Below are 72,089 nucleotides of genomic sequence, written 5' to 3' on the forward strand. Positions count from 1 at the left end.
CTTTAAATCCCTTGATGTAATTATGAAGAAATAATGACAACACCTCTACTTCCTTAGGTGTCTGTGTAGTTTTGACGTGACATCTAAAACTTTGACATACTTTTATAAAAGTGTGGTGGAGAGTAAATTGACTGGTTGCATTATGGCCTGGTATGGAAACACCAATGCCCTTCAAAGGAAAATCCTACAAGAAGTAGTGGATATCGCCCAGTTCACCATGAGTAAAGCCCTCCCCACCATTGAGCATATCTAATGGACCAGAAGTAGGCCATTCAGTCCATCAAGTCTGATCTGCCATTCCACCATGGCTGTTCCGAATTCTACTCTTCCTATGGACTAACCACTAGACATTAGAACTGTTCTGAAATTCTGGTCTCCAGTAATTAACCTAACTCCACAGTCTCCAAAAAAAAAATACAATGAATAATATAACAGATACAGATCCTAATTACTGATTGTGGACCTGGAGGGCAGTGTCAGCTGTCAGAACAATTTAAGGACTATATACAGTCAAATAAAATGCAGAAAGCACTCTGTAAGCCAGTCAGTCAACAGCTGAGAGAGAAATAGAGTTAACAATTCGGGTCGATGACCTTTCTTTAGAACCTGAAGGGCAATGTATGCTTTTATTAGGGCCTTTGTCATTGCATGGTTGTTTCAAGTAAGCAGTAAAATATTTGAAGAAATGGAAGATGTAAAAAGATGCAAGACTCAACTAAGTAAATGCAATTGTCCTAAATAGTTCTCGTGTTTCTATGTGAAAGCAATTAAATCAAAGTAAATTGTATAAAATATAGCTTCTTGAGTTTAATGTAAAATAAAATATTTTTTTCCATTTGTAACAATCTAAACAATGCTAATCATTAAAGGGGGATCAATTCAAATAATGTTTGCCTTTAACAAGTGCTAAGTATCTTCGTCATGCAGGTCTCTCCAACATCCCTTTAAGACTCTGCTACTAGGTAAACAATGCAGAAGCAGTGCCATTGTTTGTAATATTTTTTCTGAATCAATAATTTTTGTTGTCAGGATTTGCAGTAAACAGCATGGCTGGTCAACAATACCAATAGCTAGAAATTTGCAGATGCTTCTAACAGTGCACCATGCTGTCACAACACAGAGCTTTGATCATAGTTCTGACACATTTAATGTTGTCATGATCAGGTGGTGCATGATCATCTTTATTCATTTATCCAAGCATTGTGTAAAATGGCAAGGAAGGATAAATAGAGTCATTGTTGGCCCATTACATTGGTGTGAAAATCACTGAAATCACTTGTGAGTGACAGTCTAAAGCATTATTTGGGTTTAGTTAGGGAAGGTCAATTCTGACAAAAATAATTTAATTTTCAGGAGGGAAGAGGGAAGTTGATGACAGTGATGTGTTTTGTAGAATTTAGAACAGTCCTCTATGACAGGCTGGTCAACAAAAAGCATTCAAATATGAGTAGCAAATTGAATACTAAACTAGTAAGATGTAAAGGATCTTGGAGATCAAGACAGTGCAGTTGCACAGGACTTGATACTCAACACATGCTGTCTATATGTCTGGACTTAATCAATAGTTATGAAGAAGAGATACAGTAGATACTCTCAGAAATTGGGCAGAAAAATATAAAATTTAATTCAATCCAGACCAATGCAAGCTAATGTATTTGGGATGTTACAAGAAAGTAAGGAATACCTGTACACAATAAATCGGAGGATATTGTGATGAATTGACGAACAAAAGCATTCTCATGTTTATATCCACGGATCAGCTCAGTAAGGTTGTCAGAGAGACATGTAGAATTCTAATGCTGAGGTTGTCAATAGACATGTAGAATGGTGAAGCTCAGCAACATAAGGTGCATCTGTGCAGGGTAATGGAAAGTTGACATTTGTAGAGCAGATAAAGACTCAACCCGAATTGTCAACTGCTCATCTTCATCCCCGGATTTCTCCAGCAGCTTGCTTTTTCGCTGCAGGTTCCAAATTCTGCAGCCTCTTTGGTCTCCATGTAGAGTGCTCTGCTTTATTGCCAAGACTGGAATGTAAAATATCCATACTTCACTAGTTACACACAGTATTTCTTGTCACCACCCTAGGAAATATCTGATTGCAGTGGAAAAGAAACAGAAATTAATTATGACAATGTTTCTCTGAGCAGAAAACTTTAGCTCTGAGGTAAGATTGGACACTATAATTGTTTTTTTGGAATGAAAAAGGCATAGAGGAGAATTAACTGAGGCACATAAAAATATCAAAGTTCAAAAGTTCAGAGTAAATTTTTTATTAGAGTTCATACATGGCACCATATACAATGCTGAGATGCTTTTTCTTGTAGGCAAACGTATTAAAATGCAAGAAGCACAATAGAATCCAAGAGACCGCACCCAATAGAATGGATAAACAACCAATGCGCAAGTGACAACAAACTGTAATTACCAAAGAAATAAAAATAATAATAATAAATAATTAAGCAATAAACATTGAGAATATAAGATGAAATATCTTTGAAAGTGTGTCCATAGGTTGTGGGAACAGTTTAGTGATGGAGCAGGTGAAGTTATCGCCTTTGATTCAAGAGCCTGATGGTTGAGGGGTAATAACTGTTTCTGAATCTAGTAGTGTGAATCTTGAGGCTTCTGTACTTTCTTCCCAATGGCAGCAGTGAGAGGACAGCATGGTCTGGGTGGTAGGGGTCTTTGATGATGGATGCGGCTTTTCTGCAATGGCGTTCCATGTAGATGAGGTCAATGTTGGTGAGGGCTTTACTCGTGATGGGCTGCACCATATCCACTACTTTTTGTAGGATTTTCTGTTCAAGGGCATTAGTGTTTCCATACCAGGCTGTGATGCAACCAGTCAATATAGCCTCCACCATATATCTATAGCGTCTGTCAAAATTTTAAAATGTCATGCCAAATCTTTGCAAGCATCTAAGGAAGTAGGGGCAGTGCTGTGCTTTGTAATTGTACTTATGTGCTGGACCTAGGGCAGATACTCCGAAATGATTACACAGAGGAATTTAAAATTGCTGACACTCTCCATCTCTGATCCCTCTGACGATAACTGGCTCATGGATCTCTGGTCTCCTCCTCCTGAAGTCAACAATCAGCGTCTTGGTTTTCCTCGCATTGAGTGAAATGGCATTTGCTGTGCAAGGATTCCCTTTATCGGCTACAACTCGGTATTCAATGCCATCATCACCTCGAAATTAATCAATTCACTTCAAGATCTTGGTCTCAAAATCTCCTTGAGCAATTGGATTCACAAATTCCTCACTTGTAGACCTCGGTCATTTCAGGTTGGCAACAACATCTCCTCCACGGTCTCCATCAGCATGTATGCAACACAAGGCTGTGTGCTTAGACCCCTGCTCTACTCACTTTGTAGTGGAGAGTTTATTGACCTATAAGATCTATTTCCACTCAAAGTATAGTGAAGGTGTGGTAAAGGTTGATAGAGGCTGGAACCTTTACCACATTTAAATCAAAATATGTCAAGGTGCATTTTAAGAGCCATAACTTGCAGAACTATACAACTAAGAGAGGAATGTAGGATTAGTTTGGATAGCATTTTATCAAAAGGCATTGACACAAAGAGTTCAATGTTCAACATTTATCTCCTAAATTTTCTCTAATTCACTGGTTATTTCAATGTCTCTATATCCCTCTATGATACAATTCTAAATAAATGGGACAATGTGGTAAACCATGTATACCTGTCTGGACACGCCCCTCTGCTGACTGCTCCTGTGGCTCCTCCCACAGACCCCTGTATAAAGGCGATTGGAGGTACTGCTCCCTCCTCAGTCTCCGAGATGCTGTGCTCCGTTTTGCTGCTGATAAAAGCCTATTGTTCGCCTCCCGTCTCCGACAGTTATTGATGGTGCATCAGACAAATTACATTATTTTGTCATGCTTTAGTGGGATGTTAAATGAATTGTTTTTCTGTACTATCTTCAAGGGTTTTGACGGAAAAAGTCAACAACCCTTTTCCCTCACATTTGCTGCTTGACCCACTGAGTCCCCCAAGCAGATTGTTTGTTGCTCAGACTCCAGCATCTGAATTTTCTTATGTCTCCACTGTTCCACTCACTTGATGCCATGTTTTCTAATGAACCACTCTTCTACAGTTTAATCTTCTGTAACTTGCCATTCATTCCAATAACACAACCTGCTTCCTGAACTGAACTAAGAAAAACCTTGTGAGTTTCATATATTTGTACTAATTACTTAAGTATCTATTGCCAGGAAAAATCACACTTTTTGAAACCCCTTATGCCCAGTCTGAAACAATCATTGACATAGGTAGCTGCATTTGAATGTTTAGCATTTTATTGATTAACGTGACACATGTTTTAAAATCAAACTAGAACAAGCTTTGTTTGCTGCATTACTCAACATCCTATGTTTCAACTGTGGCAAGTATTTTGATGGACAGCCATTTTATTGCTTATTACTGGCTTGTTCATGAGAGTAAAGTTTACCACAGCCTGTCAATTAATTTTTCCAACATCTGAATTAATAGTAGTATTGGTCACTTTGTTTCCAGTTGTTCTTTTACAGCAATCTAATTAATTGGTTTCAACAGCCACAGATTGCCTGTTCCATCATCACAGTCTCCCCTTTCCACCGTTCACCCCTCATGGACTCTAATCTTCATCAATGCTTCATGAAACTTATTACAGATAGCAGTCAATGGTTCTTTGCATCTTGTCCTATGCTACTCTCAGCAGACCAATGTCATGTCAGATACAATTTCATTAAGTTAATCATCAGTCTAATCAACTTCATAATTCTAAATATTAAATTTTATAATCTGATTTATTTCATCATTGGAAATACAGACTGGGGACTATATTCCCAAACTTATTCATTGGCAATTATAAGAATCAGGCGGCAACAGAAAATGTTGTCTGCTGTATACGCAGCAGGCCTACGGAAGAAAGGAGATCTCCACCAAACCACACTCTACCCTGTCTTGGAAAATATATTACTGTTACTTCATTTTACTTGAACTTAACCCTTCAACTTTCTACCCAATAAAAGAGTAGGGACACTTTTATCAAAAGATTTCATAGTTCAACAAGGCATCTGACCAGTATCTTAAATGTAAGTAGAGAAGTGCAATAAATGGTGGCCATAGCAGGCACACACATATCCAACAAACAGTTTAAGTAAAAGTTACGTAGCATTTGAGAGAATAGCAAAGTTAGAATTTCAAATTGGTAATATTTTATTAGAAACGTAACAATCAAGGAGAGAGGTAGGGAAAGTAAGGAGAAAGGGAAATAACTAAATAGAGGAAGGTCTATGTGAGAGTCTGCAGAAGGAAGAAAAGATAAAGTAACAATATAAATGATCTAGGGTAAAAGGTAATGAGAAAACATTTAAAATTGTGTTTAGCAGAGGTGAAAAAGGAAATAGCAAAATCATACTTGCGTGAGAAAATGTGAATGGTGACTAGAATCTAAAATCGCTCAATTCAGTGCAGAGTCAGAAAGCCGTAAAATGCATTATTGAAAGATGACATGTGGTTCATTCAACCAGTCCAAGGACAGTGATGTCAGAGCAGGTAGGCACACCTGTACGTGTGAACTTGTCTAAAACATTACACTTCCAACATTCCTGCAGTTCTAATAAAAAGTCAGGAATCTGATTTTTTTTAATATATAGATTTTTAGATTAAGGTGTCTGTAATATCAGAGAATGTATACAGTATACAGCCTGAAGTTTGTAGTCTTCACAGACATCCATGAAACAAAAGACCATTCACCTCCCCCACCCTTCTTAGAAGCAGCATCAACTCCACTCCGTCTCCACTTGTGCCAGCGAAAACACCAACAACCCCAACATCCCCACCGTGCAAGCAACAGCAAAAGGCCCCAAAGCAACCTTGATCCAGAGTCTATCAAAACCACAGTCCATAACTCAGTGTTTCAGTATTTCAGATAGGCTCTCCGAGTAGCTCACTGTTCCGATGTTAAAATCTTCCACATTGCTTCTCCAAGCCACCCATCTCAAGGACTAACAGGCTCTCACTTTCCCTCAAAGGGAAAGATCACTCAAGTACAGGGACCTTCTCCCGACAGCAGCCAGCGATGAGCAAACACATTGCCTGCTATCTTGATGTTTCAGTTTCCCATGTCACTTCAGTCAACGAGGAACTGGGTCATCTATGGGGCTGCTCCCCAAGGGCACATGTCTTCCAGACTGTTCCTGGAGATAGCACAGTGACAGGACACACAGTTGGTCCAGAAACCCACCACTTGCTAAGAACTGTAGTTTGAACTGTAGATCACAGACTCTGCCAGAACCCCAAGCATCTAAAAAGGAAGGGAAAGACATAAGAGAAGAAGAATAAGCTGTTTCATGAATGAAGTGGGTCTGTGAAAACTGCTGCTGCCATCTTTCCACTCTATGTACATGCTATAAGTCCTATTGTGTATTTCTGACTTACTCTGTTTTTATCCAGTATCTGTAGAACTTTACTTGTGTATGCAGAACAGATGATTGAGTTCTGGGAGAAAGGTTCTGCATTATTAGCTTGACGGGGGGAGCAAAGTGTAAAGAACAACAATGAATTGAGAGAATTGATCCAAGAAATTAACAAGATTGATGGGGCAAGATAGTTACTGTATATTCTTATAAGTCTAAGAGTCATTATAAATACTATGTGCTTTAGTAACGAGTTATTCAATCACTGTTTGTTTCCTTCATACTAATGATCGATGTAACATCAGACTGATACATGTGACAATATCCTTACTGCACACTCTCAAAATAAAGTACTTTCTAAAATTTAAACAAGTTTAGAAAGCTACCTGTAGGAAATGAAACTATGAGAACAATACCATTAATAGCAAATAATAATACTAAATACAAACCCGATACTCAGTTAGCAAGATGGTGTGTGACTTAAGAACATAAGAAATAATCCAGGAGTAGGTGATTTAAAAAGCGAGCAGGGCCTGTTGGGTCTTTCTGCAGAGTCTGAGATCACAGGAACAGTTAGCTGTGGGGAGTAGTGCAAGATTTAAAAAGCAAATAGGGTCTGTTTGGACTTTCTGCAGAACTGGAAATCATTTGAATTATTAGGCAATTGGGAAGCACCAATAAAAAGAAGTGTGGAACTGAGGCTTTAGCTTAAAAGACTTTAATAAGAAGAGGCAGAAACTAGATTGATGTTTCTGTCAAGTTTCTCTTTCTTTCTTTATTAGTGCTAAGTTAGAGTAGTGAGAATAGATCCCTGGTCAGTGCTGTGTTCCTCCATGTGCTCCATGATCCAGGAGATCTGGGAAGTCCCCAGTCTCCACAAATGCTACATCTGCAAGAAGTGCTTCTGGATGCAGCTCTTTATGGACTACGTTAGGGAAATGGAGGTGGAGCTGGATGACCTACAGGTAATTTGGAAGGAGGAAGTGATTGATAGGAGTTACAGAGTGGTAGTCACACCTAAGTTGCAGGAAGCAGGTAGCTGGGTGACTGTCAGGAAACAGAAAAGGACAGTGCAGTGTACCTTTGTGACCATTCCCCTCTATAACAAGTATACAGTTTTGGATCCTCTTTTGAGGTGGAGGAGGTGACAGGTGATCTTGTGAACCTGAAAGAGATTCTCAGATGATATTTCCCCTTCCAGGTGCTCAGGTCAGGAATGTCTCAGATCAGATTCACAATGTCCTTAACAGGCAGTGTGAGGAAGCAGAAGTATTGGTAAATATTGGTTCCAACAGCATACGTAGGAAAAGGATGAGATCCTGAGGGAGCTATGTAGGAAGCTGAAAAGCAAGAACTCAAGGGTAGTGATATGCCTGTGCCGCATTCCAACGAGAGTAAGAATAGAATAGTTTGGCAGATTAATGTGTGGCTGAATAATTGGTGTAGGCAGCAGGCTTACAGATTAGTGGATCATTGGGATCTCTTCCGGGGAAGGTATATTCTTTGCAAAAAGGATGGGTTACACCTTAAAATTGAGAGGGAGCAATGTCCTTGTGGGATTGTTTCCTAGTGATGATGGGGACGGTTTAAACTAGATTGTCGGGGGATGGGAACCATGGTGATAGTTCAGAGTGTGGAGCAGTTAGTGTAAGAGTAGATGCAGCATCTAGAGAGGCAGTGAGGAAGGGAGAGGCAATGGATAAGGCATAATTGCAGTCAATGGATGGGTTGACGTGCCTATTTCAATGCAAGATATCTCAAGAACAGATTGGGAGACAGATTCTGGAAATGTACAAAAATAAAAAAGGTTGTTGTCATGGGTGACTTCACATTCTCTTATATTGAATGGCACATCTTTAGTGCAAAAAGTTTAGATCGGATCTAATGTGTTTAGGAAGGATATATGACAAAATATGTAGACAGGCCACTTAGAGAAGAACCACTCTTGATCTGGCATGAGGCAATGAAGCTGGTCAGGCGACAGATCTCTCGGAAGGTGAGCATTTCAGAGACAAACTCTTCTTGGGCTTCCAGCCAGGTACAGGTATCAATTATAATGAATGTTTCGATGACAAATTCTGTAATCTTCATCATAAACATAGCAGAGTTTGTCATTGAAATGTCAGTTATAATCGATACCTGTACCCAGCTGAAAGCCCGAGAAGAACATTCATTATATACCCTAGGAAAGCACCAAAGTCCTACTTCAGAGACAGTAACTACAAGTGTCTGACTTTTACCAAAGCCTTAGACAGGTATAGGAACAAACGGCGTAGGAACATATTTAATTGGGGTAGCATGAATTATGATGCTATTAGGCAAAAATTTGTGAGCAGATATACTTGTGAAAATGCATAACAAAAATATTTGCAATGTTCGTTAATGTTCTGGAGGAAAGGGTAGGGGGAACATCAGATGTAAGTTTATAACTCAGAAAGTGGTGGGTGCTTGGAGCTCGCTGGCAGGGGTGTTGGTAGAGGCAGATACATAAGGGCCACTTAAGAGGCTCTTAGAGAAGCACGTGGATGAAAGAAAATGTAGGAGGGAATGCTTAGATTGATCTGAGTCGGTTAAAAGGTTGGCTCAACATTGTGGGCTAAAGTGGGTTGTTTTATGTCGATGTTCAAACAAGCTCTGCAGCCCTTTTGATATTTTAAAGCTTTTCCTTCTCCTCATTTATTCATTGCTATATTAAGGAAAATTTGTCGAAGATTGTCTTTTAATGACTCGCAGCCATACTCCTTGTAGGTGGCACAGTACCAGTGTTTGAGAAATATTATCAGAAAAACTCTGAATGTTGACTTCCGTGCATTTTGCTGATGGTTTCCATTACTGAGGCAGAATGTTGTTGGTAGAGGTAATGACTTATTAGAGAATTGGGGTGGACTGCTTTGTCTTGAATAATGTCAAAGCCCTTGAGCGTGGTTTCCGATGCACTCATTCAGGCCATCATCCTGCTGTCTTGTCCTTGGTGGAGAGCCTTTGGGGACAAAAAGCTGCCCATCACAGCCTATTTCAGTAAATGTTACAAGAACAGAATAGAAGAGGCCAGAGAAAATGTCAGAATCCGAATCAGGTTTAATATCACCACAATATATCATGAAATTTGTTATGCGGTCGCAGTACATTGCAATTCATGATATAAAAATCTGTAAATTAGTGAAGTTATATATAAATTTAAACATTAAATTTAATAAATACTGAAAAAAGAGAAAGGTAATGAGGTAGTGTTCACGGGTTCAATGCCCATTCAAAATTCTGATGGAAAAGGGGAAGAAGCTATTCCTGAATCATTGAATGTCTTGTATAAATATTGCTCTTCACATCTATGATCAATTTAACGTTCAGCATGCCGGAAAAAAAAACAAATCTTTCCACTCTTTATTGGCTATTATGGATCAAAGAGAACAATGAGAGAAAGTGAATTATCTTTAACATTTCCCAGGATGGTGAGAGTCAGAATATGTTTTAGAAGAGGCAAGAAATAGAAAATAGGTTGTAAATAACAAACTATAAGCTTTGATTTTATTATATGTTAAGTTGAGAAGTTAGATGCACCCTTTGGTTAATTCCAAAGACAATTTCTAAAAACTAAGTAAACATTAGATACAATGAAAAATGTGTTTTTTTAAAAAAAAACATATTTACCAGTAGAATACCTGCAATGAAATATTAGAAAAATCTTGAAAAACATTTAGAGGGTAAAGAGAATCTCCTGGTTAATATATTTTAACAACTCGACTTATGAGTTATATCAGGGTAAATCAATCTTTTATCACATTTTATTCTGATGCTCAAAAAGGGAATTATTTACAAAATGAAAAATTACATCCAAACTAACTATTTATTACTTGTGGGGAAATGTTTCAGTGCATCACAGAGGATGCTATTGATACCTACCCAAAGAAATGAGAAGCTGTGAGGAATAGACAGCATAGATTCAAAAACAAGTCATGCTTCAGGAGCCTATTTAAATTAATTTCTGGAGACCCTGCATTAACTACAAGAGCCATTAAGTTGCAATAACTAATGAGGTTTTCAAAAATTATTTGAAAAGCTACTTCATGGATTGTATTTAGAAATAATTAAGAGGCATGGTGTTAATGATAAACCACAATAAATCTTGAAAAGTAACTCATCATCAACAGGAAAAGGAAGGGAACATAACTAGAAATGGAGTTTCAGTAGAGGATGTTTGTGAATAGCCAATGTTATGATCACTTTTACATTGCTTTTCAAAGATAAAGAAGCTTCCTAATAGTACAGTGAATTAATTCCTTGAAAGATAGAATATAAATGGACAACGAACCAAAAGATTCAAGTTTCAGACATTGTCTGGGCCATACAAGGTGCAAAATGGATTATTATCCCTAGTTTAAGGAAACACAATTGTCTGGTGTTTCCATTCTTGGTCCCTTAAAACTTCTAATGTGGTGTCTGAGTAATAGCCTTTAGCTTTCTCTTTCTCATATAATGCACAGTAAGTTATTCTGCTTTTGAAAACTGACACTGTAACCCTGCAAACCTTTAACAGAAACTGCAATCGGAAAATATAATTAGACAATAACAAGTACTGTGAAGTGCAAGGAATTGTCACTGTCTAAGGATAGAAATATTTGTAACACTCACCCAATTTTGAGTAACATACACAGGACATTGTACATATTGAGAGATGTTTAAAAAGAAAGAGAAGAAAGGATCCTGAGCAGCAAAAGAAAAACAACAATGGATTCAAGTGATCAAACACAGGAAATGCAAGACATTGGAATTAACGGAGCTGAGCTGAACTGAATAGTCCTGGACTGTGTCGATAACTTGTGGTTTGATATTTTGTAGTCTGTGTTTTTCACTCATTTTTTTGTTGCATTAGCTGTCGGCTAACTATTACTTGGATTGCACTACCTGTATGTATAATTTATATTTTCATTTATACCTATCATTATTATTGTTATGAGCAGAGAGACAACATCTGCCGGAAGTAAATTCCTTGTATGTGCATAGGTACTTGGCGATTAAAGTCTGATTCTGATTCTGATTTGTTCTTTGCACTTTGATGATGTGGTGGTTTTCTTTGAAAGGGTTCATGGTTTTCTTTGTTTCATGGCTATCTGTGGGAAGATGAATCCCAGGGTTCTATAGTGCGTACATACTTGGATAATGAATGTACTCTGAATCTTTGAAATAGAGTAAGAGAGAGTTAAGTAAGAGAGCTAGAAAGCAGGAGGTGAGGTGGTGTAGTTAAACATAAAATACAGTATAAAGAAGATAAATAAATATAGCCCAAGCCTCTGAGTGCCCTGACTACGGATTATCCTGGTCCAGCCTGTTCTTCCATAGAGCAAACCCTGGTGAGCAGCACTGAATGAACACTAGAGAGCAGCACAGACAGGAGGTGCCACAGACTCCAGCATGCCCAGCAGAGGCCCCTGCTTTCTCCTCTGGCTGATTGCACATTAATAGAATTGACTTTATTACTTATGTCCTTCAATATGTGAGGAGTAAAAATCTTTACGATACATCTCCATTCAAATATGCAATTATAGTAATTTATAATAAATACTATGTACAACAGGATAGTCAATATAACATAGAAATATAGTTGTGTCAGCATGAATTAAGCAGTTTGATGGTCTGGTGGAAGAAGCTGTCCCGGAGTCTGTTGGTCCTGGCTTTCATGCTGTCGTACTATTTCCTGGATGGTAGCAGCTGGAACAGTTTGTGGTTGGGGTGACTCAGGGCTCCAATGATCCTTACGGCCCTTTTCACACACCTGTCTTTGTAAATGTCCTGAAGAGTGGGAAGTTCACATCTACAGATGGGCTGTGCTGTCCACACCACTCTCTGCAGAGTTCTGTGATTGAGGGAAGTACAGTTCCCATACCAGGCAGTGATGCAGCCAGTCAGGATGCTCTCAATCATGCCCCTATAGAAAGCTCTTCAAATTTGGCATCCATACCAAACTTCTTCAACTATCTGAGGTGAAAGAGGTGCCTTTGTTTCTTTTTCACCACACAGCTGGTATGTACAGAGCACGTGAGATCCTCAGTGACGTGTAGCCGAGGAACTTAAAGCTGTTCACCTTCTCAACCCATTGGTGTCAATAGGGGTGAGCCTGTCTCCATTCCTCCTGTAGTCCACAACCTGCTCCTTTGTGTTTGCAACGTTGAGGGTGAGTTTATTTTCTTGACGCCACTGTTTCAGGGTGATGACTTCTTTTCTGTAGGCTGTCTCATTATTATTTAAGGTTAGGCTATCAGTGTAGTGTCGTCAGCAAATTTAGTTAGCAGATTAGAACTGTGGGTAGCAACACTGTCATGGGTATACAGAGTGTTAAAAAAGGGGCTTAGTACACAACCCTAAGGGGCACCTATGTTGAGTGTCAGAGGGACAGAGGTGAAGGAGCCCCCTCTTATCACTTGCCAGCGATCGGACAGGAAGTCCAGGATCCAGCTACACAAGGCAGGGTGAAGGCTGAGGTCTCTGAGCTTCTTGCTGAGCCTGGAGGGAATTATGGTGTTGAATGCTGACCTGTAGTCCAAGAACAGCATTCTCACATAAGCATCACTCTTCTCCAGATGTGTAAAGAAGGTATGTAGAGCTGTAGCTATTCTGTCAACGGTCGGTCGATTGTGATGATAGGAAAATTGTAGGGGTCCAGTGTGAGTGGCAGCATGCTGCATATGTAGTCCTTGACCAACCTCTCAAAGCATTTGCTTACTATTGTGTTGAGCGTGGCAGGATTCCAATCTTTCAAACATGTTAACTTGGTCTTTTTAGGTTCAGGAACAATGGTGGATGTTTTTAAATAGAGTGGCCTAACCAGAGTTTTATAGAGCTACAACATTATGCTGCGGCTCTTTAACTCAGTGTCCTGACTCGTGAAAGCCAACACACTATATACCTTCTTAACGACCTCATCAATTGTGTGGCAGCTTTGAGGAATGTATGGGCATGTGTGTCCTCCACGTTGCTAAGAATCCTTCAATTAACCCTGTAATCTGCATTTGTTTTTCCTTCCGAAGTGTATCAGTTCATACTTTTTGTAATTGAAATCCATCTGCCTCTTCTCAGCCCAGCTCCGCATCCTGTCAATATCTCAATGTAAACTATGACAACCTGCTACCAGGGGTGTCAAACTCATTTTAGGTCACGGGCCGGATTGAGCAAAATGCAGCTTCATGCGGGCCGGATCAGTTGGACGCGTGCGAACGCAGCTTTTGTTGCCTCCGTTTTTTCAGCCTGCTCTCATGTGTCTCAGTCTCTGCTATAACTACAAAGTGTTTTACTTTACAAATTCCGTTTCTTATGAAGAAGACTGCCGAGCAAGACTGCTGAATAAACACAAAAAACCCGAAAACCTGGTACCTGAATAAACTCAGCATTAGCCATATCATACGCCATTGGCGCTTCGATTACTGGGGCCAGCTTTAATAGTAATTAGATATTATCTCGCGGGCCAAAGATAATTCCACCGTGGGCCGGATTTGGCCCACGGGCCTTGAGTTTGACATATATGTGCTACACCATCCACAGCTCCACCAACCTTCATGTCATCTGCAAACTTACTAATCCAATCTTCCATTTTCTTATATACAGTAAGTCTTTTATAAACATCACAAAAAGCAAGATTCACAGAGCAGAGCAGATTGTGGACAAGCAGGCAAATTTCCCCGGATTAACAAAGCAATGTTGACTAACTCTAATCAGACTATGTTTCTCCAAATACACATAAATCCTGCCTTTAGAAATATTCACAGTAGCTTCCCCACTGCTAATCTAAGACTCACTGGTCTATAATAACAGGATATCCCTATTGCTTTTCTTGAACAAAGGAATAAAGCCACCCTTCAATCTTCTAGATTGACTCCTGTGTCCAGTGCAGACACAAAGATCATTGTCAAATGTGCAGCAATCTCTTCTTTTGCCTCCTTTAGTAACCTGGGGAGCATCCCATCTGGCTCCAGGGACTTATATTCTAATGAATGTCATTGCACAAAGGAGGTGCCAGTCAGGCAATTTGAAGTCACTCGTGACAACAACCCTATTTTTTCACACTTTTCCAAAATGTGCCTCTTGTTTTCTTTTCCTCAGTGTCTCTGCTTCCATTGAGAGTTCTGTAGAATACTCCCAATAGAATGATTGCTCCCTTCCTGTTTCTGATGTCCACCCACTCTGACTTGATAGACGATCCCTCCATGTCTTTCCTTTCTGCATCTGTGATACTGTCCCTGATTAGCAAACCTACTCCACTGCCATTTTTATCTCCTTCCCTTTCCCTTTTGAAACACCCAAAACATGCAAATTCCAGCAGCCGTTCCTGCTCATGAAACAGTCTCTTTAATGGCCACACCATCGCATTTCCATGGACATCACACTTGATACCTATTGTATTGAAATAGTCACTTTTCAGCCCAACCAACTGATTTCATTTAGGCCCTAACCATTTCCTACTTTTCCCCAGTCTGTCTGCACATTGTATCTAATTTTACACCAACTGCTCTAACCTCTGACCTGTCACTCTGGTTCTAATCCCACTGCCAAAATAGATCAAACCCTCCTCAACAAGTTCTAGCAAACCTGTCCACAAAAATATTGGCTCCCCTCAAGTTAAGATGTAAACTGTTCCTTTTGTACAATCATACCTTCATCAGAACAGATTCCAATAGTCCACAAATCTGATTCACTATTCCTGCTGCACCAGTTTTTCAACCACATATTCTCAACCTCAGTGGTCTGTTAGTGATTGCTTTGTTTGAGGTTCTACAGATCTCATAATATTCAGGAGCTCATTCCTCTTCCTACTTATGTTATTGGTAGCAATATGAGTTCTAGCTGTTCACCCTCCTCTTCAGAATGCTATGGACCTGGACTGATATACCCCCAACATTCGGAGGCAATACACCAACCAGGAGCCTCTTTCATGTCCACAAAATCTCCTGTCTGTTCCCCAAACTACCCAGTCCCTGATCACCACTGTTTACCTCTTCTCCCCTCTTCTCTATTAAGCCACAGAATCAGGGTCCGTGCTGGAGATTGAGTTCCCTAACACAGTGTTTGGACACCAGTATGTTTGATTCTCAAGCTTGTAGACAAAATGAATAGTTTGCTCAGGAGCAGTTCAAGATTGACATTGACTCCAACAAAATCAAAATGTTTAAGTGAATTTCAACAATTGTGTTTAGTGAGGTTAATTTCTCTACTGTCTGGTGTTTATGCATTAAGAACATAAACAATTTTCAGATTGTTTGATCTATATATTAACACGCTTTGTTTATGTATCTCATGAACCAGCATATTAACTTTTTGCATATTTTGAAAATTCAAGCCAATATTTAGTAGTATAAATAGTCCTTCAATTAAACACATACATTCAATAGCCACATTTTTAAGAAGCTAAAATGACCAATATGTGTATGCTTGTGGTCTTTTGCTGCTGTGGCCCATCGTCTTCAAGGTTTGATGTGCTGTGCATTCAGATATGCTCTTCTGCACACTACTTAGGAATGTGTGATTATTTCAGTTACTGTCAACATCTTGTCAGCTTGAACCAGACTAGACATTCTCCTTTGTCCTTCTCATTAACAAGACTTTTTTTGCCCTTAGAACTGTCACTCACTGGATTTTTTTTTGTGTTTCACACCATTCTCTGGAAACTCTAGAGATGGTTGTGCATGAAAATCCCAGGAGATCAGCAGTTTGAGATACTGTCACCATCCCGTGCAGCAACAACAATCATTCCACAGTCAAAGTCACTTAGATCACATTTCTTTCGTATTTTGATGTTTGGTCTGGACAACAACTGAACCCCTTGACCTCATTTGCAAGCTTTTATGCATTGAGTTGCTGCCACATGAATGGCAGATTAGATATTTGCATTAACGAGCAGGTGTTCAGGAGTACCTAATAAAATAATAAAGTACAAACTTGATTAAGTTTTTTGACAGGGTGTTGAGGCTAATTATTGAAGGTAGAGCTCTGGATGCTGTCTACATGGATTTTAGTAAGATAAAATCTTACTAAAAAAGTGGTGTTCTGCAGGGATCTGTGCTAGGACCTCTGCTGTTTGTGATGTACATAAATGACTTGGGATGAAAATGTAAATGGATGGTTTAGTAAGGTTATAAATGATATGAAGATTGGTGGTGCAAACATGAGGAAATCTGCAGATGCTGGAAATTCAAACAACACACACAAAATGCTGGTGGAACACAGCAGGCCAGGCAGCATCTATAAGGGGAAGCACTGTCGACGTTTCGGGCCGAGACCCTTCGTCAGGACTAACTGAAAGGAGAGATACTAAGGGATTTGAAAGTAGTTGGGGGAGGGGGGAAATGCAAAATGATAGGAGAAGACCGGAGGGGGTGGGATGAAGCTAAGAGCTGGAAAGGTGATTGGCGAAAGTGGTACAGAGCTGGAGAAGGGAAAGGATCATGGGACGGGAGGCCTCGGGAGAAAGAAAGGGGGGGGGGGAAGCACCAGAGGGAGATGGAGAACAGGCAGAGCGATGGGCAGAAAGAGAGGGAAAAAACAACTAAATACGTCAGGGATAGGGTAAGAAAGGGAGGAGGGGCATTAACGGAAGTTAGAGAAGTCAATGTTCATGCCATCAGGTTGGAGGCTACCCAGCCGGTATATAAGGTGTTGTTCCTCCAACCTGAGTTTGGATTCATTTTGACAGTAGAGGAGGCCATGGATAGACATATCAGAATGGGAATGAGACGTGCAATTAAAATGTGTGGCCACTGGGAGATCCTGCTTTCTCTGGCGGACCGAGCGTAGGTGTTCAGTGAAACGGTCTCCCAGTCTGTGTCGGGTCCCACCAATATATAAAATTTTCCAATGGGATCCCACTACCCAGCACATCTTTCCCTCCCCACTTCTTTCTGCTTTCTGCAGGGATCGATCCCTATGTGACTCCCTTGTCCACTTGTCCCCCCCATCCCTTCCCACCAATCTCCCTCCTGGCACTTATCCTTGTAAACGGAACAAGTGCTACACCTGCCCTTACACTTCCTCCCTCACCACCATTCAGGGCCCCAGACAGTCCTTCCAGGTGAGGCGACACTTCACCTGTGAGTCAGCTGGTGTGGTATACTGCATCCGGTGCTCCCAGTGTGGCCTTTTATATATTGGTGAGACCCAATGCAGACTGGGAGACTGTTTCGCTGAACACCTATGCTCGGTCCGCCAGAGAAAGCAGGATATCCCAGTGGCCACACATTTTAATTCCACGTTCTATTCCCATTCTGATATGTCTATCCATGGCCTCCTCCACTGTCAAAATGAATCCAAACTCAGGTTGGAGGAACAACACCTTATATACCGGCTGGGTAGCCTCCAACTTGATGACATGAACATTGACTTCTCTAATTTCTGTTAATGCCCCTCCTCCCCTTCTTACCCAATCCCTGACATATTTAGTTGTTTTTTTTTCTTTCTCTCTGCCCATCACTCTGCCTGTTCTCTATCTCTCTCTGGTGCTTCCCCCCCAACTTTCTTTCTCCCGAGGCCTCCCGTCCCATGATCCTTTCCCTTCTCCAGCTCTGTATCACTTTCGCCAATCACCTTTCCAGCTCTTTGCTTCATCCCACCCCCTCCGGTCTTCCCCTATCATTTTGCATTTCCCCCTCACTCCACTACTTTCAAATCTCTTAGTATCTCTCCTTTCAGTTAGTCCTGATGAAGGGTCTCAGCCTGAAACATCGACAGTGCTTCTCCTTATAGATGCTGCCTGGCCTACTGTGTTCCACCAGCATTTTGTGTGTGTTGTTTGAAGATTGGTGGTGTTGTGGATAGCATAGATGATTGGCAAAGGACCCCGTTGGAAATAGATCAGTTGCAGATATGGGCAGAGAAGTGGCAGTCAAGTGTGAAGTGCTGCATTTTATTAGGTCAAATGTAAAGAGATAGTACACTGTTAAGGGTGAGATAATCAGAAGGATCTTGCGATCCAAGTTCATAGCTCCCTGAAAGTGGCTATGAACTTGATAGGGTGGTTAAGAAAGCATATAGCATACCTGACTTTGTTAGTCAAGGCATTGAGTTCAAAAGTCAAGAAGTTATTTTGAAGGTTTATAAGACTCTAGCTAGTTGGAGTACATCTGGAGTATTGCATTATATGAAGGATGTTGTGGCTCTGGAGAGGATACAGCAAAGGTTTGCCTCCAAATCACTACAATTGCATCTTCAATCCCCTATACAAATAAGTGCACATTTAGTCCAATTAAGTCCCATCAAGTTACTAAAATGAGCTTGATAATAGCTAAATATAACCAAAGGTTTATTAATAAATTATCCGGGATCTCTCCTGCTTAAAGCCATCCTCAGATTAATGTTCAGCAGCATTTTAAACTATGTTATGATGAATTTAGTTCAAATCTATAAATTAGTATCCTTACAGCAAAACAATGCCCAAAATTTATGACAAAATGTATTGCAAACCATTTATTCCAAAATCATTGGAAAAATGAATAAAGTATCTGTTGTGAAACTCCCTTATAGGACTTTCCTGTCAGCTGCATTACTTAATTTTGTTATGTGTTTTTGCTCATTATCCCAGCTGCATGTTCTCTCAAAAGCAGTGTCATCACCCTAGATTTATCTTGGTTTTCATTATGCTTGTTTTGTCTCACCCTCTTAAATGAGAGAAAAGTCATTCATGCCTCTTGATTAATAGTCTCTTATATTAGCAATGATAATATATGGGTAGTTCTTGTTCTTGCAACTACATCTGTTAAAATGGGCCCAAAAATTAAAATACAATAAATATAATAAATCAAATGCCATCATTCTTCACAGAAGTCAAGCCATTGAATTAGAATGGAAAGGAATTTTCTTTACTGATGCTAATATCGCCAAGGAACTGCTACATTATAGCCTGTTATGAAGGTTGTTCAAGTATTAAGTCACATTCAATTTGTAATTGAGATGGGAAAAGAATTCCAACATGGCAATAGCATTAATTATTTATCTACAAAGGGGCACACTGTACAACTACACAGTTCTCCTTCACTTTCTTTCATGCCCTCTACTTTTATATTTAAATTGTTAAATTCTGAAGATGATAGGAAACATTTAAGTGCTCGTAGTTGCATGAATGCAGGCTGCTAGAAATGAGGCCAGGTGCCCAATAAGAAGGAAAGGCTCTTAGGTATTCATTAGAGAATAAGGTGGTAATAATATGCTGGGGAAAGATAACACTGTCAATGGGCTTGATCTTGTTAATACATTCAGGCTGTTTTGTATAGATCCACCAGCATTTACCTGCTTAAAATGGAAGCAAATCTTAAACTAAAGCAAATATACCTGCTGTCAATTCACTTTGCTGCTGCTCTCCATATGGAGTCCAGATAAACATCCTTTATGTCCAATCATCTTTCCATACTGCCATGTCATCTTCTTCAACATTAACATGTATCTTCACAAATATCTTAGATATGAAACTTATCAAATATGTCCAGGAATATAGGTATGAAACATCCAATAGTTCTCCTTTACCCACATCTCATGTCAAGAAACTCTAGTAAAATACACAAGCATGATTTCCCTCTCACAAACCCATGTTGACTTTGACTAATTAGCTTGATAAATGACCTGTTATGACATTGTTAAGAATAATTCAAACTTTTTTCTTATAAACGATGTTAAGCTAACTGCTCTATTAATACTGTCTTCCATCTCCATTTTGGATAAGTGGTTGCATTTATATTTAGTTATATATGGTTAGAATTAAATATGCACAATGTGCTGTCTACATTGAAATGCATGCCATTAATTTTGCAAAATTATCTTTTTGCTTGCCCCATCATGAATTGAATGATATAAAATACATGCTCTGAAGTTTTAACTCCAACTTCTGCAGCACAAAGCAGAAGTTGTGCATTCTAACCACTATCAAAATATGCTTCTGGTCTGCAATATGTTTATGGTAAATGTTAGATAATAAAATCCTTCCATTTCTGCCTAGATACCCAGCATCATAATAAGTATTAAATCAAGCTAATGAACATCCTTGGCATTGGAGCAGAATTAAGTAAAAGTTTAATTTCCACATTATAACATTATATTGTTGTCAAACATTGTAAATAAAATTGTGAATTACATTTGTATTATATATTTCTGTACATTTTGTCTTTTTAAAAAATTAATTACATACTATTTCTATTGATCCACTTGTCTTTCTGTAACTGTGGCTAAACTTCATATATTCCAAATTCCTTCTCATCCCAGCACTGTTAATTTGCTCTTCAATCTGATTGATTAATTTGAAAAACATTTTTAAAATCTTGTTGACTCAGATCTCAGACCCCAAGTTTTGTTCACAGCAACATCATTGGCCCACAGTCTTCAACAACTCTTTGGGTAAATACCTTAAAACTAAACTTAAACGTACAGCAGATGTGATAAGATGTCCTGCTGCAACAAAATCTGGTCTATTAAATCTTCCATACATGACCAGTCTCAATTACTTCTGAAACAAAAGAAATCATATTGCACAGTTTTAATGAATAATTGTTTGGAAGCAAAGGACATATAGCCAATAATTATTCAGGCCTTTTCAATACTAAAGAGGAATGATTTTCAAGTTAAATAGAAATTAGTGACTTATTAGCCACAGCTATTAGGCACAGACTTCAAACATTCTATAAAAGGGTCATATCACAATCACTTTCAATCAATTAACATTGGGCATGAAACAAACTTGAAAGTAATATAAAATAAGTGTCTATTTTAATAGGTTGGTCTAGGACTAAAATACAAATTATGATTTTCAGAATACTTTTAATTATATAAATCATGTCACGTAACTAGCCATCAGGTCTCATCTTTCTAGGCTTTTTAAATAATTGACAATTATGAACGGACATCTTAATCAAAAGGACAGTTGATTATTTCCATGGTGTTTAATTTTTTTGATTGATAATTTTATCATTGTGACTGATATTTTAATTCCAGTGACTGTTAGACATGTTATATTAGAAATAGGGATACAAATTAAATTTTCTTGTTGAACAAATAGGTTTCTGAAGGATTGACAATTCAGATTTAGCTGAAGCTAAAACAGAAAATGTGGAAATACACAACAGGGCAAGCAGCACCTGTGGAAGAAGAAATAGAATTAATGTTTCAGGCCAATGACTCTTCATTAGGACTCTGTTTCTCAACAGATACTGTCTCTCTTCTTGAGTATTTCCTGTATTTTCTATTTTGCTTTCAGATTTAGAGTGCATGGGTTATTAAAGTCACCCTGATTGTAGGTGGTTCAAAAACCAGTAAACAAATGTACATTTAGTTTCTCAGTTTCAGAGGAGGCCACAGCATGGGCATCAAATGTAACACGATAAACTGGAAGAAGTACAAGTGAACCCTGCCTTCACCTTTTGGAAGATAAGACAGTCTTTGAAATTCCATATTAAATTCAATAATGTTTTTATTTCTATTTGCATCAGAATTGATTTTTAACAGTGTGATCTGGAGATCAGGAAGCAAGAAAAAGAGAGCTTTGACTGCATTACAGCACTAGCCAGCCCTGAGATTAAGTTTGAAAAAATTAGCAGTTTATGATAATGACTAGGTAAGGACTTGTTTATGAGTACAGATGCATCAATAGCCATAGTGAATGCAGAAACAGTGACCATGGTAACAGCGGGAGCATGGAAAGCTGATTCCAATAGACCAGCTGGAAATATAGCAGCCAAAGCTTCTCTAGAAACTGGTAACTGCTGTTGCAGCGACGAATCAGGACAATGCAGTTGTGAATTCATGATATTCTAAGTACATGGATCCAAAGTATAATTGAACAGTGAAAGGCTCAGCAAAGTAGAAAAGCACAAGGTCAGATCACCTTGCGCAGTTTGGGCATTGTGAACACATATCCTGCACATCAGTCAAATGATCAAGGACAATCTTGTAAGTATTTATCCATATTTTTGTGAATTACTCAAATAGCAGAATGCTATTGCAATAAGTTATAACTTCAGCATTTCTACGAGTTCATGAAACACGAAGGAGTTAAAATGAAGTCAGAGAAAAAAACAGCCACATTCACTTCAGTTTACCATAGTAGGTGATTTCTGATTGGCAGTTTTGAAAACAAACTAAATAATTCATTTGAGAATTTTTTTGTGTTAACAGCTGGGAGTTTCAGCTTTTTCCAGCCATCTATTCATTTGTGGTTGATGTTATATTTGTAAATTTGAAAACATAAGTGTGAGTAACAAGCTCTGATCAATCCAATTAGAAGTGCAGTAGACAAAGTACACCTATGATATATAACTATTTGCTCTGATGGATCCTACAAATATGTGCTGGATGTTTACAAATCTGGTACAAGTAATTATGAATTGAAAATAAATGAGCATTTGGGGACAAGGCAGGTACCCTATGATGTTTCCTGTATGTAAAGCTCTGAACTGTGCTTATTAAAATGTAAATGCCCTCAATATTTCAGAGTAACTGATGCGTTGTAAAAAAAAAGCCATTTACAAAAATGCTTTTCTTTCTGATCCAGCTTAAAAATAAATATGCAGCACTTACTTACCTTCAACAGATGGATGGGAAGATAGTCAACATATGATAAATTTACTTGCTTTTGCAAAATTAAGTAGCGCAACATGACCCCAAAAAGATGCTTTCAGTTTTTGAATCAATAATGAGAAGAGTTGCATATTTAGGTGTCACACAGCAAAAATGTTGGGTAATTATTCTCAGAGTTGCTAAGAATCACAGCAGAAAATCAACCCCTTCGGTCCACTGAATCCATGCTGAATATTAGGCAAACATTCTTTTTGACATTACCAATACCCTCTCCTGTTTTATTTTCTACATTCCCATCTCCCCTGAATTTTACTACTTTCGATACATGGGGGAACATTTATTTTGGAGTGGCCATGTAACCCACTAACCTGCCCTTTTTTTTGGATATAGGAAGAAACCAGAACATCCAGAGGAATCCCACAAAATCAAAGCGAGAATGTGGCAGCACCAGATATCAGGATTCAATGCATATACCTGGAGCTATGAGACAACAGCATTACCTGCTGTATTCTCTTCCAAAACATAGACACTTCCTCATTATCTGGTAAAATAGTAATTTACATTGAAATCCATCCTACTGGATTGATCAGTGTTAAGTTTACAAATTGGATGATCAGAGTAATGTCAGTCAGTCTCAGTCTGTTTGGTCATTGTCCATAATAGTCCTCATAGTGCTGAATCTTGCCCACAGCAAGTGATAGGTTCCAAATCTCTACCTCAATAATGAAAGGTCTCAAAATAATCTCAAAAGCACCAATAGTAACTTGTAACATAATATTAGCTAAACTACTCAACTATAATTACTGACATAATGCATCACAGCCTGGTATGAGTGCACCAGTACCTTGAACAGAAATGTTGACAGGAATAGGTTGATACAGCCCAGTGAATCACAGGTAAAGCCCTCCCCACATCTATACATAGGAAAGCAGCATCCATCATCAAGCTCTCTTTTCACTGCTGTCATCAGAAAGAAGGTACAGGAGCCTCATGTTCCATACCATCAGGTTCAGGAAGAGTAATTACCGCTCACCACCAGCTCCTTAAACCAAAGGGGATAACTTCACTCACCCCAAAACTGAACTGATCCCACAGCATATGGATTCACTTTTAAGGACTCTATAACTCTTGTTCCTGATATTTATTGATTGTTTATTTATTATTATTATGGTGGTTTTTTTTATTTGCCTAGTTTGTTGTCCTTTGCATGTCAGTTGTTGCCCATCTTCATTGTGTGGGTTTTTTCCATTGACTCTTTTGTGTTGACTGTGAATGCCCACAAGAAAATAATTCTCAGGGTAGTATATCATGACATGTACAGTAGCTAATGTTGTTCATTTATTCAAGAAGGGATCCAGGCATAATCTTAGAAACTATAGACTGGAAAATCTCACGTGAGTGTTAGAGAAAGTACTAGAGTGAATTGTTAGGGTTAGGATTTATGAGTATTTTGGGAAACCATGGCCTAATTAGGGAGAGCTAGCATGGCTTTGTGCAGGGCAGGTCGTCTTGTTAATTTGAATGAGTTTTTTAAGAAGATGACAAGGGTGATTGCTGAATGTAGGGCTGTCGATGTTGTATATGATGAACTTTGGTAAAGCATTTGGCAAGGTCCCTCATTGGAGGCTCATCCAAAAAATTAAGATACATGGTGAATCAGAGCTAGCTTGCCCATAGAAGATGGAGAGTAGTGATCGAAGAGACTTATTCCAGCTGAAAGTCTATGATTAGTGGTGTTCCACAGGGATCTGTATTGGGACATCCAGTATTTGTGATGAGTAGAAAAGACGATGAATGTGTAGATGGCTGGATTAGTAAGCTTGCCAATAATATGAAGATTGGTGATGTTGTGGATAGTGTAGATGACCAGCACAGTATAGAGTAGGTTATAGATCAGTTGCAGATATGGGTGAGGAAATAGCACATAGAGATCAATCTGGCCAACTTTTGGTGTTGCTTTTGATAGGTCAACTGTAAGGAGACAGTGCACTGTTAAGGGCAAGATCCTTAATAGTGTTGATGAGTAGAGGGATCTTGTCTGCACAGGTTGATAAGGTGGCTAAGAAGGCAGATGCCATGTTTGCCTTTATTAGCCAAGACATTGACGTTAAAAGTCAGGGAGTTATACTTCAACTTTATAAATTGAAGTCAGGACTCATCTGGAGTTTTGCATACAGTTTTGGTCTCCCCATTATAGGAAGGATGGCAAGGCTTTAGAGAGGATGCAAAAGATGTTTATGAGGCTGTTGCCTGGATCAGAGGGCATGATATTGGACAAACTTGGGATGTTTTCTCTGGGGCGGTAGAGACTGAGGGGGGCGATCTGATAGAGGTTTATAAGATTTTGAGAGGCATAGAGTAGGCAGACAATATCTCTTTCCAAGGTTTGAAATGTCTAATGCTAGAGAGCGTGGATTTAAGATGAAAGGGGGTAATTACAAAGGAGATGTGAGCTGCACTTTTTTTTACAGAGCTTGGTGGGGGCCTGGAATGTGCAGTCACGGGTGGTGGTAGAGGATGTTAAGGATTTTTAAGACACATAAATGTAAGGAAAATGGACATAGTGTAGGCTGAAGAGATTAGATTAGTTAGCCATTTGATTACTAATTTAATTGGTATGGCACAACATTGTGGGTTGAAAGGCCTTTTTCCTGTGCTGTACTGTTCTATGTTCTATGTGTACTTTGATAATAAATTTACTTTGGATTTTGAAATGTTAAAGAAATTCAGTAGATCAGGCAACATCAAAGGAAAAGTTAATAACAATCAATGCTTTGGGCAGAGACTTCCTCCCTGATAAAGGATTTCGGCCAAAAACATTGACTGTTTATTCCTCTCCACAGATGCTGCCTGACCTGCTGACTTCCTCTAGCATTTTGTATCCGCAGAATCTCTTGTGTTTGTTATAGCCTGTACCATTTGTTGTTGAAATGCTTCTCCAATGCTAATGCATAAGACCACATTTCCACAATGGTTATTAAATATGGTAGAAAAAAGGTAAAAACCATCCATTAAAATTTGTCTTTGTTTAAAAAAAACATTCTTGTAATTTGAGCAGCAACTCCTGAAAAATAAAATTGTAATTCATTACATTGTGATTTACCTCTTTGTGCACCAGATAAATACTGATGGATTAACATGAATAATGCTATGCAAATGAATGTCACATTATCAGAATCAGAATCAGTTTTATTATCACTGGCATGTGACGTGAAATTTGTTAATTTAGCAGCAGTAGTTCAATGCAATACATAAACTAGCAGAGAAAAAAAATAATAAATAAAATATAATAATAGTAATAAACAAACAAGTAAATCAATTACATATATTGAATAGATTTTAAAAAACATGCAAAAACAGAAATACTGTATATTAAAAAATAGTGAGGTAGTGTCTAAAGATTCAATGTCCATTTAGGAATCGGATGGCAGAGGGGAAGAAGCTGTTCCTGAATCACTGAGTGTGTGCCTTCAGGCTTCTGTACCTCCTACCTGATGGTAACAATGAGAAAAGGGCATGTCCTGGGTGCTGGAAAATAGAAACTATTTTCTGAATTTCACATCTCTGAATCAGTTAATGTATTTAATAATGGAATATCCCTGATGTAGAGGGATTTAAGGAGAAATTTTGTTGTGAACAAGATTTTTTTCCCCAAAAATAATTGCTGTAGGTAAACTAAAATGTTTTGAAGTGGTAAATTCTGAATATTTCCTTTCATAATATTGGACTTAGAATGCAAATCTAGTTATGAGATAGTTACATATTATTGTATTACTGTTTTTGCCGATCGCGCTATCAAATCGGGAATCAAAAGTGTTCTTTATTTAGTAGCAGAGTCAATATGTAATTCTTCCTTAACATAAAATAAGAAATGAAGCACAAAGAACAAACAACTTACGTTCATATGGAGAGGGTGACTAAGCGCTGCAACCTCTGCAATAAAAATGTGTAATCACATTCTAGCACAAGTGTGATGTCAGCTGGCTTGAACTATTCTGTATTAGAGCCAATAGGTATTGCAGTCAGACTGCCAAGTATTTTTGCATAAAACATCTGATGCTTTGTCTGCCAAAGTAAAGGAAGATATCAGATATCCATTTGCATTCAGACAGAAACAGCATGTATCCCAAGAACCTAACAATGTGAAGGGGAAGGGGAGATTTCCAAAAACTCAGGGCATAATATACTTTATCAACATAGAATCAGAATCAAGTTTTTATCACTAACATATGTTGTGATATTTGTTATTTTGCAGTAGCAGTACTGTGCAAAACATTAAAAATACTGTAAGCTAAAAAACAAGCAGATAGTGCAAAAGAGAAATAATGAGGTAGCATTTATGGATTCACGGACTAATCAGAAATCTGACAGCACAGAGAAAGAAGCTGTTATTAAGATGCTGAGTGTAGATTTTCAAGCTCCTGTATCTCCTCCTCAAAGGTAGTAGTACAAAGAGGGTCTTTTCCAGATAGTGGTCTTTAATGATGTATCTCATCTTTGTGAGGCACATTCTCTTAATCAAGGGGAGATGGATGGGAGGGTTGTGCCTGTGATGGAATTGGCTGAATTTACTACCCTCTGCAGCCACTTGTAATGTTGTGTATCGGAGTCTCCATGTGATAAAACCAGTCAGAATGTTTCTACCATACATTGTTTGAAATTCGCAGAAGTCTTTAGTGACATATCACATCTTGTTACACTCCCAGTGAAGTTCATTATTCCATGTCTAACAAAAGAACCCTTTACATGAACTGTTGAGTATTACAGGATACATAATTAACTATAAGTGCCTACACCAAAAATATGTCCCACTACTTCTGAAAGTAATCACTATTTCTGATAAAAATCAAGTTTACTAGAGACTGTCATAAATTCTGTTCATTTTCACAGTGAAATCAGAACTGCTACATTCAGCATCAGCGATTCCTGCAAATGTTCTTTGGAACATATTATTAGTCTCCTCCAAATGTTTGTGTTAAATTATCCAAATACCTTACTCATTTGAGATATTACTTCATCGCTGTTGTTTTTCAGAAGTGCTGTATTAATTTTCTGTGACCCACTATTATCCCAAATTTGAAAATCAAACATTTCTATTCTCTACTCCATCAAATTATTTGCATATAAATGAGAGATTATGAGATATGGGAAGCATGATGAGCAGTTGCTTTGCACCAAATAGTATTATCCTAGTGCTGAGTTTAATTCATGTGAAGGGCAAAATGAAGAATCATCTAGCCTTATTCACATTTTAAACAGTAATGTATCCATGTCCACTGAGACAGTTCCAAAAATGCACTATTTTAATATTTCCATATTTGAAATTTGTTAAGCCCTGTGCAAGACTCTCATCATTACTTATGCAATAACACATATCAAATATAGAGGGGTAGAGTAGCTCTGTAAAAGGCTCATTCCTTCCTACACATCTGTATTTTATATGTTTGTATAGGAAGCTGCATAATTGCAGAGTCCTTTTTTTTCGGTTATTTTGCTTCCAGCTACAGTAGGTTTAAAGTTTTGGGAACAATTAGACATGGGTGCATCATGTCACTTTTTTTCCTTCAGTATCTGTTTTATTGTGATTGTGAATAGTCTGGTAGGTTTCCCAAGGGCCCAGCAAACCAAAGAAGTGAGGAGCTTTGAGATGAGGGAAGTTATTTTTATTTAATTGCTCCACAATTGGTGGCTGTGTAAGGTCAACTGAAACAACTCCCAGAAAACTTCCCCTCTATTTCTTTAAAATCTACCAGTTTCATGAACTATTTTAATAGCTCATAGGTGGATTCATTGTAAATTTCATTTGAAATCACTCCTTTGAAGTCTTTGTGACTATACTTGCTATGTTCAATATGATATATAAATGGAGGTTGTTGAGAGTTGCCGTGGGAAAGCATAACACAGATTCACAGAGGAGCTATGTGAAGTGCTTCACCCAAGAATCTCACAAGCCTCATAATCTATTATAGCTTGAGTTTCTCTGCTAACATTAAGCAGTGACAGAGATGAACAGGCATTAAGCAATGTGGTAACATAAGCTGCAAGCACATCTCGGTATAAAATGTCAATTTCATTTGGCCTTATACACTTGCTTTATTGCACAAATCAAAATGTTTAAATTGTAATGCTCGTACTGTTCACTACTGATTTTGTATATGAAGCTTAAGGTCTAATTACTAAAATTAATTGCTAAAACAGCAACTGTATTCATACTTCCAGTATTCTAAAATTAGATACCATAATCTTATTTATAAATATTCTGATGTTGTGCCCTGCCAACTCTTAGCACTGGGTATGAATCTTGTAAAAGCTGGAGAAATGAAAGCTTCTTTAGTTATTTGGTCATCCTTGTCAAAGTCAAAGTTGAGTCTATTGTCATATGCACAAATATATATCTGCATAGGTGCAATGGTAATCTTAGTTGCAGCAACATATCAGGAAAATGTAGAAGAGTTTTGACCCAAAAGCAGAACAGCAGAGATGATATTTTAGTAGTAGACAATACTTTACCAATAAACTGCAAAATAATAATCCATGATTGGGCCACAAACACCAGAGAACAGATACTTGACCCAACAAGGTAATCAAAGGTTAGGAGCAACTATGTGCAGGTGACTGGTTTAATGGATGAATAAAGGATTGTGACTGAGATCTGGTTTTAAATAGGCAGCAGGTGATAAGTTGTAAACAAGTGGCAGGTGACTCCAGTTAACTGGGTAGAGCTTGAGAAGTGTCTGGCTTTGCAGGTTTGACAGGACACCCACCCCTACAGCTGGCAGCCAATATCCCAAGATGATCTGGATGAGTCCAGTAGAACTTCTTAATGAGCAATGGATCCAACATGAAACTAGAAAACACCCAAGACCTCTGCTCCTCGTACACATCCAGGTCAACCAAGTACTACATATCCCACCCATGAAGTAAATCCATCAACTAGCAAATGTGTACACTGGGCCATCTTCCACCATCCTCGGTTCCAGAAATGCACACTCGTTTGGGTTGAGTACTCTATGGTCTACAGGTGTGAGGCAAGACTTATAGAAGATAGGTGTGAAAGGATGGTAGCAGCTGGAGATGGTATGCGACTTGGAAGATTTGATGAGTAATCTTAAAAGGGCCAATGAACGGACGTGAAAGCTGGCAGGAGTTGGTGCACAAGGGCAGATCTCAGATGGAGGTTGAGAAACAGTCCCCAGGATGGAGAAGTGTGGCTGGGCACTGATGATGGTTAGCAGTAATCATGATTGACAACTAGGATGGCCTTCCGTGCCCTCGTCCAAGAATTGTTGCATTGGCGAACCATGGCCATGTTGAATGGGACCTCCACTGTTGGCTCTTCTGTGGGGCAAGAGGGAGGGAGGTGGTAGCCATGAAGAATTTCATAGAATGAAATGCCTGTAGCAGAAGAGATGTGTAAATTGTCCCAGTTTGGCCCAGAAGGTCTAGAGGCAGGGAAGCATTGCAGCAGCTTCTCATTTGCTGATTACACTCTTTTGACTGACCATTGGTCTGTAGATGATAGCCAGAGAACAAACACAGTGAGGTATGGAGGAAGGAGCAGAAGGTTTGCCAGATCCCACTAACCAGATGAATTCTGGGCCCCAGTGTGACATAATGTCCTGAGGGAGACTGTGGAAAAACCTTGTTGGAGAACCGGGTCCACCGTCTCATCAGCTGATGGAAGATTGGAAAGGGTAATGAAGCGGGCTGCCTTGGAGAACTAGTCCAGTGCTCTCATAATCACTGTGGCCCATCGCATGGCGCAAACGTGTAATCAAATCCATGGTGATGTGCGATCGTGTACATTAGGTAACCAGTAGGAGCACGGGAGTCTAGTGAGCCACTGGTTGGAGGAAATGGACTGGGCACATCCATGAGGTAGATAATTTGGTGAGGGAGATGAGAGGAGTGGCGATTTGGCTGAAGGTCCTGATGAAATGATGTTAGAAGTTGGAGAAGCTCAAGAATCATTGTAGCTGTTTAAGAGAGTGCATTTGGAGCCTTTCAATGGTGGCTGACATTTTCTCTGGGTCCATGGCTTTGCCTTCAAGTGAAATGACATAACCCAGGAAAGAAATGACTGGGGTGTAAAACCGGCATTTTTCTAACTTGCATTACTAGTTTTCAAGGAGATGCTGAAGGACAGAACAGACATGACAGGCATGGCCTTGGGGGCCCTTGGAGAAGATGAGAACGTTGTTGAGGTAGATAAACACATACTGGCATAACATGTCTCACAGGATCTCGTTGATGAAGGCTTGGGAAATGGTTGGACAATTGTAAAGCCTGAAAGGCATCATCAAGTATTCATAGTGGCCGATGGGCGTTATGAATGCCGTCTTCCTCTGATCTCCCTGGCAGATGCAGGTCAAGTTGCACACACTCTGTACAAATAGTTTTGTGAAGATCTGAGCCCTGTGGAGTGTTTCAAATGTGTTATCCATCAAAGGGAAAGGGTAATGTTTCTTAATAGTGATTTTGTTGAGTCCACAGTTCTGATAGAGTCTTGTACCGAAATGTCAGCCATTTACTCTTTTCCATAGATGCCGCCTGGCCTGCTGAGTTTCTTCTTCATTTTGTGTGTCCTGCATTCTGAATTGTTTCTGGGTGTGGAACTGAGGTTCTGGCTGATTGGGGGTGGGGGGGGGGGGTGGTGTCATTCCATAAGATGGTTATTCATTTGAATGGCCGGAGTGATGAGGCTTTTGAAGTCAGTGGGTCTTGTGTAGACAACTCATTTTTCAAGTTCTCTGAGAGGCTAAATGGTGATGGTTCAGCAGCACTTACACATTCTAACAGCACCCCGCTGGAGGCTCTTGCATTCCAAGGTGTAATCAAGCACCGAGCACCAGCCTTGATGCAAGTATCTGATCCGCTACCCCTTTCCACATCCTAGATTATCAAAAACTTGGCGCATCTCAGTAGTGGTTTCTTCATATTTATTGCAGATTGTCAGGAAATGTAGAGGAGGCTTGACCCAAAAGCAGAGCAGCAGAGACAATTTTAGCAGGAAATTATAGATTACTATTAAACTGCAAAATAACAAGTCATGAGGGCCATAAAACAAAAGAAAATAGATATCTAACGCTACAAGGCAACAAAATAACTAGTTGAGGCTGGGTGGTTTAATAAGTAAACACAGGGCTGTGTGACTGAGCACTTAGTTTAAGTAGACTGCAGGTTATGAGTTGGAAACAAGTGGCAGGTAACTTCTGTTAGCTGGGTGGAGACTGCGATGTGCCTGCCTGTGCAGGCCTGACATAGCATCACAGGTATATAACATCACATAAGGACTATACTAGAGAGAAAGTAAACAAAATTATGCATATGTAATTTTTTTCCACAAACAACACAATTAGAACAAAAAAGTCCATTGGATTTTGTCAGTTGGTTGAAAAACAAATGGTTGTAGGGAAATAGCTGTCTTTCAGTCTGGTGGTATAGGACTTCAGGCTTTTGTCCTTCCTGCCTCAACGCAACTGTGAAAAGATGCCATTGCTTGGATGGTAGGAAACTTTGATGATGGATGTTACCTTCTTGAGACAATGCCTTATGTTGATACTTTTGATGATGGGGAAGGGTGTGCCTCTGCTCTCTGTAGCTTCTTACATTCCTATGCTCTGACTAGTTGTACCAGACCATGAATTAATCAGTCAAGATACTTTCAGCAGTAGGTCAGTAGAGATTTGATAGACTGTTGGTGACAAATGAAACCTCTTTAACCTCCTCAGAAGGTAGTGATGCTGGCACACTTTCCTTTTGATTGTATCCAGGTGCATAATTGTATTGATGGTATATTGCATTGAAATGAAGTTGATCAGCAGTGATAAAATTTCAAGTCAATAGTGATCAACAGTGAAGTCACATGTCACAATGCCAGATCTGATGAGGTGTTCACTTGAGCGTCAAGATTTGGCACATCATATCGAATGAAGTTTGTCACCAGCTAAAAGAAAACTGGGTTCCATTCAGCTCATAATTATCAGAGTAATTTTCATTTCTTTGCTATGTCATCATGCTGAGAAGAAATCTCAAGCAAACAGTTGACCTAAAGTAATTAAACCTAGAAGTTAACAAAATAGTCATAAAAATCCAACAATCTACTAAATTGAAGATAATGAGATAAGAAACAGTGTATCAGTTTCTTTTGACTCTGTCAAATAGTATGGGTGTTCATTTGACCAGCATTAAAACAAAGATACTAATGTGGTAATAATAATTTACAACAGAGTTTAATTTTATGGAAGCCAAGTAGAAGCCGTTTGATAGTATTTTATAGACTTTGTATCTTCACCAGAAATTAATGGAGAAAAAATATATCTGTAATAGACATTTGTTTTTCTCCATTAAGTTCACTTTTGAATCCTAGCAAGCACCAAATTGATAATATTGAATCTCGAATACAAATTCCAAATGAGTATTGAGAGGAGTCAGTGACATTCGGTATGATGTTTTCTGTTGCATCTGCTTTTCACTTTTTCCTAGGATTTGAGAATGGCCCTCTTCTGTCCATTGAAACTGACAAGAAACAGGGTCATTTGCACAACTAATCCTTCGATACCAAACTTTGTTTTCTCTCTGCAGAATTTTGTGCCAAAATTGCGTTCTCCTTTTAACAGCAGGACTTACATTAATGGAGAAAATCCAGTCGCTTGCCTCCAAGGCTTCTATTGAAGCATGCTGTGCAATTTTGGAGCCCAGCTGGTGGTTTGTTCCCTCTCATGAGCTGGTTTGTGTGGCAAATTTACTTCAATCTTTTAAAACAATGAATGGTATCTCACTGGGCGATTACTTCACTAATGTACTGCAGACAAAATTTTAACTCTGATGTTTTTCTTCACCAACTGAAAAACTTATGAGTTCTGACCTCTGATGGGATAGTGTATTTGTCTTCATTGAGAATTCCAAATGATTATCAGTATTCAGTAGCTTGTTGTTGCTGGCTATACTGTGAAAATATAGAGCAGATTTAGTTTAAAGCTCAGTAAAGATCAACATCAATGTATTGAGACATGCAATCACTTTTGTCAGTTTCATATGAAGAAACATAGCTGAATGAGATGATTCCCTTGTCCATTTGTCCTTCCTCACTGATCTCCCTCCTGGCACTTTTCCTCGCAAGCGGAACAAGTGCTACACCTGCCCCTACACCTCCTCCCTCACTACCATTCAGGGACCCAAACAGTCCTTCCAGGTGAGGCGACACCTCACCTGTGAGTCCACTGGGGTCATCTAGTGTATCCACTGCTCCCAGTGTGGCCTCCAGTACATTGGTGAGACCCAATGTAGATTGGGAGACTGATTCTCTGAGTACCTATGCTCCATCTGTCAGAAAAAGTGGGATCTCCCTGTGGTCACCCATTTAAATTCCATTTAACATTCTCATCCCAACATGTCAGTCCATGGCCTCCTCTGCTGTCACAATGAGGTCACACTTAGGTTGGAGGAACAACACCCTATATTCCATCTGGGTAGCCTCCAACCTGATGGCATGAACATCATATTCTCCATCTTCTGGTAATGACCTCCCTCCTCTCCATTCCCCATTCTCTTTTCGCTGTCTCACCTATTTCCTTACCTCCCTCTGGCGCCCCTCCTTCTTTTCTTCCTTCTATGGCCTTCTATCCTCTCCTATCAGATTCCCCCTTCTCCAGCCTTGTATCTCGTGCACCAATCAACTTCCCAGCTCTTTACTTCACCCCTCCCCAATTCCCGATTTCACCGGTCAGCTTGGGTATTTCCTTCTCCCCCCCCCACCTTCTAATCCTGATGCTTCAGCTTTTGTTCTCCAGTGCTGATGAAGGGTCTTGGCCCGAAGTGTCAACAGTACTCTTTTCCATAGATGCTGCCTGGCCTGCTGAGTTCCTCCAGCATTTTGTGTATGCTGCTGAGAGAGCACGTTTGTAACACAATGTAACATCTCTGCCATCAGATCACCATTTTCAAGTTACTGTTCGCTTTTACTTGCTTTCTGCAAAAAAATTGGATCAATTAGTTTTATTTTCTTGTGTGCAAATCACATGTGGAATTTATTCAACTTGCATTAAATAATGTTAGAGAATACGTATTACAAAATGAAATTGTATCTATCAGGAAGCTGACCCAAGTACTTCTGTGTACAATTTATCTTAAAGCACCTTACATTTTTCCCAGTGCTGATCATTCAATTTATGGTATCACTGGTGGTGCAATACATTTTCTCCTTTTCTGAAGAGAAGTGGAATTGTTGCAACTTATCATGTATGTTGAATAGTCTAACTTATGAAATATGTTTTTGTTGCATATCACTAATTGAAGGAGAATCTGCCGACATTGAGCTGACTGAAAGCTGTTTAAGCAACTATCATAGTCCACAGAGTGTGCTGCAATGAACAAGCAGTGTTTTCTTAATAGTGACACTGCAGCAATAATCCAGTACTGGAGGTGTCAGAATGGCAATGCTTGACCACACAGGGTGGACAGGAGGGGAGGCAAAGACACTCCCATATGAGCAGAGCTTATTCCAACACGGTCTTCAGGGACCACATATGTTATCTGCAATTTTCTGATGACGAATGTGTCCAAAGCCTTTGATTTTCCAAGACTGTTATCACTGAAATATGTGGTGCCTGGCATTCACGATTTACTGCTTGGTCCATTCTTTTCACTGAGTTAAGGTTCCCTTGACTGTCAGCTTCCTGACTGCAGAATCTTTCAAACAGTTGGAAGCAGATCTCAGTAGTACTCCACAATTTTCCACTCAACAAAATATTGGACAGATAACCCAGTCACTGCATTTGCAGAGAGAAGATTTCATCTACTTTGATCTCAATGAATAACAAGAACTAGAGGGGAGTCATTGACTGTACTCATGCCCAAATGGACTCTCCTTAATAACCCAAACCCTTTACTTATGATAATCAATTTCCACTCCCTTAATTTTCACATGCCTGGTTATTATCTGAGGGCTGTTTCTGGGAATTTTACATGAGACCTTTATCCTCAAGGATTGACCTACTAATCCATTTCTCCTCAGCTGCCACTTTGTAAGTGTTTCTCACTCAATTTCCCATGCTCCTGATACCAATTTACAATCATTCTTCATCTACTGGGCAGCAAGATCTAAATAAGTTTAAGAGGAACATGAGGGGGACCTTCTTCATTCAGAGGGTCATGAGAGTGTGGAATGAGCTGCTAGCACAAGTAGTGCATGCAAGCATGATTTCAATGTTTAGGAGAAGTTTATATATGTACATGTATAGTAGGGATATGGAGGGCCATGGTCCCATTGCAGGTCAATGGAAGTAGGCAGTTTAAATGGTTTTGGCTGAAGGGGCTGTTTCTGTCTGTAATTCACTATGACTCTATGACTCAACTGTATCTAAAGCATGGTAAACAGATTGTAATCACCAGTTATGTGGCCCCACCAAACCCCAGGAACAGCTTCAGATATTACTGTGTTTATTTGGGTTGTTCCATGCATTACTACTTCAGAGAAGAAAATTACTAACTTTATAATGTTGCAATTAGCCACTGTTTCTCTTTCATGTTTTATGTTTCATTGGCAACGAACAGTGGAAAACATAAAGAAAAACAGCGCTATCTAATCCTACAAGAGATTTTGCTTCATTCTAGAGCAAGAATGCTGAATTATCCCAAAGAGTCAGATGGCTTTGGAATACAGTTGTACCATTAGCTGTAATGACAGATCTACAATAATGACAGTGATTGGCAGCAGCAGATAGTGTAAAAGCATTTCATATAACCAGTCATAGGCAAAATGCTGGAATGTATTATTAGGGAAGAGGTTGCAAGGCATTTCAAAAATAATAATTGGACTGGACAGAATCAACATGGAGTTAAGAAACGGAATCATTTATGACAAATCTGTTATCCTGTAGGTTTCTGCAAATAAAATGGTGGAGGTGTTTTATGTTTCAGAAAAGCCGGGAGCAACTCAATGATTGAACACTAAAAAAACTGAACACAAAGTGCACTAAAAACCCTTCACATAATGACCTATCATGTCGGACAGACCAGCTTCTTAAAATGAATCTCAACTCTATTTCAGTGGTTGTGAATTATATACATTTCTCCCAATTATACTACCCTACAGAGGCCCCCATCCCCCACCCCCCACAGTTCACTAAAACCAGCATTGTGAGCCTGTTCAGATCTCAGACTCAGGTCCTATGTTCCACGAATAGAGGAACAGCAGAGCACTCTGGCTCATTCAGGGGTCTGTTAACATACTCTTGGGCATGTTGTGATGGCAGGGGCATGGTAGTGGAATCCTCCAAGTCTTGGTGGGCCCGTTTAAGGTGATCCATTGAAATATGTTTAGGTTTACCCCTCTTATGTAATATAAAAGTCTTATAATGCAGAGTCCATCAGCCATTGGAAAGTCTGTGCTGCATTTTTCTGCCCTAATGGCATGTGCAGAAGCTCAAAGAGCCCAAATCAGATTATTATAGCTGTTTTGGGAATGTCTCCAAGCACACAGATACTTGATGGTAGCCCCTAACTGAATCAACTTCGGAAACAATTGGCTTTCCAGTTAAATGTGCTGCAAAGTCTTAGATGTGTGGGACTGGGTAATGAACAGAGCTGATGACCTTGTTAAGTCATCAGTAATCACCACATGGATGGCAAAGCTCAGGGGCTATTTGACCGGCGTACAGTGCCAAGTCTTTCCATGTTGGTAAACTCAGCCTTCGCAGTTGCCAGCTTTTCTCGGCCCAGCCCCTATGCACAGACGTGGACTGGCAGGCCAGTTGTGGAAATGTGGTGCTCACCCCCATGTTTCATTACTGTCATGGAGAATGTGGGCTTGGTGAGGTTAGGATTTTGTCCAGCAGTAAGGTAAACTCATATGCATATGCGATGGTGCATGTGCTTGACAGAGTCATGGGGAACTTACTGGAAAACAGGGTAATGACTCAAAGTATTTAACATCCACAAGCTGGCAGTTCATTAGATCAACCAACAGCCCTTGGACACACAGGAAATCCACACCAAGCAAAGGTCTAGCTCCCTAAGCCAGGACGAAGTCCCGTGTGTAACATTGCCCACTGAAGCAGTGTCGTTGTGTCCTGCAAGTCTAGATCTTACTGCTGCTGGCAGCCTCCTGCGTGGTTTCATCGCATTTTGCCTTCTCATCAATAGGCAATACTGGCAGCATAACACCACTCTCACAGCCGTACAGTTGCTGAGTGAAGCTATCACATAGAAATATTTGGTGTTGTTGGTGAAGATTTCTCGAAGCGTGAATTGAGCCTCAGCTTTACAAACCAAGCAATGGCATTTAGCTCCCAAAACATAGGCAGTTTCAAAGCAAGTGCATTGGCTGACATGTTCAATAATTCTAGAATCATCCTAGAGCAATGAGGTCACAAGTGTAGGTTTTCACAAATAAATCGACTGAGGCATTTTATGTTACAGAAAAGCTGTAGTGACTCATTTATTGAACACCCAAAAAACTGAACACCCAGTGCATTAAAAAGCTTTTACATAATTACGTCATCGCATCAGTTCAACATAATGTCACTGGTTGTGAATTATATACATTCCCACCAATTACGTTACTCTACAATCTCTTCTTCAGTTTGTAATTAGTAAAATTGATAGGAACAAACCAGATGATATGGTATATTGAGACTTTCAGAAAGCCTTCAATAGCAGGTAAAAAAATAAACTATTAAAACAGAATCATGTGTAATATCATTGGAAAATGTTACAAAATTTGTTTTTTTTATTTGCTAGAAGTACATTGCAATTCATAAACTAAATTATACTAGGAAATATATACTGTATATATAATTCGAACAAGCAAGGCAAAAAGTGAGCATAAAAGAAAAAAATTGAGGTAATGTATATGGGTTCATTGCCCATTCAGAAAGCTAATTGCAGAGGGGAAGAAGCTGTACCTAATAAGTTAAGTGTGTATCTTAAGACTCCTCTACCTCCTCCTTGTTGGTTGCAATGAGAAGAGGGCATTTCCTGGATAATGGGGGTCCTTAATGATGGATGCTGCCTTTTTGAGACAACACCTTTTGAAGAGTCCTTGATGGTGTGGAGGCTAGTGCCTATGTTGGAGCTGGCTAAGTTTACAACTTTCTACATCTTTTTCCAATCCTGTGAAGTGGCCCTTCCATACTAGATGGTGATGCAACCTGTTAGAATGCTCTCCATGGTACATTTTAAGAAATTTATGCATTTTTGTTGTCAGGCCAAGTCTCCTCAAAATACTAATGAAATATAGCCTTCTTTGGAATTGCAACAATATTGTTGGGCCCAGGAAAGATCTCCAGAGATGCTGACTCTCAGGATCTTGAAATGGCTCACTCTTTCCACTGCTGATCCCTCCATAAGGACTGGTATGTGTGCAACAATTTAGAGGCTAAGGTACTCAAGTTAAAATATTGGCGTGGGCTGAGGATTGGCAAGCTGACAAAAAAATATTGGGAATAAGTAGTTCATTTTCAGATTTTGAGCTTATGATCAGAGTTTTGCCTCAGGGATCACTGTTGGAGTCTCATCCATTCAATATTCCTTTCAACACAATATAATAATCAGACTCCTGAACCAGCATGGATAACTTTGCTCATTTGAATGCTGAACTGACTTCGCAACCTATAGGCTTATCTTCAGGGACTCTGCAAATCGTTTTTTTCAGTATTATTTATTCACGTTTTTATTATTATTTGCACAGTTTGTCTTATTTTGCTTGTTGGTTGTTTGTCAGTCTTTGTTATTTATAGTTATACATAAAATCTATTGTATGCCTTCATTTTCCCGTAAATGCCTGCAAGGAAATTAATCCCAAGGTTGTATATGGTGATATATGTGTACTTTAATAATAATTTTATTTTAAACTTTGACCAATGTTTTGGAATTTGTGTATTGCATCTAGATTTGCTGATAATACACAGCTGGACAGTGGATTTCAAGAAAAATGCAGAGAGACTGTAGCAGATATAAGTAGATTAAGTGGATGAGAAAGAATATAGTACATGAAACATAAAGTGAAATAATGTGTGATTTCACTTTAATGGAATAACTGACATTAAATATAGTTTGAAAGGTGTTGGTGTTCAGAATAGTTAGGGAGGCAAGCAGTATGATAACTTTTATTGCAGGAGAATTTGAGTACAAAAGCAAAAATTTCTTTTTCCAATTATATCAGACCCTGCTGTGATCATGTCTGGAATATTGTATTCAGATCTTCTACCCTTAGGAAAGATACATTTGTGATAGAGGGAATGCAGGGAAGGTTCACCAGATTGATTCCTGGCCAGCCAGGTTTATTATGAGGAAAGATTAAACTGACCGTGCTCAGCAGTTTACGAGAGTGAGAGCTGAACTTATTGAAACATACAAAATTCTTATTTGGTTTTACAGGGCAGATGAAAGGTTGATGTTTCCCTGGTTCCAGTGATTAGATTCAGGATCAGCCATTCAGGGGAGAAGAAAATTCCTTGTCCAAAGAGTTGTGAATTAACCATATAAGAAGGCCACTGAAGCTCAGTTGCTGAATACATATAAGGCAACAATTGATAGATTTTTTTTTGTTATTATGCAAGTCAGGGAATATGCATTGAGGTAAAACATATCAGTTTACATCTTATTAAGAAAATGGAGCATAACTTGCCTGAAGGTCAGTGACCTGTGGTGCTTCTCAGAGACCTGTTCTGGGGCCATTGTTCTTTGTGCTTTTTAGAACTAACTTCGATAAGGAAGTGGAAGGGTGGGTTAGTAAGTTTGTAGAAGATATGAAGATTGGTGGAGTTGTGAATAGTGTGTAGAGGCTGCAGCAGGACATTAATAGGATGCAGAGCTAGGTTGAGAATTGGCAGATGGAGTTCAAATGGAAAAGTGTGAAGTGATTCTTTTTGAACGTCATCTTTGAAGACAAAATACAGGATTAATGACAAGATTCTTAGCAGTGTGGAGAAACAGAGGGAACCTGGAGTCCACTGCCATACATCCCTCAAAGTTCCCATACTAATTTATAGAGTTGTTAGAAAGTTTTTTGGTGTGTTAGCCTTCATTAGTCAGGGATTGATTTCAAAAGTTGCAAGGCAACACTGCCACTCCATAAAACACTGGTTAGTCCACATTTGGAATATTATGAGAGCAAACATGAGGAAATCTGCAGATGCTGGAAATTCAAACAACAACACACACAAAATGCTGGTGGAACACAGCAGGCCAGGCAGCATCTATAAGGAGAAGCACTGTCGACATTTCAGGCCGAGACCCTTCATCAGGACTAACTGAAAGGAAAGATAGTAAGAGATTTCAAAGTAGAAATTGAAGTTGAAAGTTGAAGTTGAAAGGGAGTTCAGTGAAACCCTCTCTCACTGCTCCCCATCTATAATTCCTTCAGCCCTTCATCTTTTCGATCATATTTTGACCCAGACCTGCTATTACAGCCATATATCCTTCCTTGGATTGTGTCTCTGCCGCCAACTGACTCCAGTTGGCTGCAGGATCCATTTTCGAGCTTCTCAATTTGGACCTTCAGAGGACCCCAAGTACTCACATTTAATTGGCTCTGCCTCCTGTTGTTTCTCCCGTCGAGCTCTGAGGGCGACACTCTCCGCCATGAGAAGGTACCTGGCGTTCCTATCACAATCCCTTCCACACCTCCGAGACACCTTTTTCTCCGTTTGCAATGGACCTGTCCGTTATTTCATCCTCCGTCGGATCCATACGTGCAATCGCCATTTCTTTGACTTTATCACGTCCTGCAAGGATCGCAAGATCTTCCATCTGCAGACCCCAGAGCATGGACTTCATATCGTGGCCTCGGGCCCGGCCATCAATCTTGACTGTCCCAGCAACCCTGGGCATATTCAAAATCCAGACTCCAGCACCATCAACGCAGGTTCCAACGACCATGGATTCGCCCCAGCCATCGATCTCGGCTGCCCCAGCAACCCAGGGCATATTGAAAACCCGGACTCCAGCACCATCACCGCGGGTTCCAACGACCATGGACAGCTTCAAAGCGATTGCGCAACCACTGACAGCGACTCCAGCCTTGAAATCCAGGCCGGGTCTTCACATGCTGCAATTGTGAATCCCGTCTCCACTTCCCCCACCACCACTCTGCAATCCCCTCTCCCTCAGATCCCATCATCAGCTCCTGGGCCCTCAGAGGCTCCATCTTCCTCACACCCCAACCCTCCCCTCTCCACCGACACCACCAGCCTCCCTCCCTCCTCTGATCCCATCTCTCATCTGTGCCGGATCTTTACCATTCCTTCTGACTTCAACTCTCTGAGGCAGAGCGCTCTGTCCTCAGTAAGGGCCTCACCTTTGTCCCCCTTCGCCCACACCTCAGCGAGTTCCATGTACGCCATGATGCTGAACTCTTCTTCCGCCTGCTCCGAGCTTACTTCTTTGGCAACAACTCTCCTACCCCCACCGATGACCCTTCTCCCGTCTTCAACCCTCCTCCTCTTCATGGACACCTCACTCTAACTACTTTCAAATCTCTTAGTATCTTTCCTTTCAGTTAGTCCTGATGAAGGGTCTCGGCCCAGAACATTGACAGTGCTTCTCTTTATAGATGCTGCCTGGCCTGCTGTGTTCCACCAGCATTTTGTGTGTGTTGTTTGGAACATTATGTTTATTTCTGATCACCTTGTTATAAGTAGGATGTGAAAGCTTTAAAGAGGGTGCAGAGGAGATTTAGCAGGATGCTGTCAGGACTAGAGAGCATGTCTTATGAAGACAAATTGAGTGAATGAGGGCTTTTCTCTTTGGAGCAAAGACAGATGAGATTAGACTTGATAAAGGCATAGATAGAGAGGATAAGCAGAGACATTTCCCCAGGGCAGAAATGGCTAATTTTAAGGTGATTGCAGAAACATACATTGGGGGTGTCAGTGGTAAGTTCTTTACATACAGAGTGGGGCGTGTATGGAAGGATCGGCCAGGGGCAGTGATAAAGACAAGTACATTAGGGGCATAGATGTTAAAAGAACTGGAGTGTTATGTAGGAGGAAGAAGTTAGATTAAATTTTGGCACAGCATTGTGGACAAAAGAGCCTGCACTATGCTGTAATGTTCTATGTCCTATGTTCTAAATGAAAAGTAAAGCAGGTAAAAAGGGCTGGATTGCTTGCTCCTGTTTCTCTTCCTTCTGTTCTTAAAAGCAACATGACATATTGAACTCAATCTGTCCCATTACTCACACATGCTCTCTGCACTAATATTATATTAGTACTAAAGCTTTCAATGAATGGAACTGCTCTAAGTATGCCAGTCATGATGGGCATAAACTCGGCTTTCTGTTATTTCCTACCGTTGTTAACATTGAGCAAAATAGTACAGTAAGACACCAGAGGAGCCATAATCTGATCTTCAGTGTATTCCTGATTTTCATACTGCAGAATGGATGTTATGGAAAATACTTGGGCCTTGATCAACATCAATTCCAACAAACTATCTAGTCAGTACTACATTGCTATGAGGACCATGAGAATGTCTGGAAACTTTGTTTTACACAGAATGTACTGATATTTTGGATATCACTGTCTTTGAGAGTGATGTAAACAAAGTCAATTAGAGTTTTCTGAGTGGAATTGGATAGACATTTTCAGGAAAATAACACAGCTATAGGAGAAATACAGGAGAGGGGGACTTTGGAAATGTATAGATTGCTCCACAGGGCAACAGCATGAACTCATTTGGAGAATAATCTCCTGTGCTGGAACATTTAAGATTCTACAATTTTCTCCATTATAACTATTATTAATGTGTCATTGTCTGAAGAACACTTTGAAATGGTCTGAAAATGACATGAAAGACTCAATAGAAATGAAAGAATTTCTTTCTTTCTTGATCTTCTCACTGTGAGCAGGAGCTTATAAAACAAAGATCTTATATGCATATCTTAACAGCCAAGTGAATAACATGGCATAAACTGAAGTCTAGCTTAACAATATCCCAACATTAGAGAAAAGTTTACAGTATAATCTGGTTTCATATAAGATCAGGGTGCTGGGGTTGACCTCTTTAGGGAGTAAAAGGATATGAAACCATTGCTACTCATTATTATAAGTAGTGTTTCTTTGCATGAACTGTGAGTCAAGACAGCAGCCAGATTGGTAATGATGCTTTCTACAGGGTATAACTTACTGATTGCAAAGTAAATTAATAAAGAATAGCTATTTATGTGGCAATAGAGAGAATTCACATATCCATATCTATTGCTACAGTCAGAGAAGAAACAGTAATTGAAATTTATCATCATCATTATGTGCTGTGACAAAGGCGATCATGGTGACCACGATTGTTCTTGGCAAATTATTCTACAGATGTGGTTTGCCATTGCTTTCTTCTGTGCAGTGCCTTTACAAGACAGGCGACCCCGGCTATAATCAATACTCTTCAGAGATTGTATCCCTGTGTAGGTGGTCACATAACCAGGACTTGTGATATGCACCAGCTAATCCTGCTCCTGCTTCATGTGGCCCTTGATGGGGGGGCTAAACAGGTGCTACATCTTGCCCAAAGGTGACTTGCAGACTAATGGAGGGAAGGAACTCCTTACAGTTATTTTGGTAGTGATCTATCTCCACCCCGTTACTCATAAATGAAAGGAAGGATCTTAAAAATCAAACATCTTGCTTTTTGTAAATAATGATTTTTCTATTGTAAGTTTGAGAACCCAAGGTCTGTAGATTGGAAAACAGTACAATAAAAATAATGGCCAACTAATAATTTATTGACTTTAGTGCAGTTATATTTTTCCATATTTATCTGCAAGATTAAAAGTCTCAGGAGAATTAATTGTGCATTAAAAGCAAGGTTGGAAATAAACTTCCAAAGAAACACCTTCAAAGATTGACTACTCTTCTGAGGATCTTGCTGACCTTTGAGCAAACATCAGAGTTCTAGGTGACATTTCTAATTGCTCTGCTTAATTTTTAATTAGGAGTTAAAATATATCAAAATTTACAGAATACAGGTGTTGTAGAATAAAGACCTTGGAGCGGCAAAATTGTTATACGTAAAGTATTAAATACTTTTTAACAGCTTAATTCAGTTCTGACGAAGTTTAATCTAAAATATGTAGATTCTGTATTCTGTTCCTTTGTGTAATTTTAAAGTAGCAGCAGTCCTTTATTTTTCATTAGTCGAGGTTGTATTTATTCAATTCTATTCAAATAGATGGGACGGCTTTAAAGTACTGATGCAAAAATGCTTTATGCTGGTTCCTTGATTTGCTGCACTGAACAGATTGTCTTTTTCCCTCTGTAAGATTTTCAAAGCCGTTACCTCACTATATGTGATTTACAGTGAAGGGAACTTTCCAAATGCCAGATAGAATTATAGCAGCACCTGAAGTTGGAATCATAATTAACAATTAGACATTATAAGCAGTTTTGGTAGTATATTCTCTGTAATGGTCAAGATCAATTTTAAAATACATATTTTTTCAGGATTTTGTCCTGAAAGTGTGGCAGTGAGCTACCTTATTGAATTGCTGCAGTCCCTCTCGTACTTTGAATAAGGAGCTGTAGGATTTGACCCACCACTGATGAAGGGTCAATGACATATTTCCAAGCCAGGATGATGTGTGACTTCAAGGGGAATCAGTAGAGAGTGGTGTTCTCATACACTTGCTGTTATCTTGGTTGAAAGGTTCAGGAAATTTAGAAAATATATTGGAGCAAACAGGTCATGTATTTAATAAATTATACATACTACAGCCAGTGTACTGATGGTAGAGAAAATGAATTTTTATGGAGCTTGACATGAAATTATTCAAATAAATCCCTTGCCCTGGGTGGTATCAAGCTTCTTGGAACTTGTTGGACCGGCATTCATCCAGGTGAGCAAAGAGTTTTCCATCGCCTCCTGAGTTGTGCCTTAGAGATGGTAGAAAGACCCAAGTGCAGCAGAAGGTGAGACGTTCCATGTATCTTACCTCACTCAGACTTGCTCCTGTAGCCATAGCATTTATTGAGCTTCTGATTAATATTAATCCTCAGGATGTTAATAATAGGGGGCCTTGGCAATGCTGATATAATTGAATATCAAGTGTAACTGTTGTTTGCAGATGGTCATTGCTTAGCACTTCTCTGACATGTGTGTTCCTCACCATTTATCAGCTCATGCTTAAATGCTGTCCACATCTTGAAAAATATGCAGTTATCTGTCAATATTCTTGCTCTTAAATTATGATGGAAGGAACATCATTGGTGCAAATGGTGGTGGATGGTACTCCTGCAGTGGTGATAAGCATAAGAGGTTCTGCAGATGCTGGAAATTCAGAAAACCACACAAAATTCTGGAGGATCTCAGCAGTCCAGGCAGCATCTATGGAGAGGAATAACCAGTTGATGTATTGAGCAGAAACCCTTTATCAGGACTGGAAAAGAAGTGGAACAAGCCAAAATAAGAAGGTAACGGAAGGAAGGAGTACAAACTGGCAGGTGATAGGTGAAGTAAAGTGAGTGGGAAAATTTCTGGATGCTTGGAAGAAGTGGTTTAAGTGAAAAGGTGGGAGGTGAAAGATGGAAAAGATAAAGGCCTGAAGAAGAAGGAAACAGATAAAAGAGGAGAGTGGGAGAAAGGGAAGATGGAGGGACTCCAGAGGGAGGTGCAGAGAATAGAAGGGGTAATGGGGATCCAGAAAGGTGAATGGAAAAGTGAGATGGGGGAGTAATTACCAGAAGCTGGAGAAACTGATGTTCTTGCCAACAGGTTGGGGACTTCCCAGGCGGGATGTAAGGGATTAATCCTTTAATTAATCCTGCAGAGGGATTAAAATGATTGACTTCCAACAGCAACAATCATTTTTCTTTGTGAAGAGTATGACTCCAATCATTGGAGTGTTTTCCTTATGTGTCATTATCGTTTTATCTAGAGTATATTTGCAGCCAGCGTTGCATTAAATAAATACGTTTTGTTTTGGCAAATGGAAATAGAATATGTAAAAACACAGAGCAAACAAAGACCTAACACAAAGGGCAGAACAATTTACACACCAAAGTTCTCATCATACTGTTCACAAAGTTAATCAGATGGTTTGATGCCTCATCTGATGCTGAAAATATTTCCTTGTGCATACAGCTTAATTTCAAGGTAATTTTGAAAAAGCGAAGTGAGCCTATCTTCAGAGGGAAGAAGATATTGACTCTAAACAGGTTCAATTACAATATGAAATGGAACAAATTATTTAGAAATGTGTGTGAAGTGTCTTAGTATTTCAAATCCTATGACAATTGGATATAAAGCAATGCAAGGAAAAAATGGATTTGACTACAAGGCACAGTTTTCTGCTACATGATGTGCAAAAGTGTTTTATATAAATGTTTAATTCCGATTCCTAACTTGAATTAACACAATCCCAAAGAACCCTCTCAGTTCATATAATTCTTTGAATATGGAGTTAACTGCTGAAAGATCCTCTCCCTGAGGCTGCAAATTTTAAAATTTTAAATGTTAGTAAGGAGGAAGTTCAGAGAATATTTACAAGGATTTGCCAGCAGACTATTTCCACTGAGGTTGGGTTGAACTACAACCAGAGGTCATAGGTTAAGGGTGAAACGTGAAACATTTAAGCGAAACATGAGGGTGAAACTTCTTCAGTCATTGGGTCGTGTGAGTGTGGAATGAGCTACCAGCACGAGTGGGACATACGAGCTCGATTTCAATATCTAGGAGAAGTTTGGATAGGTACATGGGTGGTAGTGGTATGGAGTCTCAGAGCAGGTTGATGGCAGGTTGATGGCAGTTTAAATAGTTCAGCATGGACTAGGTGAGCCAAAGAGCCTGTTTCTGTGCTGTACTTTTCTATGACTCTATGATTCTAAACTGGCCCTTAATGACATCAACGGTAAGGCTGCTGGTCGTAACATAAAATTTTGGCTATCTACAAAAATATCAAATTTTGATGGACCAATTTTCCCTAAAGATGAGCCATTAGGAGAGCCAATAATCAATATCCTTTGTCACTAACATTGCTTATATTCTGTTATCTCAAATATAACCAGCCATGTGTCCTTTTTGCTATATAAAAGTTGGTCTGATTCATACTCACTCTGACCTACCAAGCATTAAGGTCCATACTGATTTCTGTTAACTACTGATTTTTGCAGCTTCGTGTTGCATTAGGGTAACCAACACCGGACCCCTATTCAATGACTCCATGTTCAAGAAGAGAGGACTTAATTTATTTCTTCCTTAACACACAGAAGGTATGGGCATCTATCTCTAATGGTGACTTTCCCAAATTGCTAAATAGTCCGTCCATTTGCTTACAAATACATGCAAGCCATCTTGTTCTAGAAGCACCAGGCCTAAGTTCTAAAGTGTCACAATGATGTCTTGTCACAAAGGCCATGCTTCCCGCAGGCATCTGTCTAGCTCCCTTTGGCTCCTGGGAGAACTCCTCTGCACTTTTTCATTATCACTCACCATGACTGGAACACCGCTGCTTGTATTATGATATGCTTCTTTAGCAGCAGTTTCTGAACTGCTGTTTTTCAAATCAGTGAGGTTGAAAATTTCACTGCAAATTAATCTTGCCTGCTGAATCGTTGTGATATCTGAACTAATAACAGAATATTAGAAACATTCTGCAGATCAGTGAATATCTGTGGAAAGAATAAAAGATTTAAGATAATACCTTCAACCCAACATGCTAACTTGGTTTCTCTTTCAAAGATGCTGCATAACTTGCTGAGTGTTTCCAACATTACCTGGTTTTATTTCAAATTTCCAGCACCTGCTCTATTGTTCTTAAATTTTATTTGTTTTTTGCAGATATCATTTGGGAGTATTGTACATTATGAGGTTTTAAGGCACCAGTAACCCACCTTTGCCCCTTCTCCTGTCAGTAGAAATGGTAGCACTGGGCTTAGTAGCTAGGCCACATGTGAAGGCCAGGAGCTGGACTTGATTGTCAGAGGCAATTTGAGGCACACACCATTTAGAGCATTTAATAGGTAGTGGGAACTTTTCCCCATTACACCTCCAGCTATAACAACTTTAAGGAACGTTGATTAGAAAAACTGTAAAGAAGAGAATGAAAATCACGCAGAAAATTGTACCAACACAACAGGTTATAAGGTACCCAGAAATATCTACAAAACTAATTGATCCAATTTTATTTGTATAATTTCATTTTTTTTGCTGAGCTGTTTAAATTAATCTGTGTCCTTGTCTGTACTGAATACGATGCATGCCTTTTTTTGCTTCTTTCAAATCAGTGCTCAATAAATGTAAAAATCCTGGAAAGCAATAGAAGAGCGGACACAGATTCTGACCTTCATGTGCAGAGTCCACCTCTGTGTATGTTCCATTGAGAAGCAAAGTGAGAAACCAGCATCATCAAATGTAAAGTAATAGCAAACTTTTCTTGTAGTGAGATTTCAGCAGCACTGGTCTGAGAAACTGTAATCCTAAAATTGCACTTAAAGGGACACCATGCTATGGCTCTAACATTCTAAGTGATGACACCCACTATGTCAATATTAATCTTTCCTTTACAAATATTATAAAAATGTCTTAAAAGTTTATGATCCTGTCGTGATTGTTAAAGTAATTGATTCCATGGATTAGAAACTTTTTAACGTTTTTGAAAAAAATAGGTACCCAATGTTCAAATGATGACTGCCCTAAAGGTGTACAAAGTGTACTGGAAGTGACTGTTGAGAGCAGATAATAAAAGGGTAAGTTTTGAAACAAATATTCACTGAATGCAATGCCAGAGGGAGCAGAAGACAGTTACCAGATTTTGTCAGAGCCAGGAATAACTAGTCAAATATCTGCTGAGATTCAATTGACAGGACTCCTGTCTCTGAGTCAGAAGCTTATTGGATCAAGTTAAGCTCCTTACATTGAGCACAAAGGAAAGAATGGCACTCTACTAGCAAATTTAGGGACTGCTGCACAGTTGAAAGGTTATTCTTGACAATGTATTATACTAACTCAGTTTCTCATTTAGGAATTTAGAAGGAAAAGTGATTCACAGAGTTGGACAAATGTTACAGCACAGAAGGATGCTGATTGACTCACCAACTATGAATTGGTTTTACTAAAGAACAATCCAACTAATCACACACCTCTACATTTTATATATTTATCAAGTTAAATTTTGAAAACTATGCTTGAACTTATCTCTACTAATTGCAAATTAGTAATTCCATTCCAAATTCTAAACTACTCAAGGCTCTAAGAATAAACCACAAAATTATAGATCAGTGAGCCTGACCTCAATAAGGGACATATTTTTGGAAATGTATTTTAAAGGACAAGAAATATAAGCATTTGGATAATCAGGATCTTATTAGGGATAGGCAGCATGGCTTTCTGCGTGCCTAACCTTTCAGAATCTCTCACAGAGACTCTTGTGGAAGTTGCTAGGAAAGATGATGAAAGAAAGGCGGTGGATGTTGTCTACATGGACTTCAGGAAGGCCTTTGACAAATTCATGCATAGGAGGTTGATCAAGAAGGTTCAGTCATATTGGCTTCACTGGAGAAGCCAGAGAGTGGTAGGAGAGAGATTGTGATTAGAGGCCTCTGACTAGTGATGTGCCACAGAGATTGGTAATAGATCCATTGCTGTTTGTCATCTAAGTCGACAATCTAGATGAGAATGTGGTGAACTGGATCAACAAATTTGCTAATGACACAAAGATTTGGGGTGTAATAACCAGCGAGGAAGGCTATCAAAGCTTATAGTGGGATCTGGACTAGCTGGGAAAACTGGGCTACAGAATGACAATGAAATTTAATGCAGACAAGTGAGAAGAGTTGCACTTTGGGAGAACAAACCAAGGTATAGCATACACAGTGAACAGTAGGCACTGAGGAGTGTGGTAGAACAGAGGAATCTTGGAATTACATTTCTAATATTCCTTGAAAGTTGCTTTTGGCACATTGGCTTTCATAAATCCATAAATTTGTACGTGGTGTATCAACAACATCAATGGAGCTTTAACAAGAGTGATTTATCGCAGGGCAGTGGTGGTTATTTAAAAAGGGAGCATCAAGAGCATTTGTCCATTTTATGTAGTCTATCAGCAGCATCAAGAAAGCTTTACCAAGAGGGATTTCTCATAGGTCGGTGGCAGTTATTTAAAAAGGGAGCTTCGGGAGCATTTGTCCATTGTACGTGGCTTATCAGCAGATATAACCGGAGCACCAGCTGTGAGCTAGGTAGCAGGGAAAATTCAGACATAAAGGGGAGACACTGCCTCGTGGTTTGGTCATCAAAGGAGCAGTCATCAATGGAGTGATCTGAGGCAGAGTGGAAAGGCTTTGGCGATAACGGGTCAAGGCGAGTTAAGTTACCTGTGAGGAATGGAAACAGGAAGTATGTGTGTGAGGCCAGTGTTCTGCACTGGGTGTCAGATGTGGGATGTCCAGGAGATTCACAGCCTCCTGGGCGGCCACATCTGTGCCAGGTGCTTCAAGCTGCAGCTCCTTAGGGACCGCATTAGGAAACTGGAGATGCAGCTCGATGATCTTCATCTGGTCAGGAAAAGTGAGGAGGTAATAGAGAGGAGCTATAGGCAAGTAGTCACACCGGTGCATCTGGAGACAGCTAAGTGGGTAACAGTCAGGAGAGGGAAGGGCAAGAGTCAGTTACTAGAGAGTACCCCTGTAGCTCTCCCCCTTAACAATAAGTTCTCATGTTTGAGACTGTTGGGGGAGGGATGGCCTGCCTAGGGGAAGCAACAGAGGCTGTGCCTCTGGCACAGAGTCTGGCCCTGTGTCACAGAAGCGCAGGGAAATGAAGAAGGCAGTTGTAATAGAGGGCTCTTCAGTCAGGGGGTCAGACAGGCAATTCGGTGGACGCAGGAAAGAAACTCGGATGGTAGTTTGCCTCCCAGGTGCCAGGGTCCGAGATGTTTCTGATCGTGTCCACGATATCCTGAAGTGGGAAGGTGAACAGCCAGAGATTGTGGTACATATTAGTACCAATGACATAGGTAAGAAAAGGGAGGAGATCCTGAAAACTGACGGCAGGGTGTTAGGAAGGAAGTTGAGAAACAGGACCTCAAAGGTAGTAATCTCAGGATTACTGCCTGTGCCACGCGACAGTGAGTACAGGAATAGAATGAGGTGGAAGATAAATGTGTGGCTGACGGATTGGAGCAGGGGGCAGGGATTCAGATTTCTGGACCTCTTTTGAGACAGGTGTGACCAGTACAAAAAGGACGAGTTGTACTTGAATCCAAGGGGGCCAACATCCTGGCAGGGAGGATTGCTAAATTTAAACTAGAACTGCTGACGAGTGGGAACCGCACTGAACAGACAGAGGAAGGGGCTGTTGGCTCACAAATAGAGAAAGCTTGGAGACAGTGCAAGAGGGAGGATAGGCAGGTGATAGAGAAGGGATACAATCAGACTGATGGATTGAGATGTTGCCTATCCTAATGCAAGAAGCATCATGAACAAAGCAGATGAGCTTAGAGCGTGGATCAGTACTTGGAGTTATGATGTTGTAGATGTTACAAAGACTTGGATGACTCAGGGGCAAGAATGGCTACTGAAAATGCCTGGCTTTATATGTTTCAGGAAAGACAGGGAGGGAGGCAAAAGAGGTGGGGGCATGGCACTGCTGATCAAGGATAGTGTCACGGCTGTAGAAAAGGAGGAAGTCACAGAGGGATTGTCTATTGAGTCTCTGAGGGTGGAAGTTAGAAAGAGGAAGGGATCAATAACTCTACTGGGTGTTATTTATAGACCATCCAATAGTAACAGAGAAATCGAGGAGCAGACAGGGAGACAGATTCTGGAAAGGGGTAATAATAACAGGGTTGTCGTAGTAGGAGATTTTAATTTCCCATATATTGATAGGCATCTCTCTAGAGCAAGGGGTTTAGATGGGGTGGAGTTTGCTGGTGTGTTCAGGAAGGTTCCCTGATGCAATATGTAGATAAACCTACAAGAGCAGAGGCTGTCCTTGATCTGGTATTGGGAAATGAACCAGGTCAGGTGTCAGGTCTCTCAGTGGGAGAGCATTTTGGAGACAGTGATCACAACTCTATCTCCTTTACCATAGCATAGGAGAGGGATAGGAACAGACAAATCAGGAAAGCCAAACAACACACACAAAATGCTGGTGGAACACAGCAGGCCAGGCAGCATCTATAAGGAGAAGCACTGTCGACGATTTGGGCCGAGACCCTTCATCAGGAGTAAGGGGAAATCTGAAGCTGTCAGGCATAAACTTGAAAGCATAAATTGGGAATAGATATTCACAGGGAAATGTACAGCAGAACTGTGGCAAATGTTTAGGGGATATTTGCGTGGCATTCTGCATAGGTACATTCCAATGTACCTGGGAAAGGATGGTAGGGTATAGGAACTGTGGTGTACAAAGGCTGTTGAAAATCTAGTCAAGAAGAAAAGAAAAGCTTATAAAAGTTTCAAAAACTAGGTAATGATAGAGATCTAGAAGATTATAAGGCTAGCAGGATGGAGCCTAAGAATAAAATTAGGAGAGTCAGAAGGGGCCATGAGAAGGACTTGGTGGACAGGATTAAGGAAAACCCCAAGGCACTCTACAAGTATGTGAAGAGCAAGAGGATAAGATGTGAGAGAATAGGACCAATCAAGTGTGACAGAAGAAAAGTGTGTATGGAACCGGAGGAGATAGCACAGGTACTTAATGAATTCTTTGCTTCAGTATACGGCCCTGTAGCTCAGAAGGGTAGGGAAAGGAAGAGGAAGGCAGTAGTAATAGGGGACTCGATAGTTAGGGGGTCAGATAGGTGATTCTGTGGACGCGATCAGGAGACCTGGATGGTAGTTTGCCTCCCTGGTGCCAGGGTTTGGGATGTTTCTGATCGCGTCAAAGATATCCTGAAGTGGGAGGGTGAGGAGCCAGAGGTCGTGGTACATATAGGTACCAATGATATAGGTAGGAAAAGGGAAGAGGTCCTGAAAGGAGAATATAGGGAGTTAGGAAGGCAGTTGAGAATAAGGACCACAAAGGTAGTAATCTCAGGATTACTGCCTGTGCCATGCGACAATGAGAGTAGGAATGGAATGAGGTGACGGATAAATGCGTGGCTGAAGGATTGGAGCAGGGGGCAGGGATTCAAGTTTCTGGATCATTGGGACCTCTTCTGGGGCAGGTGTGACCTGTACAAAAAGGACGGGTTACATTTTGAGGTGCTGCATTTTGGTAGGAATAATCCAAATAGGACATACATCGTAAATGGTAGGGCATTGAAGAATGCAGTAGAACAGAGTGATCTAGGAATAATGGTGCACAGTTCCCTGAAGGTGGAATCTCATGTGGATAGGGTGGTGAAGAAAGCTTTTGGTATGCTGGCCTTTATAAATCAGAGCATTGAGTATAGGAGGTGGGATGTAATGTTGAAATTGTACAAGGGATTGGTAAGGCCGAATTTGGAGTATTGTGTACAGTTCTGGTCACCGAATTGTAGGAAAGATATCAATAAAATAGAGAGAGTACAGAGAAGTTTTACTAGAATGTTACCTGGGTTTCAGCACCTATTTCACAGGGAAAGGCTGAACAAGTTAGGTCTTTATTCTTTGGAGCATAGAAGGTTGAAGGGAGACTTGATAGAGGTATTTAAAATAATGAGGGGGATAGATCGAGTTAATGTGGATAGGCTTTTTCCATTGAGATTAGGAGAGATTCAAACAAGAGGACATGATTTGAGAGTTAGGGGGCAAAAGTTTAAGGGTAACACGAGAAGGAATTTCTTTACTCAGAGAGTGATAGCTGTGTGGAACGAGATTCCAGTAGAAGTGGTAGAGGCAAGTTCGGTATTGTCATTTAAAGTAAAATTGGATAGGTATATGGACAGGACAGGAATGGAGGGTTATGGGCTGAGTGTGGTCCAGTGGGACTAGGTGAGTGTAAGTGTCGGCACGGACTAGAAGGGCTGAGATGGCCCATTTCTGCGCTGTAATTGTTATATGGTTATATGGTTATACACTATGGAAAAGGATGTTGGCAATTGTAGGAATGACATACAGTGGATTGAAAAGCTTGAGCATATAGACATTAAGAAAGAAGATCTGCTGGAGCTTTTGGAAAGCATCAAGTCGGATAAGACGCTCCCACAGTCCACTGTGGGAGACGAGGGAGGAGATTGCTGGGACTCTGGCAATGATCATTCCATCATCAATGTGGAAGGGAAATGCTCCAGAGGATTGTTGGGTTGCAGAAGTTGTTCCCTTATTCAAGAAAGGGAGTAGAGATAGCCTGGGAAATTATAGACCAGCGAGTCTTCCTTCAGTGGTTGGTAAGTTGATGGAAAAGATCCAGACAGGCAGGATTTATAAATATTTAGAGAGGCATAATATGATTAGGAATAGTCAGCATGGCTTTGTCAAAGACAGGTCATGCCTTATGAGCCTGACTGAATTTTTTGAGGATGTGACTAAACACAATGATGAAGGTAGAGCAGTAGATGTAGCGTATATAGATTTCAGCAAAGCATTTGATAAGGTACCCCATGCAAGGCTTATTGAGAAAGTAAGGAGGCATGGGATCCAAGGGGACCTTGCTTTGTGGATCCAGAATTGGCTTGCCCACAGAAGACAAAGAGTGGTTGTAGACAGGTCGTATTCAGCATGGAGTTTGATGACCAGTGTTGTCCCTCAGGGATTTGTTCTGAGACCCCTTCTCTTCGTGATTTTTATAAATGACCTGGATGAGGAAGTGGAGGGATGGGTTAGTAAATTTGCTGATGACACAAATGTTTGGGGTAGTGTGCATAGTGTGGAGGGCTGTCAGATGTTACAGCGGATGCAAAACTGGGCTGAAAAGTGGCAGATACGTGTGAGGTGGTTCATTTTGTTAGGTTAAGTATTATGGCAGAATATAGTAGTAATTGTAAGACTCTTGGCAGTGTGGAGGATCAGAGGATCTTGGGGTCCTAGTCCATAGGACACTCAAAGCTGCTGCACAGGTTGACTCTGCAGTTAAGAAGGCATATGGTGCACTGGCCTTCATCAACCACGGGATAGAGTTTAAGAGCCGAGAGGTAATGTTACAGCTATATAAGACCCTGGTCAGACCCCACTTGGAGTACTGTGCTCAGTTCTGGTCGCCTCACTACAGGAAGGATGTGGAAGCCATAGAAAGGGTGCAGAGGAGATTTACAAGGATGTTGTCTGGATTGAGGAGCATGCCTTATGAGAATAGGTTGAGTGAACTCAGCCTTTTCTCCTTGGAGCGGAGAGGATGAGAGGTGACCTGATAGAGGTGTATAAGATGATGAGGGGTGTTGGTCATGTGGATAGTCAAAGGCTTTTTCCCAGGGCTGTAATGGCTAACACAAGATGGCATAGTTTCAGGTGCTTGGAAATAGGTAAAGAGGAGATATCAGGAGTAACTTTTTTTTTACATAGAGAGTGGTGAGTGCGTGGAATGGGCTGCCGGCAATGGTGGCGGAGGCGGATACGACAGGATCTTTTAAGGTACATGGAGCTCAGAAAAATGGAGGGTTATGGGTAACCCTGGGTAATGTCTAAAGTAAGTATGTGCTCTGCACAGAATTGTGGGCCGGGCCTGTATTCTGCTCTTAGTTTTCTATGTTTCTAAATCAAAGTATTGAGTACACGAGATGTTGTATAAAATGTTGGTGAATCCAAATTTGAAATAAAGTGTGCAGTTCTGGTCTCCTACCTGCAGGAAAGATATCAAAAGATTGAAAGTGAACAGAAAAAAAAAACCATAAACGTTGCTGGAACATGAGGATCTGAGTTATAGGGAAAGATTACATAGTTTATGAGTTTATTCCCTGAAGTGTAGGAGAATGAAGGGAGATTTGATAGAGGTATACAAAAAGGTATATAGATAGGCTAAATGCAAGCAGGCTTTTTCCTCTCATGTTGTTTGATACTAGAACTATAGATTGTAGGTTAAGGGTGAAAGGCGAAATATTTAAGAGAACCTGATAGGAACTTCTTTACTCAGAGGCTGGTGACAATGTGGAACAAGCTGTCAGAAAATTGGTGGATGTGGATGTGATTACAACATTTAAGAGAAAATTGAATAAGTACCTGGATGGGAGGGGTATGGAGGGCTATGATCCAGATGCAGCTCGATGAGACTAGCAGAATAGTGGTTCAGCATGGAGTAGGTGGACTGAAGGACATGTTTCTATGCTATAGTGCTCTGTAACTCTTTGACTCAGTAGTTTTTCCTCACATCACTTTTGGTTTTTTTTTCCTTTCATATTTTATATTACATTTGCTGGCTCTTGACTGCTGTAGGTCAAGACATATCAATTTTACACGTGACAGCACGGAATAGAAGGGCTGGATGTTCTTTAATTTTCATATCCTTGTCCCACAATTATGCCCCAACAGCCTACCTACACCTTAATCAGTTGGACAGGTTAGCAATGGTAAAAGGAATCTCTTTGAACATCAATCTCCTGACACCAATTATTAAAGTAAAAATGCCTTATCATTTTTACTAGAGTGCTTTTACTAGATGCTGTTGAGGATATTGCACTCAGTCAATCTAATTTGGGATCATTATGCAATGAAAAATTTGATTAGAATATATTTTTTAATGTGCCAAATGGCTTCCTCCTGTGACGTGGGTAACATGCCTATAAAGATACTATGCTATTTTTAATTCTGTTATTTGTGTATCGCTATTAACCTTACCTAAAATGAATGCATATTATACACTTTTTGATCAATAATTGTACCACTTGTTTGTTTTGTCTTGTTATGACTCATCCAACTCTGTGCAGCTGCTACACTAAATCAATATTCAGTTGACGTACGTCAATTATTTTTCTAATGTCATCAGTATTTTTTTTTCAGGCAATATGCACTGCAACAGCTTTGCAAGATTACATTGATCTACCAAATTTCTGGCTTTGCCTACTGAGTAGGGTAAGGGCAGGAAACAACAAAAGCAAGTTCTTCTTAGAAATTTTGTCTTAGAAATATATCACCATTCCTTAATCATCACAATCTGATACCTGGAACTCCTGACCATTCCTTACTCTCAAATTACTAACACCAGTGATGCTTCTCAGCACAGTTAGCTTGGGCAATGAAGCCAGCATTGTCAATGACACACACATGTGGTACATGAACTAAATGAAGGGATGAATATTATTTTCAAACAAAATTGCATTTTATTTTGATTTTGTAAAACAATAAATTGCTTCTAGATTCAGCCTATTTATTTCAAGCAACTTGATAGTGCTCCTAATAACATGTCTATTGTAAATATCTTTTCTTATTATGAAAGGAAACCAATCTCTTTCAAAGTACAAAATTAATTTTAGAGAGGAACTAATCTCAGCCAGTAATAAAGTTTCAGAGGAGTATTCTCTACATTCCCTCCTTTTTCTTTTGCAGAAAGAAATGCTTTCAGTATTGGGGTAGGCAACTAATGTTAAAAATCTCTTTAATGGTGTTTGAATAAGAAAATACTTTGGTTACATGGACCACTTACATTGAGATCTCCCTCATGTTATTAAGATGCTTATCCCATCAATAAGCATCTGGAACTGTTGCTCGGACTTATTGGGAAGATATTAATATTATATCAGTGTGACAACAGGCTATCAACTTGCTTCCACGTAATATGGCTTCTTTCATGACTGTAGAATTTCAAAACTTCTGATATTCTGGGTGGAGTTTGTCCAATATATAAGAAAGGCATATGTTAGTTTAGTGGTGGAGTGTGGGATAGCATGGGATCAGGGATCTGGATGGAATATGATTTTAATTTCTGAAGATGTGCAACATGTAAAGATGGATAATCTATCAATTAAACAGCACTTTTCATTTTTTAAAATATCCCTTCTTGTTTCATGCTTCTCCAGGCTCTTAAAAACAAAGTTAAACTATCAACAACATAATTTCTTACTGCCTCCAAAAATCAGACATCAACTCTTTTTCTAAAGAGATTGATGTTTATCTAATGTAGTGGTGACCCAGAGTCTAGTTTGGGTTTCCCAATTCTTGGTCCCCAACCCACCATACTAATACTGTTACTAGGTTCTCCAAATGAATGGAGCCAGCTACTTAGGGAACCTCTCGGTATAGAAGAATACTTGCTTCCACTTTGTTTGGTGACTTCTGTGCTCACCGTTGTGGCCATTGTAGGAAACACAGACATTTCTATCAATGAATTAGGAGGTGGTTTATGGTTATAGTTTTTGACTTATAGTTTTTAATATCATCCCAGACATTGTTTCTTTGGTTTAGGTAGTCATGGGTTAGAGATTTTGAAGTGTCAGTAGGGTGTTACATTTTTGCAAGGAAGTACTGCGTATTGAATATCCTTGAATATTTTTCTCCATTGGCCTGGTGGTCACCTTCCCTCATCAGAGTTTGAAAGACAGCTTAGGAATCAATATGGAAGATGTGAACAATATAGTCAATCCAACACAATTTAGACTTGGACTTCATTGCTGGGCATATTGAACTGGGAAGGGATACAGACACTATCCTTTGCAGTACATTTGGAGGATTTTATAGAGGTAATGCTTCAGTATCTTTCTTGAGGTGTCTCCTATGGATTGATCTGGATTCAGAAGTAGACATGTCACATGGTGTATCATAAATTGGTGTTGATTTCAGAACTCAAGGCAGAGAATTTGTAGAATGCCTACAAGGTGGCTTTTTAGAGCAGCTTGTGGTTGAGCCCACTGGAGGATCAGCAATTCTGGATTGCGTGTTGTGTAATGAACAGGATTTGATTAGTTAGCCCTTAGGGAGGCAGTGATCATAATATGATAGAATTCACCCTGCAATTTGTGACAGAGAAGCTAAAGTCAGATGCATCAGTATTACAGTGAAGTAAACGGAATTATAGGGGAATGAGAGTGGAGCTGGCCAAAGTTTATTGGAAAGGGTCATTAGCAGTGATGTTGGCAGAGCAGCAACGGCTGGAGTTTCTGGGTGCAATTCAGAAGGTGCAGGATAAATATATTCTGAAGAAGAAGAAGAAGTATTCTAAAGGCAGGATGATGCATCCATGGCTAACAAGGGAAGTCAAAGCTAGCATCAAAGCAAAGAAGAGGGCATACAATAAAGCAAAAATTAGCTTGAAGTTAGAGGATTGAGAAGCTTTTAGAAACCATCAGAGGCAACTAAATAACCATAAGGAGTGACAAGATGAAATACAAAGGTAAGTTAGCCAATAATATCAAAGAAGATACCAAAAGTTTTTTTCAGATATATATAGGGTAAAAGAAAGAGTAGATATTGGACGATTGGAAAATGATGCTGGAGAGGAAGTAATGGAGGACAAGGAAATGGTGGATGAACTGAATAAATATTTTGCGTCATTCTTCACTATGGAAGACACAAGCAGTATGCCGGATATTGGAGAATGTCGGGAGCAGAATTGAGTACAGTTGCTACTACTCGGGAGAAGATGCTTGAAAGCTGAAAGGTCTGAAGGTAATAAGTCACCTGGACCAGATGAACTACACCTGAAATTTCTGAAAAACGTAGCTGAAGAGATTGTGAAGGCATTAGTAATGATCTTTCAAGAATCACGAGATTCTCTCATGATACCAGAGAACTGGAAAATAGCAAGTCACACTCCACTCTTCATGAAGGGAGGGAAGCAGAAGAAAGGAAATTATAGGCCAGTTAGACTGACCTCAGTGGTTGGGAAAATGTTGGAGTTGATTGATAAAGATGAGGTTTTGGGGTACTTGGATGCACATGATAAAATGGGCCAAAGTCAGCACGGTTTCCTAAAAGGAAAATCTTGCCTGACAAATCTGTTGGAATTCTTTGAGGAAATAACGAGCAGGATAGACAAAGGAGAATTGGCAGATGTCGTGTACTTGGATTTCAAAAGGACTTTTGCAATGTACACAGGTGAGGCTGCTTCTTAAAATAAGAGCCCATGGTATTACAGGAATGATATTAGCATTGATGGATCATTGGATGATTGGCAAGACACAGAGGGGGAAGGCTTATCATATGGGGAGCATTTGATACATCTGGGCATGTACTGACTTGAATTGAATTGGCTTTATTAGTTATATCATTCATATACATGAGGAGTAAAAATCTTTATGTTACATCTCTGTCTAAAGATGCAATGTGGAACTTATGGTACTTTGTCCTGTTGTACATACTATTTTATTACAGTGAATATAGCATCGAAATACAGTTGTATCAGCATGAATTAATCAGTCTGATGGCCTGGTGGAAGAAGCTGTTCTGGAGCCTGTTGGTCCGGGCTTTTATGCTGCAATACTGTTTACCAGAAGGTAGCAGCTGGAACAGCTTGTGGTTGGGGTGACTCGGATCCCCAATAATCCTTCGGGCCCTTTTTACACACCTGTCTTTGTATATATCTTGAATAGTGGGAAATTCACATCTATAGATGTGCTGGGCTGATCTCACCACTCGCTGCAGAGTCCTGTGATTGAGGTACAGCTCCCTTACCAGGCAGTGATGCAGTCAGACAAGATGCTCTCAATTGTGGCCCTGTAGAAAGTCCTTAGGATTTGGGGACTCATGCAAAACTTCTTCAACTGTCTGAAGTGAAAGAGGCACTGTTGTGTTTTTTTTCACCACACAGCTGGTACGTACAGGTCACATGAGTTCCTTGTTGATGTGTACGCCAAGGAATTTAAAGCTATTTACCCTCTTAACACTAGATCCATTGATGTCAATAGGGCTAGCCTGTCTCCATTTCTCCTGTAGTCCACAACCAGCTCCTTTGTTTTTGCGACATTGAGGGAGAGGTTGTTTTCTTGACACCACTGTGTCAGGGTGATGACTCCCTTTCTGTAGGCTGCCTCGTTATTATTTGAGATTAGGCCAATCAGTGTAGTGTTGTCGGCAAATTTAACTAGCAGATTGGAGCTATGGGTGGCAACACAGTCATCGGTATACAGAGAGTGAAGGAGGAGGCTTAGGACATAGCCCTGTTGAGGATCAGAGGGGCAGAAGTGAGGGAGCCCACTTTTAAGACTTGCCGATGATCTGACAGGAAGTGCAGAATCCAGCTACACAAGGCAGGATGAAGGCTGAGGTCTATGAGCTTCTTGTTGAGCCTAGAGGGAATTATGATGTTGAATACAGAACTGTAGTCCAAGAACAGGATTCTTACATAGGCATCCCTCTTCTCCAGATGTGTAAGGACAGCGTGTATAGCTTGGGCTATTGCATCATCTGTCGATCGGGGTTGTGTCAGTAGGCAAATTGTAGGGGTCCAGTGTGGATTGCAGTGTGCTGCGGATTAGTCCTTGACTAGCTTCTTAAAGCATTTGCATATTATTGAGGTGAGTGCAATAGGATGCCAGTCGTTTAGACAGAATCAGAATCAGGTTTTTTATCACCGGCATGTGATGTGAAATTTGTTAACTTAGCAGTGGCACTTCAATGCAATACATAATCTAGCAGAGAAAAAAATAATAATGATAAATAAAATAAAACATAATAATAAATTAACAAATAAATCAATGGCTTATATTGAATAGATTTTAAAAAACATGGAGAAACAGAAATACTGTATATTAAAAAAAAGTGAGGTAATGTCCAAAGCTTCAATGTCCACTTAGGAATCAGATAGCAGAGGGGAAGAAGTTGTTCCTGAATAGCTGAGTGTGTGCCTTCTGTCTTCTGTACCTCCTACCTGACGCAGTATACCACACCAGCCGACTCACAGGTGAAGTGTCGCCTCATCTGGAAGGACTGTCTGGGGCCCTGAATGGTGGTGAGGGAGGAAGTGTAGGGGCAGGTGTAGCCCTTATTCTGCTTACTGCATCCGGTGCTCCTGGAGCTGCCTTTTATATATTGGTGAGATCCGACGCAGTCTGGGAGACCATTTTACTAAACACCTTTGCTCTGTCTGCCAGAGAAAGCAGGATCTCCCCTGTGACCACACATTTTAATTCCACGTCCCATTCCCATTCTGATATGTCTATCCATGGCGTCTCTACTGTCAAGATGAAGCCACACTCGGGCTGGAGGAACAACACCTTATATTCTGTCTGGGTAGCCTCCAACCTGATGGCATGAACATTGATTTCTCTAACTTCCATTAATGCCCCTCCTCCCCTTCTTACCCCATCCCTGATTTATTTATTCCCCCCTCCTTTTTTTTCTCTCTCTCTGCTCATCACTCTTTGCCTGTTCTCCATCTCCCTCTGGTGCTCCCCTCCACCTTTCTTTCTCCCTAGGCCTCCCGTCCCATGATCCTTTCCCTTCTCCAGCTCTGTATCCCTTTTGCCAATCACCTTTCCAGCTCTTAGCTTCACCCCTCCCTCTGCTGTCTTCTCCTATCATTTCAGATTTCCCACTCCCCCTCCTACTTTCAAATCTTTTACTATCTTTTCTTTCAGTTAGCCCTGATGAAGAGTCTCGGCCCGAAATGTTGATTGTGCTTCTTCCGATAGACGCTGCATTCTACCAGCATTTTGTGTATGTTGCTTGAACTTCCAGCATCTGTAGATTTCCTCGTGGTGCAGCTGATGCTGATTGGGAAGGACATTTGCCTGCAGATAGTCATAGAGTTCCAGAACCATTGGTTCAACAAGATTTAAATTGGACTGAGGGGTCTGGACTATATACATATACATTTGTCTGGTTGCATTTTTACTAATATTCTACACATATGCGCTTGTGTATATGAGGACCGGGCTACAAAGCCATGCATTGCCTAGCGGCAATCAAGGGTCAAGGTGAGGACTGGCGAAAGCCATAGTGTCACCTAGCAGGTGATTATAGGCCAGTCAACAGATGATATCGATGGGCTGGGACAGTCTGGACTGTATATATACATGCATATTCTGCTTCGTTGTAATTTTACTAATATTCCATATGGGCATGTTGACATGTGTGTATCAAGCCACATCATCTCTGGCAGGGAACGGGGGGTGGTGGTGGGGAGGTGGGGTGAGGTGGGTCTCGGGACTCTTATAACGTGATTGTGATCTTGTGCGTGACTGTTGGTAATGTGTCTTTGCACCTTGACCCTGTAGTAACACTGTCCCATTTTGCTGTATACATGAGTATTCATATATGGTTAAATAACAATTAAACTTGAATTGAATTTGAATCGAACTTACCTTTGACTACCAAAATGCCAAGACCCATTTACCTGTGTTTGGCTCATATCCCTTAAATCTTTCCAATCTCTGTACTTTTCCATGTATCTTTTAAATGTTGTAATTGTACTACCTCTATCACTTCATTTGGCAGCTCATTCCATATATCCACCATACATCTGTGTGAAAAAGATGCCACTCAGATCCCATTTATATCTATTCCTTCTCATTTTAAACTGATGCCCTCTGGTTTTACCCTGTGAAAAATAAACCTTTCTGAGCCATTCATAATTTTATAAACTGCTATAAGTTGACCCTTCAGTGTCCTGTGGTTTGTGGAAACAGTCCCACCCTGTCTAGTCTTTCCTTATACCTGAAATCCTCCAGTTTTGGCAATATTAATGTTAATCTTTTCTTCACACTCTCTGGTTTAATTATATCTTTCCTGTAGCATGGCAACAGAAGTTCTGCAAATACTCCAAATATTAGAATAAATCTCATCCTTTCATTTGCTCTTTGACTCGGGGGAACACATTGAGTAGGTCTATAATTCTGTTTATCTATGCAAAAGCAAGGAAGAATTTGACCAGCTTACATAAAGGACAAATTATGTAATGCACATTAACATGTAGGCATCCAATAGTCTTCCTATTTATTGGCAACGTCCAAATGATGGATTGTTAGTGACTGAGGTTAATGATGGAAGTTATATAATCTGTTTTCTGATTAAAAACAACTCAATTCTTTCCCATTATATTTGTCATTTTCGTGAAAGTCCCGCTAGGTAATATACTGACACTCTGGTAGTGGTAAAAGTGCAAAGTGTGATTCCTCTGAGTTTATCAATGCTTTATTATCGCAGGTCTGTACCACTGTGTGATGGTTAATTGAGTGGACTTGCAGTTAAAGTTTCAAACCATGATCTAAGGCTTGAGTTTGAATCCCTACTTTCCAGCTGGGGAATTTAAATTCAAATAGATAAAGAAAATATCTTGATCTTCACCAAAAAAAAGTCTCAATATGGTATATCTTAAAGTCAGTGGTCTTTTTGTAAAAACCTATCTGAAGGGATTCCGCTGGCTTTATCCAATTAGGCCTAATGGTGATTCCAAACCCATCAATGTAGTTGACTCTCAGTGTTTAACCACGATGACATTTGGTCAGAGAAATAACCATGAAGATGTAGGCCACCAACAGACATAGTTCAACATAACATTGGATCTGTTGTACTATTTCTTACATTAATTTAAACATATTCTGTAACTGCAGAGTGCTTAGAGGATGTGCAGACCAGCTAGCAGATGTTCTCACTGACATCTTCAACATCTCCCTGAGCAGCGCCATCATTCCAACGTGTTTCAAGGCCGCCACCATCGTCCCCGTGCCGAAGAAGTCTTCAGTGTCCTGCCTCAATGACAATTGTCCCATTGCACTCACATACATCATCATGAAGTGTTTCGAGAGGCTCGTCATGAGGCACATCAAGATCCTGCTGCCCCCCTCACTGGACCCCCTGCAGTTTGTGTACTGTCCCAACCATTCAACAGATGATGCCATTGCTATCACCCTCCACCTGGCCCTAACCCACCTGGACAAAAAAGACATGTACATTGGAATGCTGTTCATAGACTTCAGTACAGTATTCAACACAATCATCCCTCAGAAACTGATTGGAAAGCTAAGCCTACTGGGCGTGAACACCTCCCTCTGCAACCGGATACTAGACTTCCTGACTGGGAGACCTCAGTCAGTCAGGATTGGAAGCAGCATCTCCAACACCATCACACTGAGCACGGGGGCCCCCCAGGGCTGTGTGCTCAGTCCACTGCTGTTCACTCTGCTGACCCATGACTGTGCTGCAACACACAGCTCGAACCACATCATAAAGTTCGCTGATGACACGACCGTGGTGGGTCTCATCAACAAGAACGATGAGTCAGCTTACAGAGAGGAAGTGCAGCGGCTAACGGACTGGTGCAGAGCCAACAACCTGTCTCTGAATGTGAACAAAACAAAAGAGATGGTTGTTGACTTCAGGAGGGCACAGAGCAACCACTCCCCGCTGAACATCGACATCTCCTCGGTAGAGATCGTTAAGAGCACCAGATTTCTTGGGGTTCACCCGGCGGAGAGTCTCACCTGGTCCCTCAACACCAGCTCCATAGCAAAGAAAGCCCAGCAAAGGCTGAAGAAAGTCCATCTCCCACCCCCCATCCTCATCACATTCTACAGGGGTTGTATTGAGAGCATCCTGAGCAGCTGCATCACTGCCTGGTTCGGAAATTGCACCATCTCAGATCACAAGACCCTGCAGCGGATAGTGAGGCCAGCTGAGAAGATCATCGGGGTCCCTCTTCCCGCCATTACAGACAATTACACTACACACTGCATCCGCAAAGGAAACAGCATTATGGAGGACCTCATGCACCCCTCATACAAACTGTTCTCCCTGCTGCCATCTGGGAAAAGGCACAGAAGAATTTGGGCTCTTATGAACAGACTATGTTACACTTTCTTTCCCCCAAGCCATCAGACTCCTCAATACCCAGAGCCTGGACTAACACCAACTTACTGCCCTCTACTGTGCCTATTGTTTTGTTTATTATTTATTGTAATGCCTGCACTGTTTTGTGCACTTTATGCAGTCCTGGGTAGGTCTGTATTCTAGTGTAGTTTTTTTTTGTCTGTGTTGTTTTTACGTAGTTCAGTGTAGGTTTTGTACTGTTTCATGTAGCACCATAGTCCTGAAAAACATTGTCTCATTTTTACTGTGTACTGTACCAGCAGTTCTGGTCAAAATGACAATGAAATGTGACTTGACTTGACTTGACTTGAACAGCTCAAGTATCATCTGACACAACTTCCCCACTTCTCTCCTCTCCTCTCAGCATTCCAAAGAGATTGTTCCTTCCATGATGTTCTAGTCCACTCCATTGTCTCTGTTAATACATAGCACTCTTCTCATGGTGCCTTCCAGTGTAACGGGAGATCTGACACTAGGTATTTTATCTTCCCCTTTCTATCATACAGCAGTGTAAGTACAACTTCTGGGTAAAGTAGACTTACTTGTATTTGTTCCAATTAAGTTCACTACATTTAATGCTCATGTTCTGGTCTTTTCTATATTGGGTAAAATGTTTTAAAGCTAACTTACGTCAAGTCTACATGAATAAACTGAAACTTCCAGTTGCCTATTACTTTAAATCTCCACCCCTCTTGCACTGTGATCTCTTTTTCTTTGCCTTCCAGCATGATTAGAGTGAAGGTCAACATAGCACAAGTTTGGGATTTTATTGTCTCAGGGCTCAATATTGAATTAAACAATTTGAGATAATCAGCCATTCCTGCCCTGTATCCCACATTTCCAGTGATTGGATTTTTTTAAATCCTGGAATCATATAATTGTTTAACAAAGAAACTGGCCCATTACATCCATGCAGCCATCAGGTACTTATCTGTAATAAATAATTTTACTAACATTTGGCTTGTACTCTTTTTGTTGTGGCACTTTAAGTGCATTTCTAGATTCCCCTACATTTTTATGACACTATGTGTCTCTACCGAGGATCATCACCTTTTTGTGGCGGAGAGGCTTCAGAGGTCCTGAGATCCCGAGAGTGATGCTGTCTGGAGCTTAGCTCCTGGTAGGATCACTTTTGGTGATAGGATCAAGGGGGAGGTTGCAAACAAAGCACGATTCAAGTAAGATCTCAGTGGCGGAGCTGGCAGAAGATAATGACACATCCCACAGAAGTGAAGGCAGAGGAAAGCTGCAGCAGTTATCTTGCATTGCATGCCGCTGGACCCTGACCCTGATCTGTCCAGGCTGCCCATGCAGCAGCCTTTCCACATTAAACAAAGTCATGCCCAGGTATTCTCCATTAAGGGAATAACCACTTAAGAAAACACCATATTCAACACTGGTGATCGCACCACTCCACCACTCACTGGGATATGCACTCCAAATTTCAATAATCTTCTGAGCGAACAAGTTATTCCTCAGTTAACCTCTAAACAGTCAGCAGTTATATCCAAATTATTAATGTATAGAAGAAATTGTACAGACACTAGTATGAATTTCGCTGCACATCATCTGTTACAGGTTTAATGTCTTGACTCATCACTGAAACCCTTTTTGAATAAGCGCACCACATTTCCTTTCCTACAATTGTATGGCACCTTACCTGTGGCCAGTGAAGATTTAAAAATATCTTCTTTTTGGCCATTTGGTAATTTCACATTTTGTTTGTCTTCTTTGTTTACACCTTTTCCAAACACAACCGAGCCCATCCCCCCATCCCCCTGTTCCTTTCCCCTCTCCCGCCTACTCCATCTTCCCATCAATCACCCACACGCTCCTCCCACTGAGTCCTCTCCCCCAAATTTTCCAAACTGCCCTCCCCACATTTCTTACTTGATTCCATCCTTAACCTTCCTCTTCCACCATTTTCTATAATCTGCAGCAACACGTACAACATGCTTGAGGAACACAGCAGGTCAGGTAGCATTTACAGTGGGAAATAAACAGTCACTGCTTTGAGGTCCCAAACATTAACTTCCTTCCTGCCATAGCTGCTGCATGACCTGCCGAGTTCTGCCAGCAGTTTGTCTATTCTGCTCACGATAGCAAGCTGTGTGCTGCTCAAGATTTCCTCCATCATCTGCAGCCCTCCACCCTCCTCCTTCTTGGTTCTTTCACTGTTTCCACTCTTCCTTCCTCCAACTGCCTATCACTTCATCTCACCTGGATCCATCTATCATTTGCTAACTCTTGCTCTACCCTTCCATTCACCCGTTTATACTGGCTACCTTCTCACTATCTTTCAGTTCAGACCAACAATATTTCTTGATCTAAAATATCAGCTGTCTATTTTCTTCCATAGGTGCTGGCTGCTAGTTGAGATCCTTCAGCGCCTTATTTTTTGCTCCTGATTCCAGCATCTGCAATCACTTGTATCTTCATTTAGTCTCCTCCTGTTTTCCATTTAATTATAATCCTCTCCATTTATTTTCTCTGTCTCTGTCTTTCATCCATTGACTCTACACATTTTGTTTTATTTCTTTTTTCTCATCATCATCATTATATGTCATATCGTACGATGTGGGTGATCATAGTGAACATGACTATAATTGTTCTTGGCAATTTTTTCTACAGAAGAGGTTTGCCATTGCTTTCTTTGGCGCAGTGTTTCACAATACAGGTGGCAACAGATTATCAATACTTTTCAGAAATTGTCTGCCTGGTGTCAGTGGTCACGTAACCAGGACTTGTGACATGCTCCAACTGCTCATGACCATCCACCACCTGCTCACATGGCTTTATGTGACCCTGATCAGGGGTCTGAGCAGGTACTGTACCTTGCCCAAGGGTGATCTGCAGGTCAGTGGATGGAAGGACTGCCTTACTCCTACTCTGGTACATGCATATCTCCACCCTGCCACTCAAGATATTTTTTTCTAAGATCTGTTTAAAAAATAATATATCTGCATATATTTTTTCTGACTTGTGTGACTTGCATGATATTTTGTGTTTTATTTCAGATATAATTTGCATTATTTGGCTCGTGAAATGGTGAGATTGGTGAGGTTTGTGAGTTGCATTCTATTTTTCAAAAGATAAAGTTAACATGTTAACTTTAAAACACTATTAAAAATCAGACTTCTCGACCTTTTGATACATAAGGGAGATGTTAAGAGGCAACCACACAGTCATATATTCCCAAATTGTTCATCCATTTTACTCAACTCATGGGAAATAAGCAGTATTCCAACTAAGGTAGGAAACAATACAGAAGACAATCATTGTTTATTTTCCCTAAGAACTTGACCATCAGACTCTGTTATACTGCGAACAGTTGTAAAACTGAAATTCTTTGATGGAACTCCTGTTTATTTTATACTGTTCGCTAACAATCCTCTGTTTACCTTTTAGAACACAGACTCTTAAACCACAAGAAAGGAATATCAGCAATAAACACTAGATTAAAAGTGAATTGATTTCACTGAACTGGATAAAGCTCCACAGATTGACCAGGTCCAGGCATTCATTATTCAGGACTGTGTCAGGGCACAAGCACCTAATTGAAATTAACATCAACTGTTCACTCTGATGTACCTTCTTACACATTGTGTATACTGATTTTTCTGTATCTGTTTGAATTTAGCCACAATAACAACTTCTTGGGCAAATTAAAATATTCTGGAATTAATTGTGAAACTGATATCTCAAAGGCTTTATTGCAATGATGAGATCAATGGCAGGATCAAGTACAGTATGTTAAATGACGTCATACACTGTTGTATCTCGACCCAGTTCCAATATCAGTATGAAGGAAACCATCTTTCCTGATTATCATCCAAATGCTCTGATGGCTATTGCTTGAAGCCAGCCGCACTAATGATGACAACATTCATTTTCTAAGTATAGAATTCATTGCTGGTGATTATCTTATAACAGTTGGAACATCACCATACAGCAACATTATTTTCATTTACAAATGAAGTTACTATTTAAGTCAGCAGTGGGAACTTTTATATTGTTCTGTGTGGGTGGTGTAACATACTGTTCTTTTTGTATTGCTGTTGATCTTTTTAGTGTATGAGGAAACTATGAGCAAGTTATTTTCACATACTATTGATGCATGCAAGATAATGAGACGACAAATGCAATACAATAAAGTCTTCAATAAGAAATTATGGCTACATTAGTGTGAAATAGCTAACAAATCTTAGATCTTGATACCTGATTAATGGGCCAGGATGTTTTACCAGTTGAAAACAACCCAGGCTTGCTGCTGGAGTCTAAATTAAACTGGTGCAGTTCCTCAGTGTCAAGCTGATGATACATTCTCGTCCAGCCTTTTGTGATGATAACCTGCAGAGCTGCAGGACATTGCATGCCATAATGTTAGCATAGAAGAAGAACACATAATATAAAACAGGTGGAAACAAAGGCTCACAGCACCCACCTTGAGCCTTCTGCCCCTATTTAACGAGCTGTCAAGCCTGTTGAAAGTAATGGATATTTCTGAAACTCTCTGATATTTGGAAACATTGATAATACATAAAACATAAAAAGCAATAAAATTATTACCTTAAGATGTTAACTATTTTATAAAAAATAAAATCTAAAACACTTATAACACCTGGGAACATATTGGGAACATTAAAATTAAAACATTTTTAGAATGTTTTAAAATTTAAATATACTGCACTGTAATAGTTCCTTCTGGCCCATGAACCTGTGCTGCCCAATTACACCCTTGTGACCAATTAAGCTACTAACCCATACATCAATGGAATGTCGGAGGAAATTGGAGCACCCAGAGAAAACCCACACCATCATGGAGAGAACATAAAATTTCCTCACTGATGGCAGTGGAAGTTGGACCCAGTTTGCTGGCACTGTAAAAGAATTACACAAATTGCTTTGCTGCTGTGAATTTCAGCTAAATTCAACTAATTCAGTAATTACAAATTACCTAATATTTATTACCTAATATTATTTACCTAATATTTAAATTACCTAATATTTGTACACATAGAGTTCTTCTTCATCTATATGAACGATGTCACTGGTTTTGTAAAGCTACTCCTGCTGAAACCTCCCAGCCTGCATATGCAGACAATCCTCAGTCTTCACCCAGCTGATAGGATTCACCTGTTGCTCATTATAGGCTCATCACCCGCAGCCTATTTAAACCCAATGCTCATCCACAGTCCTTGTTCACTCATTGAATATGCTAGCCTCAATCAGTTGCTCTTAGCTTTCACTTTCCCTGCCTTAATTGTACCTTGTTGCATGTTGTGTTTAGTTTCTGTTTTGTCTTGTTTTGTGGCTCCTTGTGGCTTGTTATCTTGCGGTCTATTATTAACATTATCATTCACTGCTAAATTATCTCCACTTTCAACCTATGGACCGTTGTAATGTAGCAGTTTTGTCTTTTTCTTCAATGTAAAAAGGAGTAATGCATTTTAAAGTCTTCCTCACAAGCAGATCATTTATTGCTTCCTCAAACTAAATTTAACATCTGTAAATTTAATTCCTGTTGCCTGCTGTGCCCTTCTGTAATCTGCCAGTTTAAACAAAAGGATGTGAATAAAGGGATAGAAATCCTTCCTACTGTGGTACA

The sequence above is a fragment of the Hemitrygon akajei genome, chromosome 4 (genome assembly GCF_048418815.1).
Source record: "Hemitrygon akajei chromosome 4, sHemAka1.3, whole genome shotgun sequence".
Classification (NCBI taxonomy): domain Eukaryota; kingdom Metazoa; phylum Chordata; class Chondrichthyes; order Myliobatiformes; family Dasyatidae; genus Hemitrygon; species Hemitrygon akajei.